At 42.8% G+C, this 57,990-nt stretch overlaps 2 protein-coding genes and 1 long non-coding RNA gene across 3 annotated transcripts; 1 reads left to right on the forward strand and 2 right to left on the reverse strand.

Moving 5' to 3' along the window:
* Positions 1–6,097: 6,097 nt before the first annotated feature.
* On the reverse strand, positions 6,098–24,575 carry LOC108538427 (uncharacterized). Its single transcript, XR_001888070.1, has 3 exons — positions 24,563–24,575; positions 22,808–22,809; positions 6,098–6,179 (listed from the first exon to the last, which is right to left on the reverse strand). It is a non-coding gene; the product is annotated as an uncharacterized LOC108538427 (long non-coding RNA).
* On the forward strand, positions 19,571–35,195 carry SRSF10 (serine and arginine rich splicing factor 10). The gene is given in 8 exon segments (XM_017886498.1): positions 19,571–19,840; positions 21,150–21,254; positions 24,877–24,980; positions 28,191–28,353; positions 28,573–28,603; positions 28,605–28,627; positions 28,760–28,861; positions 32,292–35,195. Coding segments are annotated over 8 exon segments (654 nt in total). The 5' UTR covers positions 19,571–19,775; the 3' UTR covers positions 32,353–35,195.
* A 1,308-nt stretch (positions 35,196–36,503) lies between these two features.
* PNRC2 (proline rich nuclear receptor coactivator 2) lies at positions 36,504–40,120 on the reverse strand. The gene is made up of 3 exons (XM_017886496.1): positions 39,927–40,120; positions 38,802–39,007; positions 36,504–38,505 (listed from the first exon to the last, which is right to left on the reverse strand). Exon 3 carries the CDS (start codon positions 38,485–38,487, stop codon positions 38,068–38,070), a length of 420 nt encoding a protein of 139 aa, XP_017741985.1. The 5' UTR covers positions 38,488–38,505; positions 38,802–39,007; positions 39,927–40,120; the 3' UTR covers positions 36,504–38,067.
* Between the last annotated feature and the right edge of the window lie 17,870 nt (positions 40,121–57,990).

Genomic DNA, 57,990 nt, shown 5'->3' on the forward strand with positions numbered 1-57,990 from the left:
TGTTGTTGTTGTTTTGAGGCGGAGTCTCGCTCTGTCGCCCGGACTGGAGTGCAGTGGCCAGATCTCAGCTCACTGCAAGCTCCGCCTCCCGGGTTCACGCCATTCTCCTGCCTCAGCCTCCCGAGTAGCTGGGACTACAGGTGCCTGCCACCACGCCCAGCTAATTTTTTGTATTTTTTGTAGAGATGGGGTTTCACCGTGTTAGCCAGGATGGTCTCGATCTCCTGACCTCGTGATCCACCCGTCTCGGCCTCCCAAAGTGCTGGGATTACAGGCTTGAGCCGCCGCGCCCAGACTTATCAGTTAAACAATAAAAAATGGGAAATAGGGCCAGGTGTGATGCCTCATGCCTGTAATCCCAACATTTTGGGAGGCTAAGGCAGGCAAATTGCTTGAGCCCAGGAGTTTGAGACCAATCTGGGCAACGTGGCAAAACCCCATCTCTATTAAAAAAAAAAAAAAAGAAAATGAGCCAAGCGTGGTGGTGTACTCCTATAGTCCCAGCAACACGGGAGGCTGAGGTAGGAGGATCACCTGAGCCTGAGGAGATTGAGGCTGCAGTGAGCCATGACTGTGCCACTGCACTCCAGCCTGGGTGACAGAGTGAGACCCTGTCTCAAAAAAAAAAAAAGGAAAACTAGGAAATAATGCAAATGTCTGACATTCAGTAATAGATCAAATTTTTTTCCTATTTGTATAGCCTACTTTTAAAATTGTGGTAAAATACACATAAGATAAAATTTACTATTTTAACCATTCTGAAGTGCACAGTTCTGTGACATTTAGTACATTCACAATGATGTGCAATCACCACCACTATCTAGTTCCAGACATTTTCATCACCCCAAAAGGAAACTTCCCACCTACTGATCAGTTTACTCTCCTTAGCCCCTGGGAACCACTAATCTGCTTATGGTCTCTGTGGATTTTCCCTATTCTGGATATTTCATGTAAATGAAATCATACATTATGTGGCCATTTGTGTCTGACTTTCACTTAACATAATGTTTTCAAGGTTCATCTATGGTGTAGCATGTCACAGTACTTCATTTCTTTTTATAGCTGAATAATATCCCTCGTATTAATATACCATATTTTATTTATCCATTCATCAGTCGATGGACATTTGGCTTGTTTCCAACTTTTGGCTATTGTGAATAGTGCTGTTATAAACATTTGTGTACAAGTTTTTGTTCAAACACCTGTTTTCAATTCTTTTGAGCACATACCCAGGAGTAGAATTGCTGCATCATGCAGTAATTCAATGTTTAACTTATTGAGGAACTGCCAAACAGTTTTCCATGGTGACTGCACCATTTTACATCCCGTCAGCAATGCACAAGGGTTCCATAGATTAACATGTTATTCCGCAGTTTTGCTGTGCCAGACTATCCCGTAACTAATCAAAGTCAGCAGAGGAAATCAATCAGTTTATAATACAAATACTGTAAATCAATATTAATCTTCTTTGATTAATATCAAGAAATGGTTTATTTTTTCAACCATTTAAAACTAAAACAGGTGGGTGCAGTGGTTCATTCCTGTCATCCCAACTCTCTGGGAGGCCAAGGCAGGAAGATTGCTTTAGGCCAGGAATTCAAGACCGGCCTGGGCAACATGGTGACACCCCACCTCTAAAAAACAAAAAAATTCTGAGACAGGTCTTGCCCTGTCACCCAGGCTGGAGTGCAGTGGCATGATCTCAGCTCATTGCAACCTCTACCTCCTGGGTTCAAGCTATTCTTCTTCCTCAGCCTCCCGAGTAGCTAGGACTACAGGCACCCACCACCACACCTGGCTAATTTTTGTATTTTTAGTAGAGATGGGGTTTCACCATGTTGTCCAGGCTGGCCTAAAACTCCTGGCCTCAAGCAATCCACTTGCCTTGGCCTCCCAAAGTGCTGGGATAACAGGTATGAACCAGGCATGGTGGTGGTTCAAGGCTAGAATTCCAGCTACTCAGGAGGCTGAGGGGGGAGGATCACTTAAGCCCTAGATTTCAAGCCTCCCATGAGCAGCCTGCTTCTGCATCATATGATCATAGCACTATACTCCAGCCTAGGCGAAAGAGCGAGACCTTGTGTCTTAAAAAAATAATATAATAAAATAAAATAAATCAATAAAAATGCAAAATCCATTCTTACTACGTGGACAATACAAAAACAGGCTGCAAGCCAGATTTGGCCTGAGGGTTATAGTTTTCTGACCCCTGACATAGACTCCCATTTACCAAGACTGATCTAGCTGCTGCTTACCTACCAGCTACAAAAATCAATGCTGTGGCCCGACACGGTGGTTCACGCCTGTAATCCCAGCACTTTGGGAGGCCGAGGCAGGCAGATCACCTGAAGTCAGAAGTTCAAGACCAGCCTGGTCAACATGGTGAAACTCTGTCTCTACTAAAAATTAGCCAGGCGTGGTTGTGGGCGCCCATAATCCCAGCTACTTGGGAGGCTGAGGCAGGACAATTGCTTGAACCTGGGAGACAGAGGTTGCTGTGAGCCAAGATCATGCCACTGCACTCTAGCCTGGGCAATAAGAGTGAAACTGTCTCAAACACAAAACAGAAAAACAGTGCTGAGCCTCTGATACTATTCCTCACAACTGGTCTCAACTGACCCTCCTCAACAGGGAAAGATAGTTATTGTTCTAGAATGGGAGCTGGGGCAGGGCGTGGTGGCACACACCTGTAATCCCAGCTACTCAGGAGGCTAAGGCAGGAGAATCACTTGAACCCAGGAGGAGGAGGTTGCAGTGAGCCAAGATCACACCACTGCACTCCAGCCTGGGTGACAGAGTGAGACTCTGTAAATAAATAAATAAATAGAATGGGGGTCGGGATGAATATACGTGGATCCCAGGTGATCTATGTGAGTGCCTTGTGATTTTCTTTGCCAATTGTAAAGTGAATGGACAAGTGCTGCAACCCAGCCTGAGAAGGGAATAGGGGGACACAACTTTTCTCTACCCTCTTAGGGTCTCCAACTGGGTCTGCAAATTAAATTGACATAATGCAAATTAACAGGAGGAAAGCATACAGATGTTTACATCTACCCAGGAGCCCCCATTAGAAAATAAAGACTCTGTGTAGGAAAAACTCTGTGGCTTTTGTGTTTTGTTTTTTGAGATGGAGCTTCGCTCTTGTTGTCCAGGCTGGAGCACGGTGGCATGCTCTCGGCTCACTGCAACCTCCACCTCCCTGGTTCAAGCGATTCTTCTGCCTCAGCTTCCCGAATAGCTGGGATTACAGGCACCCGCCACCATGCCCGGCTAATTTTTGTATTTTTAATATAGATGGGGTTTCACCATGTTGGCCAGGGTGGTCTCAAACTCCTGAACTCAGGTAATCCACCCACCTTGGCCTCCCAAAGTGGTGGGATTACAGGCGTGAGCCACTGTGCCCAGCCAGAACTCTGTTTCTCCCCTACTCTCATGCCACAACAACCACGTCAACACAAAAGATTTCTGTGACCAAATGAGTGGGTTTTTCCCCACACACACCAAGCAGCAGACACCAGCTGGATGTTCTCCAATTCAGTTCTAGCACTATATACCCTAAGACAGTGCCAGATCCCACAGGTTGAGGGCTCAGTCCCCAAGACTGCCCCTGCCCCACACCCACAACACATAAAAACCAGTCGTAAGTCCAGACCTCCGGAACTTCTGACCAACCGGCTTCAAGCTGAGGTTCCCGTGACCCCCTGTTTGAGTTCAATTAATTTGCTGAAGTGACTCACAGAACTCAGAGAAACACTTACATTTACTGGTTTATTATATAGGATATTGCCCGGGATACAGATGAAGGAACATGTAGGGCAAGGTATGTGGGAAGGGGCTCAGAGCTTCCATGGCCTCCCTAGCTGTGCCACCCTTCAGGAGGCTCCACTTTTTCAAGTATCCAGAAGTTCCTGAACCCTGTCTTCATGGGTTTTCACAGACGCTTCATGACATCAGCATTCCTTACCTCAGGGTATAGGATGGGACCCTCTTATGGGAGGGTCTTAAGACCCACAGTCAGTTGGGCCAGGCACAAGCACTTTGGGAAGGCGAGGCAGGTGGGTCATCTGAGGTCAGGAGTTCGAGACCAGCCTGGCCAACATGGCAAAATCTCGTCTACTACAAATACAAAAATTAGCCAGGCATGGTGGCAGGCACCTGTAATCCCAGCTACTGGGGAGGCCGAGGCAGGAGAATTGCTTGAACTCAGGAGGCAGAGGTTGCAGTGAGCTGAGATTACGCCATTGTGCAAGAGTGAGACTCAGTTTCAGAAAAAAAAAAAAAGGCCAGGTGTAGTGGCTCACGCCCGTAATCCCAGCACTTTGGGAGGCCGAGGTGGGCAGATCACCTGAGGTCAGGAGTTTGAGACCAGCCTGGCTAACATGGAGAAACCCATCTCAACTAAAAATACAAAATTAGTTGGGTGTGGTGGCCTATAATCCCAGCTACTTGGAAGGCTGAGGCAGGAGAATCGCTAGAACCCAGGAGGCGGAGGTTACAGTAAGCTGAGATCACGCCATTGCACTCCAGCCTAGGCAAAAAGACCGAGACTCCATCTCATTAAAAAAAAGAAGAAGAAGAAAGAGGGAGAGGGAGAGGGAGAGGGAGAGAGGGAGAGAGGGAGAGGGAGATTGAGAGAGAGAGAGAGAGAGAGAAAGAGAGAAAGAGAGAAAGAAAGAAAGAAAGGGAGAGAGAGAGAGAGAAAGGAAGGAAGGAAGGAAGGAAAGAAAGGCACCATAATCAGAAAGGGTCGGGGTTCATTCTTCACAGAACTAGAAAAAACAATTCTAAAATTCATATGGAACCAAAAAAGAGCCCGCATAGCCAAAACGGAACTAAGCAAAAAGAACAAATCTGGAGGCATCACTGTACTTGATTTCAAACTATACTACAAGGCCATACTCACCAAAACTGCATGGTAATGGTATAAAAATAGGCACATAGACCAATGGAACAGAATAGAGAACACAGAAATAAATCCAAATACTTACAGCCAACTGATCTTCAACAAAGCAAACAAAATCATAAATTGGGGAAAGGACACCCTTTTCAACAATGGTGCTGGGATGATTGGCTATCCACATGTAGGAGAATGAGACTGGATGCTCATATCTCACCTTATATAAAAATCAACTCAAGATGGATTAAGGACTTAAATCTAAGACTTGAAACTATAAAAATTCTAGAAGATAACATTGGAAAAGCCCTTCTAGACGCTGGCTTAGGCAAGAATTTCATGACCAAGAACCCAAAAGCAAATGCAATAAAAACAAAGATTAACAGCTGAGACTTAACTAAACTAAAGAGTTTGTGCATAGCAAAAGGAACAGTCAGCAGAGTAAACAGACAACACACAGAATGGGAGAAAATCTTCACTATTTATATATCTAACAAAGGACTAATATCCAGAATCTACAACAAACTCAAACAAATCAGCGAGAAAAAAACAATCCCATCAAAAAGTGGGCTAAGGGCCAGGCCAGGTGGCTCACATCTGTAATCCCAACACTTTGGGAGGCCAAGGCAGGTGGATCACCTGAGGTCAGGAGTTTGAGACCAGCATGGCCAACATGGCAAAACTCCATCTCTACTAAAAATACAAAAAATTAACCGAGCGTGGTGGCACACACCAGTAATCCCAGCTACTCGGGAAGCTAAGGCAGGGGAATCACTTGAACTTGGGAGGCAGAAGTTGCAGTGAGCCAAGATCACACCACTGCACTCCAGCCTGGGCAGCAGAGTGAGAATCTGTCTCAAAAAAAAAAAAAAAAAAGATCTGTATTTCTCTCAGATGCCTTTGGCTGCATTTAATGGACACAGAGGACCAAAGATTCAAAGACTCCCTGTAAAGAAGGATTAAAAATGCACTTGTCTGCAGTTCAGGGAAAACAATTAATGATTATGTGTTGTAAGTCATAAAATAAGAGACGGGGAAAATAGATGACTTATCTCTAGGCATATCAGGACACTGTTTCTGATGGGCAGGCTTAATTAAATCTTAATGCAATGTTCAGAGAGATGATCATCAATACCCCACAATTTTAGCTCAAGGAGAATGAAATGCGTGGGGTACCAACACCCAATCAATTCCAAACAATACTTACTTTAGGGTCGGAGCTCTTGAACTTCAACCTTTCCACCAATTCGATCATAGCCGCCTTCAGTCCACCTGAGTCTTTGCTCTAGAAGAAAGAAAAGTGAGGGGTCACTAGACAGCATTTTGTTGCTCTCTCAAACACAAACAGCATTTTGGAGGACAATGAAATAAAAAGCAACTTTTTCTTCGCAGCCAAGAGAGCTAAACAACTAAGGAGAGGTGCACTGTCCCTCTTTCCCTTCTCTATGGACAAACAGTGTCAGAACATAAATTGCCCAGTGACTGGCAGAACTATATGGAATGAAAATTAAATACAATTTGTATAGGCTGACTCACTGCTTCACCTCAGGCTCAACTGTGCCAGTGTTCACTGTGGCTCTACAAAAGACAGTCCCATACAAGATGGCTATTTTATAGACTAGTAATTTTAATTTTGAACCTTTATGCATCAGATACAGAAGTATGCAATATTAAATATACTTATAAAAATAAAACAAATAGTCTGAAATTTAATTACGAATGGAACTGCAGTGCGCTGATTAAGAACACAGGTTTTTTAATCGGGTGTGGTAGCTTGCACCTGTTATTTCAGCGACTCAGGAGGCTGAGGCAGGAGCACTGCTTGAGGCCAGGAGTTCAAGACCAAAAAAACCACAAAACTCATGGGTTTCTGAGTCAGACATATACAGTTCCAATTTTGGATTTGCCATTAACTAGTTGATTGATTTCAGGCAAATTACTGAATTTCTCAAAACCTTCTCCCCCTTCTATAAAATAGTGATAATAAACTGGGCTATTTTGGGGCCTAATTGAAAGTGTTTTAAAAGGTATTAGCACAGTATGTGGCTCACACACAATGAGTGCTCAAAAATTTCACATGCTATTACTATTATTACAGTATAATGATTTAGAGTCGCACAGTACAATAAAAGACTAATGTGAGCCCCAAATGCAAGCATATGTATATAATTTTATAATTGCCACAATTAAAAAGTAAAATTGATTTTGATATATTTTACTTAACTCAGTATATTCAAAATATCATTACAACATGTAATTTCAACATGAGATTTTTTTTTTCATGTTAGGTCTTTGAAATCTAGTACTTCACAATTATAGCCGAATCAACTTAAACCANCTATTATTCTAAATAAAGTAACTCAGGAATGGAAAACCAAACCTCGTATGTTCTCATTGATATGTGGGAGCTAAGCTGTGAGGATGCGAAGGCATTAAAAATGATACAATGGACTTTGGGGACTTGGGGGAAAGGATGGGAGAGAGGTGAGGAGTAAAAGACAACAAATAGGGTATAGTGTAAACTGTTCAGGTGATGGGTGCACCCAAATCTCACAAATCACCACTAAAGAACTTACTCATCTGCCAAATGCAGTGGCTCAAACCTGTAATCCCAGCACTTTGGGAGGCCAAGGTAGGCAGAACACTTGAGGCTGGGAGTTCAAGACCAGCCTGGCCAATGCAGTGAAGCCCCGCATCTACTAAAAATACAAAAACTAGCCGGGCGTGGTGGTGCATGCCTGTAATCCCAGCTACTCAGGAGGCTAAGGTGGGAGAATCGCTTGAACCCAGGAGGTGGAGGTTGCAATGAGCCAAGATCTCACCACTGCACTCCAGCCTGGGCCACAAAGCAAGACTCTGTCTCAAACAAAAACAAAAACAAAAACAAAAAACAAAAAAAGTATGTAACCAAACACCACCTGTACCCCAATAACCTATGGGAAAAAAAATTTTGTAAAGGGCTGGGGAACATGAGAGTCCTGCCATTGCGCAGGTAAAAGGAGGGCAGGAGGGCAGAGGAACTGCTCCTGTGGCCTAACACACCCAACATTGGAACAAAAGACTGTAACAAAGGCGATGAGAGTTATAAGCCAGGAACCATGGTTGAAAACCAATAAATAGGATAGGCATGTTGGCTCACACCTATAATCCCTGCTCTTTGGGAGGCCAAGGCAGAAGGATCACTTGGGCCCAGGAGTTCACGACCAACCTGGGCAACATAGTGAGACCTTGTCTCTACTAAAAACAAATAAATTGTCCGGGTATGGTGGCACATACGTGTAGTCCAAGCTACTTGGGAGGCTGAGGTGGGAGGATCACCTCAAACTGGGGAAGTCAAGGCTGCAGTGAGCCATCTTTGTGCCAATGCACTCCAGCCTGGACAACAGAGGAAGACACTATCTCAAAAAAAGTGAAAAAAAATGTATATATATATACACACACACACACACACATATATATAATATACTACAGACCCAAAGAAGTGGAAAAATCTAAGTGCTTGTATTCCATGTTGAACAGAAAGAGGCAACCACACAAAAGTAACTAAAATATGTGGGAAAAATAATGAGTATTTTGATAAGGTCTGTTTGTACAGATTTTTCTCAGCCTTGACTCCCTATCTTTGTTGACAAGAATGTTTCTTCCTCCTGGTTTAGGGAGGACATCTTTCACATGGGAGTTTTATCTCCTGCTTTCAGGAAGAAGAAAGAGACACCAGAGTGCCCTTCTTATATCTGCTGTTTTTCAAGTGCCTTCAGTTCAAAATAATCCTATGCCAAAGTGGCATATTTTCGAGTGGCATATTCTGCCACCCTCCAAGGGTATGGTAACCACGTAAACCATCAAGATATCCCTCTCTCCTTTGACAGGGTCGCATCTGGTCTGAAGACCCTGTTCAGGTCTGCCTTCTCCTGTTCTGTGCCTCCTTTATATTTCACAGACATTAACCTCAACAAATTTATTGCATTTCTTGCTCTATCTTGGCATCTGCTTCCTAGAGGACTCACCACAGGACCTAGTAAATCCACTTCTAGACATTTACCCATGAGAAATGAGAGCATACGTCTATAAAAAGACTGCTGCACAGATGTTCATAGAGGCTTCATTCTTTTCTTTCTTTCTTTCTTTTTTTTTTTTTTTTTTTTTGAGACGGGGTTTCACCATGGTCTCGATCTCTTGACCTTGTGATCTGCCCGCCTCAGCCTCCCAAAGTGCTGGGATTACAGGCGTGAGCCACCGTGCCCGGCTGCTTTCTTTTTTTAAAAAAAAAAAAAAACAGTCTCTCTCTGTCACCCAGACTCTGCAGTGACTCGATTTCAGTTCACTGCAACCTCTGTCTCCTGGGTTTGTGCGATTCACACGCCTCAGCCACCTGAGTAGCTGGGATTACAGGCATGCGCCACCACACTGGGCTAATTTTCGTATTTTTAGTAGAGACAGGGTTTCAATATGTTGTCCAGGCTGGTCTTGAACTCCTGGCCTCAAATAATCTATCCACCTTTGCCTCTCAAAGTGCTGGGATTACAGCGTGACCTGCCCCCCCACACACACACCTGGCCTAGAAGCTTCATTCCTAATGGCCCCAAACCGGAAACAACTCCAAATGTCCAGCAACAGGTGAGTGGATAAACAAATTACAGAATAACCACATGTATTTGTCAAGGTTCCTCAGGGAAACAGAACCAACAGTATGTGTATAGCTATCCAGAGACTAGAGAAGTGATAGAGGTAAAAAGATTTATGATGAGAAATTGGCTCATGGGATTATGGAGGCTGAGAAGTCCCAAGATCTGTAGTCAGCAAGCTGGCGACCCAGGAGAACTGATGGTGTCATTCCAATCTGAGGGCAATGTCTCAGCTCAAGGAGTCAGGGAGGTAAAGTTCCCTCTTACCCAGCCTTTTGGTTCTATTCAGGTCTTCAATGGATTGGATGAAGTCTACCCGTTAGGGAGAGCAATCTGCTTTACTAGGTCTACTGATTCAAATGTTAATCTCATCTAAAAATATCCTCATAGATACACCCAGAATGTTTAACCAAATGTCTGGGCACCTCATTGCCCAGTCAAACTGACACATACAATTAACCATCACACCATATGAGAGGATACTACCTGGTCACAAAAAGGAATGAAGTACAGATATATACAAAACAGGCTGGGTGTGGTGGCTCACACCTATAATCCCAGCACTGTGGGAGGCCGAGGCGAGCCAAGATGGCACCACTGCACTCCAGCCCGGATGACAGAATGAGACTCCATCTTAAACAACAACAACAACAAATGGATGAATCTTACATACTCGGCAAAAGAAACCAGACACACAGAAGTACACATACTGTATGATTGTAAAAGAAAGCAGATTAGTGGTTGCCTAGGGCATGAGTTAGAAGATAAATCAAGTGGGACAGAGGACAAGGGAACCTTTTGGGGTGATGGAAATGTCCCATAGTTTTACTGTGATGGCTCTCCCACAGGTGTACAAATCTGCCAAAACTCATTGGAAAGGTACACTTAGAGTAGGCACATGTTATCAAATCTAAACTACAGCTCAATAAATGGGCCAGGGACAGTGGCTCACACCTGTAATCCCAGCACTTTGGGAGGCTGAGGCAGGCGGATCACCTAAGGTCAGGAGTTCAAGACCAGCCTGGCCAACATAGGGAAACCCTGTCTCTGCTAAAAATACAAAAAAATTAGGCCGGGCGCGGTGGCTCAAGCCTGTAATCCCAGCACTTTGGGAGGCCGAGACGGGAGGATCACGAGGTCAGGAGATCGAGACCATCCTGGCTAACACAGTGAAACCCTGTCTCTACTAAAATACAAATATACTAGCCGGGTGAAGGTGGCGGCGCCTGTAGCCCAGCTACTCGGGAGGCTGAGCAGGAGAATTGGCGTGAACCCGGGAGGCGGAGCTTGCAGTGAGCTGAGGTCTGGACATGCACTCCCAGCCTGGGGACAGAGCGAGACTCCGTCCTCAAAAAAAAAACAAAACAAAACAAAAAAATTAGCCAGGCATAGTGGCACACACCTGTAATCCCAGCTACTCGGGAAGCTGAGGCAGGAGGATTGCTTGAAGCTGGGAAGTGGAGGTTGCAGTGAGCTGAAATCATGCCACTACACTCCAGTCTGGGCAACAGAGCGAGACTCCATCTCAGAAAAAAACAAAAAACCAAAAAACATTATAGCTCACTAATTGTAATTTAATAATATCTAATTTTTTTTTTTTTTGAGACGGAGTCTCACTCTGTTGCCCGGGCTGGAGTGCAGTGGCCGGATCTCAGCTCACTGCAAGCTCCGCTTCCCGGGTTTACGCCATTCTCCTGCCTCAGCCTCCTGAGTAGCTGGGACTACAGGCGCCCACCACCTCGCCCGGCTAGTTTTTTGTATTTTTTAGTAGAGACGGGGTTTCACCGTGTTAGCCAGGCTGGTCTCGATCTCCTGACCTCATGATCCGCCCATCTCGGCCTCCCAAAGTGCTGGGATTACAGGCTTGAGCCACCGTGCCCGGCCAATAATATCTAATTTTAACTAAACTCATCTTCACTAAATGGATAAAAGTGGCTTTACAGGCTTCTTTCAAACAACTGTAGTTTGAAGATAACATGTAGGCACAGCAGCCAGCTGGCAGTTTTCTAGAACAAACTCTCCCACTCACTTGCAGTGTGGGCTGGGGTGCATCCCTCCCTTCCTGCCTATAAAGTGAGGAGATTTATAAAGACCACTACCAGATCAGTAGTCTTTTATAGGCAGTTCCACCCTCCAGGTATGGTTTTGTTGTTGTTGTTTTGTTTTGTTTGGAGATTGGGTCTCACTCTTCAGTGCAGGTTGGAGTGCAGTGGCACAATCATAGCCCACTGCAGCCTCAACCTTCTGGGCTCAAGCAATCTTCCTTCTCAACTTCCTGAGTAGCTGGAACTGTAGTCATGCGCCACCATGCCCAGCTATTTTTTTTTTTTTTTTTTCTGTAGAGAGGGGGCCTCTGCTATGTTAATCAGTTGAACTCCTGGGCTCAAGCGATCCTCCTCCTTCAGCCTCCAAAATGCTGGGATTACAGGATAAGCTACTGTACCTTAACTTGTTTTTTTCTGTTTTTTTTTTTTTTTTTTTTTTTTTTTTTTTTGTCTTCTCCTCAAGGTGGGACAAGACAGATACAATTCTATATATTGGATTTCTGATAATAATTTGTTTGAAAAAGCAGCTTTGTGGCCTTTTAAAGATGACGGAAATCCATTAACAGGATGACCTCTACTTTAAAAAAAAAAAAAAAAAAAAAAAACAGAGTCTCCCTCTGTCACCCAGGCTGGAATATAGTGGTGCAATCATGGCTTACTGCAGCTTCAACCTCTTGGGCTCAAGTGATCCTCCCACCTCAGCCTCTCTAGTAGGTGAGACTACAGGTGCGTCCCACCACGCCTAACTAATTATGTTTTTAGAGGTAGGGTCTCAGTATGTTGCCCAGGTTGGTTTTGAACTCCTGACCTTAAGCAATCCTCCCACCTCGGCCTGGCTTCAACATTCTCACACAGTCATGCATGGCTTAATGGTGGGGATTTTTTTCCTGAAAAATGCATTGTCAGGCAATTTCATCCATGTCCAAACATCAAAGTATACTTACACAAACCTAGATGATATGGGATATTGCTCCTTGGCCACGAACTTGAACAGCATGTTACTGTACTGAATACTATAGTCAACTGTAACACAGTGACCCTGTTGGCCAGGCTGGTCTCAAACTCCTGACCTCAAATGATCCGCCTGCCTTGGTCTCTGAAAGTGCTGGGATTACAGGTGTGAGCCACTGCACCTGGCCCAGAGGCTGCTTTACAGTTAACTTTCTAATATGTAAATAGAAGGAGTACACTCTAAACTATACTTTTTAGTAGTTATGAAAAACTATTAATAACTAATATTATATGGGTATATATTGTAACCCACAAATATATACACATCCTATGTATCCCCAAAATTAAAACAAAAGTTATACAACATAAAAAGCATAGTATAGTAAATACATAAACCAGTAACATAATCATTTATTATCATTATCAAGTATTATGTACTGTATATAATTGCATATGCTATACCTTTTTTTTTTTTTTGAGACAGGATCTCACTCCCACCTTGGCCTCCCAAAGTGCTGGGATTACAAGTGTAGGCCACCACGCCTGGCCTGTTCTATACTTTAATACAACTGACAGCCCAGTAGGTTTATTTACACCAGCAACACCACATAACAATAATAACATTCACCTATGACATTAAGACAGCTACCACATCGCTGTAATTCTATAATCTTTATAATCAGTTCATTATAATCTCATGGGAGCCCCACTGTATATAGCTGGGGTCCCCAAACCCCAGACCTGGTATCAGTCTGTGGCCTGTTAGGAACTGGGCCACACCGACAGAGGTGATCAGCGGGTGAGCAAGCAAAGCTTCATCTGTATTTACAGCCACTCCCCATCACTCACATTACCGCCTGAGCTTCACCTCCTGTCAGATCGGTGGCAGCATTAGATTCTCATACGAACACGAACCCTATTGTGAACTGCGCATGCAAGGGATCTAGGTTGCATGCTCCTTATGAGAATCTAATGCCTGATGATCTGTCACTGTCTCCTATCACCCCCAGATGGGACCGTCTAGTTGCAAGAAAACAAGCTCAGAGCTCCCACTGATTCTACACTACGATGAGCTATATAATTATTTCCTCATATAGTACAACATAATAATAATATAAACAAAGTGCACAATAAATGTAATGTGCTTGAATCATCCTGAAACCATCCCCCATCCTTGGTCCATGGAAAAATTGTCTTCCGTGAAACTGGTCCCTGGTACCAAAAAGGTTGGAGACTGCTGGTATACAGGGCCTGTTGTTGACCAAAACCTTGTTATGAAGCCCATGATTGTATTTCTTCACTTCTTTCCCATGCCGTTTGTTACATGATACCAATTGTTACATGTTAGCCTAGATAACCAGGCTACAAAGAACAGTAAGCCTTGACAATTCCATAAAGTCTTAAGGCAAAGGTTCTTACCTTTTCTCAGCCCCTACACGCACTCCTTGGTAAATCAGAGCTCCCTGATCTACTTTTCTAGGGAGATGTCATGTAACATTTAAGAGTCAGGCTCTAGGTCGGGCATGGTGGCTCACACCTGTAATCCTAGCACTTTGGGAGGCCAAGGTGGGCAGATCACTTGAAGTCAGGAGTTCAAGACCAGCCTGGTCAACATGGTGAAACCTAATCTCTATTTAAAATACAAAAATTAGCTGGGCGTGGTGGCCGGTGCTTGTAATCCCAACTACTCAGGAGGCTGAGGCAGGAGAATCCAAGAGGCAGAGTTTGTAGGAAACTGAGATCACACCACTGCACTTGAGTCTGGGTGACAAGAGCAAAACTCCTTCTCAAAATAATAATAATAATCGAAGTTTTAATAGTAATTAGTTCTGAGTGATAGGATAACAGGTGATTTTGTTTCCTTTAAATTTTCATCTCCAAAGTTTTAACATGTACAACTAGGAAAATGTTATTTTAAGACATTAAGCCAGAAGTAGTGCCTCACACCTGTAATCCCAACACTTTGGGAGGCCCCGGTGGGAGGACCAGGAGTTCAAGATGGGCCTGGGTAATGTAGTGAGACTCCATCTCTACAAAATATTAGAAAAAAAAATTAGTGGAGCGTGGTGGCTTGCGCCTCAGTCTCAGCTAATTGGGAGGCTGAGGTGGGATGATCTCTTGAGCCTGGGAGGTCAAGGCTGCAATAAGTCATGACTGTGCCACTGCATTCCAGCCTGGGCAACAGAGTGAGACCCTATCACAAAAAAATAAAAATTAACAAAAAATGTAGTGAACAAATATGTCCATTAGCCATGAATTCTCCCACAGAGCAAAATTAGTCAGAGCAGGGGTTAAAAGGACAGCCTGCACATAGATATTAATAAACTGATAAATGTGTACATATGTATGTGCCCAAAAGTTTCCAACTTACAAGTAAGGAATGTTTAAACAAGAACACTGAGTTCTTGCAGTCTGAAGAACTTGGCTTGCTGCCTACTCACTAGAGTGAGGTAGATTATAGGAAACACCAGGCATGTCTTATTAAACAAATTAGATGAATATGCTTCTAAATGATTGTTTGCTCATGGAGGCAGAGACACAACACCAAGCACTGTCTGTGGCAGTTGTCTGAATTAAGCAATTGTACCAATAAAATTCATGTCCTATTGACTCAAGGCTTTGGTTCTGCCTATGGAGTCAGGCTCATAATGCCACTGAGTTAACACACAGAATTTGTCCCTGTGAGTCTCCTTCCAGCAAGCAGAATGGCTCAATGAGTGTGCCACTGCCCACAAATCAAAGAAGAACTATTTCAGTATCAAGGAAATTCGGTTATATTCTTTCCATTTGGGTCTTATTTGTGCAGTTCCGAGAACAGCACTAAGGAAAGCGGTTTTCTAACATAAATCTCAATAAAACATAATGTCTTCAAGAAGAGGTGCAGTGCCCAACAGATCATTTTCAGAAATTAACATGTGGAGGCCAAGTGCAGTGGCTCACACCTGTAATCCCAGCACTTTGGGAGGGTGAGGCAGGATGATTGCTTGAGCCCAGGAGTTCCAGACCAGCCTGAGCAATACAGTAAAATTCATCTCTACAAAAACCTTAAAGAATTAGCCAAGCATGGTGGCACGAACCTGTAGTCCCGGCTACTAGGGAGGCTGAGAGGTGGGAGGATCATTTGAGCCCGGGAGGTGGAGGTTGCAGTGAGCTGTGATCGCACCACTGCGCTCCAGCCTGGGAGACAGAGAAAGACTCTGTATCAAAAAAAAGAAAAAAAAGAAAAAGAAAAAGCAAGGAAAACAAGAAAAGAAGACAGAGGCTGGGCGCGGTGGCTCACACTTGTAATCCCAGCACTTTGGGAGTCTGAGACAGGTGGATCATGAGGTCAGGAGTTTGAGACCAGTCTGGGCAACATGGCGAAACCCCATCTCTACTAAAAATACAAAAACTTAGCTGGGCGAGGTAGCGGGCATTTGTAATCCCAGCTACTTGGGAGGCTGAGGCAGGAGAATCGCTTGAACCCGGGAGGCAGAGGTTGCAGTGAGCCGAGATCCCACCACCGTACTCTAGCCTAGGCGACAGAGCAAGACTCCGTCTCAAAAAAAAAAAAAAAAAAAAAAAAAAAAAAGGAAAATAAAGAAAGAGAGAGAGAGAATTTAACATTTGGGTCTTCAAAAAAATTACCAGCCCTGGTATTATACTCAGAATTAAATACAGTGCTCTTAGCACAGTGGGCAGCACTTCTGGGATGCGATGTTGTGCTTCCAAACTTCCTTAGTGTATCTTCCCTTGTCCCTGTCCCCCAACCCCCAGCAGATTTGTAGTTTGGTAAATTACCCAGCTCAAGCCTTATCTCTGGCAGAAAGGAGTTCACTCTCTCTACTTTTCCCAACATCATCTTTTTCTGGGTTCTGGGATCCTACAGCAGAAAACATCAAAGGGCACTCTGTGGGCCAGGCACAGTGACTCACGCCTGTAATCCCAGCACTTTGGGAGGCCGAGGTGGGTGAATTATTTGAGGTCAGGAGTTCGAGACCAGTTTAGCCAACATAGTGAAACCCCACCTCTACTACAAATACAAAAATTAGCTGGGCATGGTGGCACATGCCTGTAATCCCAGCTACTCGGGAGGCTGAGGCAAGAGAATCACTTGAACCCAGGAGGCAGAGGTTGCAGTGAGCTGAGCCTGCGCCACTGCATTCAAGCCTGGACGACAGAGTGAGACTCCATCTCAAAAAAAAAAAAAAAAAAAGGGACACTTGAGGGAAAGCAATTCTGGTGAGTAAATATTTGTCCCTCAGTTGCCTGTGCTATTTCTGAAGGCATTATGAATAATAATAATTGCTAGCATTCAGGGTCAGCTTCTTGAGTGTGCTATTTGTGCACTGGAATGCAGGGTCCACACTCAGAAGGACCCTGCACTTGGCTTAGTACTCTGTGATTGTCATTTTGAATTTCTTAATGAATACTGAATGAAGGGCCTTGCATTTTCATGTTGTACTGGGCCCCTGTGATCCTGTTAACATTTTAGGGCACTTTCTATGCATCAGACTCCATTCTAAACCTTTACCCTGTTAAACATGAGTGGCTGGAGTAGCACCAGACTGTGTAAATTTCCTCTATTACTGAAGGTAATTTGCAGGAATCTGTTTTCTTGCCACTGAAATTACTTAACTGAGAGGGGCAGGGGAGACACTTGCTCAGCAAGGCCTTCCTAGACAACCCTGTTTTAAAAATTAAAAACAAGGCCGGGGACACAGTGGCTCACACCTGTAATCTCAGCACTTTGGAAGGCCGAGGCAGGCGGATCACTTGAGGTCAGGAGTTTGAGACCAGCCTGGCCAACATGGTGAAAATCCGTCTCTACTGAAAATAGCAAAATTAGCTGGGCATGGTGGTGGGCGCCTGTAGTCCCCACTACTCGGGAGTCTGACGTAGTTGAATTGCTTGAACTTAGGAGGCGGAGGCTGCAATAAGCCAAGATCCAGCCACTACATTCCCGCCTGGGCAACAGAGCAAGACTACGTCTCAAAAAATAAAATAAAATAAAAATAAATAAAAATCAAAAGCAAGAAAAAAACTTATCACATTACTGTTTCTTTCATATGACAAACCTGCATTTACTTTGCTTATTTTCTCTCTTTTTTTTTTTTTTTTTGGAGACGGAGTCTCGCTCTGTCGCCCAGGCTGGAGTGCACACGGTGGCAGGATCTCAGCTCACTGCAAGCTGCCGCCTCCGTGTTTACGCCACTTCTCCTTGCCTCAGCCTCCCCAAGTAGCTGATTGGACTACAGGCCACACCGCCAACTGCGCCCGGCTAGTTTTTTGCTATTTTTTAGTAGAGACGGGGGTTTCGCCGTGTTAGCTCGCTGGGTCTCGATCTCCTGACCGCTGATCCAACCGCGTCTCGGCTCTCACAAAGTGCTGGGATTACAGGCTTGAGCCACCGCGCCCGGCCTACTTTGCTTATTTTCTCATTGCCCCCTCTAGAAATATAAGTTCTATGATTTTCATTACTGAATTTCAAGCTTCTCGCACAATGTCTGACACATAACGAAATCAAACTTTTTTTTGTTTTGTTTTGTTTTTCACATCAGCCTCCCAAAATGCTGGGATTACAGGTGTAAGCCACCTTTCCCGGCCCAACATTTAATAAATTAAGCATGCAAAACTTCTTGGGAAACAAAAATTTAGACTAGCTCTGCTACAGATTGCTGCATACTATCATCACCTGTATCAGATCACTTGTCTTAGATGCTGATTGATACAAAAATAATGCTTTTATGACTTTTTAGTAAATAAAAGCTCATTTAACAGTACTTGAATCCCTGCTACCTACTTGGCACTGTGCCACACGCTGGAGGCATTCCAACCGGAGGTCTCTCATCTCCAGAAGTTGACTCTTATCAAGCAGGAAATGGCTCTCAAAAGGGCCTCCAAAGTCAAAACTATACTAAAGATTATTTGCTATTTTCATGCTCATTCTCTTACAAACGTGGAGTTTTGCAGAGGGTACATGATCTGATGTGTGATAAAGGGTAGTGGAGTGAGTCAAAGTTTTCTCTTTTTTTTTTTTTCTTTTTTGAGACAGAGTCTCGCCCTGTCGCCCAGGCTGGAATGCAATGGTGCAACCTCGGCTCACTGCAACCTCTGCCTCCCGGGTTCAAGCGATTCTCCTGCCCCAGCCTCCCAAGTAGCTGCGATGACAGGCACGCGCCACTACGCCCAGCTAATTTTTGTATTTTTAGTAGAGAGAGGGTTTCACTGTGTTGGTCAGGCTGGTCTGGAACTCTTGACTTCGTGATCCGTCCGCCTAGGCCTCCCAAAGTACTGGGATTACAGGCATGAGCCACCGAGCCCAGCCGAAGTTTCCTCTATTTTAAGTTCTCATTAACTATTTATTAATAGGTATAACCCACACTTTAAAAAAAAAAAAAACTCTTTGGAATCTTCCATAATCCACAATAATATAAAGGCGTTCTGAGACCAAAAAGTTTGAGAACCACTGCAATACAGCTCCGATGCATACCCGGGAAGCCGTCAGCAACAAACAATACATTACAAATGACCACAGTCATGAACCTACAGTGTGAGGTTTGGTCCCACCCAGGCTGGGAGCCAAATACGTGACTAAGTGGAGATGGCCAGGGTGTGGGTGAGGGGCAAAGGCGGGCTGTAAGCACTGGAGAGGCAGGCCCAGCTCTGCGCAAGGGCACACACCTCCTTCCTTTACACATTCAATACAAGAAGCTTTAAATCCTTATTTTGCTGATCAGGGCATAACCTGGACCAAACGGGAAATTTAAGGCAAAATAAAAGCAGGGCATTAACTTGGACCAAATGAGAAATTTAAGGCAGCCTCTCTGAATTAAATAGTTTAAAAACCTGTCCATTTAGTACTAACTGCAAAGTTTGGCCTAAAGACTAAAACATCTGCTTCCTGATTTGGGGGTGGGGATGAAGGGGAGTGCAAGGTAGAAAAGGGCGGGAAAATGAAGACCTAAAGAAAGAAAGAACAGGCTGGGGGGGAGGGTAAGAGGCACCGCAAGAGGCCAATGAATGAGACCGAAGTTTAGGCGCGTGCGCCAGCCCTCCTCATGCGCAGTCGCAAGCCTGGTGATCTCGCGGGAAAGAACCGTTGCGGGCCCGACTTTGCGCGGAAGTAGGAGGGGGGAGTGGAGGCGGGAGTGAAGTCTCGCGAGAAGAGTTGGTTGCCGTAGCAGAGCCCTCTAGCTGTGTGTGTCTGAGGCTCGGCCGCCGGAGCCGAGGACGGTTTGCTGAGCCCGTTAGTGCGCCCGGCCGAGACAAGCCGCCGCCATGTCCCGCTATCTGCGTCCCCCCAACACGTCTCTGTTCGTCAGGAACGTGGCCGACGACACCAGGTAGGTACAAGGCAGGTACCCCGGGCCTAGGCGGGGAGGCCGCAGGCGCCCGGAGAGGACCCTGGTGGTGGTGGCGGCACTGGGCCGGGGGAGGGGACTGGGTGAAGATGGCGGGTCCCGCGCCCGCTTTGGCGCCGAACTAGGCCGCGCAGCCGGCCTCAGCCGCCGCGTGGGAGCGAGGGCGGCGCCTCTGCCCTCGCCGGGCCGCGTGGCGGCGTTTTTCGGTCCCCTCCCCCTCCGCAGTTCGTAGCCCCTTTCTCCCGGCTTCGTCCCCGAGCGCGCAGCCCCCTGCCGCGGCCTTTCTGCGACCCGACGGCAGCCCCCCGCATTGATTTGAAGTTCATTCTTCGAGGTTCACGCCCCCTTGACCCAGAGATTTTTTTTTTGAGTGAGGTGAAATAACGGGATCGAGGGAGAGGAATCTTGCTACTATTTATCTTTTTTGTTGTTGCCGTTATTAATATTTGGGAGTTTTAATCTGTTAGAGGTGTTTGGAGAAAGGGAGCGTTGAGATTTGGGGAGTTAGATTTTTCCAGTTAAATGTTGCGAGTCGTTTTTCTTATTTCCTGGAAATTCTGGTCATCCTTTGAAAAGGGAGGTTTGGGAAGCCTCAATCATGAGGACGTTGACAGCTAAATTAGGTTAATTCAGACCTACCTTAAATAGGCTTTGTTCTCACCATTCCCTTGTTTCGAGTTGCCTTCAGATTATTTTGGAAGAGTACTTACTACAAGATGAGGCTTCTTATTTCACAAATAATCTACACACAAAAAATAAGTGGTTTGGGTTTTTGGTGTTTTGTGGGGTTTTTTTTTTTTTTGCTAGCTTTGTGATTTGCTTTTGTCTTAAATTTAAGCAGGAAAGAAAGCAATAGTAATTATGTTAGCGTCTAGAGAAATTTTCCCTTTATGTCATTTTGACACTTAAGGATTTCGATATTTGTGACTTTTTCAGACCATATTTACCTATTGTTAAGTGTCTAAACCTGTCGCTAAAATTGGGGAGTAAAAATAAGTGCTTGGTATTTTTCAGAGTACTAGAGTCGATTTGATGCTGTAATATAAAGTAAAAAAAAAAAAAAAAACAATGCTTATATACAACCTAATGCTGCGGTACCTTTTATGAAAACGAAGGCTGTAGATAAAATAAAATTGTGGTCATTCCCTTGTACCATATGTCTACTGTTGTCTTGCTAATGTAAACTGCATTTTTATCTTCCAAATTCTTGGATCCTAGCTTTCCTTCATCAGAAAGATATATTGCCTATACATCTTAAGGACTTGGACATAAAAATTTTATGATGTTTTAGGTCTGAAGACTTGCGGCGTGAATTTGGTCGTTATGGTCCTATAGTTGATGTGTATGTTCCACTTGATTTCTACACTCGCCGTCCAAGAGGATTTGCTTATGTTCAATATCCTTTCTTCAGATGGCTGATTAGTGAGGGGTGTTGAAGTTTGAAATTCAAGTTTATGTAAGTGGTAACATCTAAAAGTAGTTTCTTTGTGTCCTCTAATAAATGTCTGTCTTCAAATTTTTGAAAATTAATTCTGACTCACACATTGCTGTCGTTATTAAAGTTAATCCAAAAATGGTAAAATATTGAAATTCCCATTCATGCTTCTGAAACTCAAGTCGATGATTATATATGTGATTTAAATTTGAATGCACTCTGGTTGCTACTACCTTTAATGTAAGTCCGTTAAAAGTTAATATGTTCTTGTGCTTAGCAATTAAAATTTGGTATTCTTGTTTGTTAATTTGAATCACTTGATCAAAAACAAATTGTATAACAATGAGGTAAACTTCTTTAATATTGTCCCCTAATTTGCTGTCCTCTGTTGTTACCTCAGAGAATGTAAAGCTGTACAGTTATGGCGACCCCAAAGAGAAAGCATGAAAGAACCTTTAGAGTAGAGTTCAACACTTAAGGCAAGTAGACAAGCCAAAGACCTCTTAAGGATCAGGCTTGAAGAGAAGGGAGAGTTTGGGAAAAGAAAAAATAAAGAAAAGCTGGAAGAAGGACAAGCCTAATGGGAGACAAAGCCTCGCTTTATCTACAAAAGGGGAAAAGGTTGTTTTCAAAGTTAAAGATAAAGCCATCTGTCATATTTGGCCAAGCATCTCATGACAAGTCCTTCTGACAAGCACTTAAAGAGTTAAAGGTCAAGATGAAGTTGAATGATGGCCAAGATTAAAGGAGTCATACCTGATGTATCCTACAGAATAACTATTTTTCTTTTTTTTTTTCTTTTTTTTTTTAATGTTTTGTAAGCAGTTAATTTTCAAAATTATTCTGGTTTGGTCTAGTGACAAAACCTGTAACTTAATTTATGTGGGCCTTTGATGTTGTGATTGTGGTCTTGTATAAATGCACTCTCTTATCAAGTTAAAGTGTAACAGGATGTATATTCTTAAGATTAAATTCAGCATATTTTGGTTTTGGACCAGGTGGTCAGATGCCACAGAGTAGCAGGCAGTGTGCTCTTTGAAGTAGCATGGGGTTAAGCCACAGAGCCCTGCTTAAAGGAGAGACAGGTGCATGCACTGGGTACTACTTAGAAACAGCTCGGGTGGTCTTGTAGGATCAGAGCCACTAGAAATTCTGTTTATATATAGATTTTAAAGTGGTTGCTGGGGATACACACAAACCCTTAACTTCTTTATCTTAACCCTGTGAAGACTGCTGGCTCTGCGCTGCTTTAGCACACATGATCAGTTGGCCCTGAATGAGTTGCAGAAGGCCTTCTCCCTGGTATAGGTACCCAACTGGGACCTATGGGAGACTGGTCCCTGACCCAGAGTCAGGTGACCTTCCTCCTTTCATTGAGATCATCTCCCTGCACCAAGGGTTTGGGTTGTGGGCCTCAGACTAGGAAAAATTCTTCCTGCTTAAATTCAGTGGGCCTCAAACTTTTAAGTTAGTGGAGTCCTAGTGAGACTTACAGGGAAAAAGCCAAAAGCTACTCCTGCCGGGCCAGTGATCAAGGACAGTTGTGAGCATTGGTTGCAAAGCTCCATTACAGAGAAGATAATAGCTGTATCTGGCTTAGTAAATAAAGGTAGCGGTGCATTCTGTCTTACAACATAGACCTGATTTTACCTAGTGTTGGGTGGCCCAGGAATCAAGGTCAGTAGTAGTTTGATTCAAGAGTGTGTGGTATTTGAGGCAGAAAAGGCTAGCAATTCAAAGCAATCTAAAGGAGAATGATAATTTTAAAATACATATTCAGTAAGTCTATGGTCTTAAAATAGTTGAAAAGAAATAAGTAACAGGCTTATCAATTTCATTTTTGAAAAGACCATAAAGTACAAATTTCTCCATGGTTGACATCAGAGTGATACTTGACTGCCTCTGCTGCTGCTGTCTCTTCTGGCTGACTCCATTTGCAATAGCCTTTTCTTCCTATCCCTGGCTTACCAAGTAAAGTAGAAACTTGCCATCAGCCCAGGATTCTGTTTTTGAAAAGTAGCCCCAGAGAGGATGCTCTGCTCTCATTAATAATTTTTACAGCTCTCAATATAAATCCTTTTTATACTTATTATATTCTGTCTCTTGGGGTATCATAGTAGTATACCCATTAAGTGAACTTATTCCTTCCAATTAGTTTAGAGCCCAGCTGCATTAATCTTGAGGGATGTTCAGTTACAGTATTCAAGGTTCTGAACTCCCCATCAACCTTTGCCTTTTCATGTTGAAAGCCCAGTTATTTAAAACTTGTCCTTCCATTTAATCCGTTCATAACAGCCTCGGGAAGAGAGAGCTGGAAACCTGCAGTCCTTAATTCCTTTCAGAACAAAAAGTGGGAAGTCTAGTAAGGCAGACCTTTTAGTCTCTATAGTAAAAGAATACCAGTATCGGTCTCGAAAAAGGAGTGTATCACTTCAGGGATTTTTTAAATCACCTCTCTAAATCTGCAGTTTTGTGTTTTCTCTCAAATTCAGGAAATAGAAATGTACAAACTAGAATAATGATTTTTAGGATAGAATGAAAACCTGTACCTAACCTAGCTCTTTCCAAACCATTTATATCAAACACTGCCTTGAATGTATACTTGGTCTCTGTTATAATGATGGTTTTAGGAAAGGAGCTAGGTTTGGACAGAATAGCTATGTAAAACCAGGAGTTCTTGTAGTAGTATTGCTGTCATGACCAGGGAGGACAAGCAGCTTAGCTTCTCAGATCAAAAACAAGTACCAGTAGTTCCTGCTTAAGGCTGGTAAATAATATCTCGAAATTTTCAAGTTGGAAACCAGTCTCAAACCCATTTCTTTGCAAGAAGTTGTATATTTAGGGTCATGGTTAGGGCTTTCTAGTCTAGGAGTCCTTACAGTGATCTGTTTCTTGATAGCATGCTTTTACAGTCTGCATGGATGTAATAATGCTTTTGATATAGTGATTGTCTTGAGTACTGCTTGACTCTGTCTTGATGCCCACAAATGGCTAGCGTGCTTATCTTCCCATGCAGTGGAAGGAAGACAGTTAAATGAAATAGTAGTATTAGATAGATATGAAAAAGAAAACAGCAAAATAAATTTGAAGTTAATGCTTTCATCTCTTGTAAGGTAAGGCATATACTGCTTGCTTACACAAGAACTATTGGCATTTTCTTTTTTTCATTTGAAACAAATATGAAAACATTAGTTTGGTTTTATTTTAAGAAATTTTATTTTAGCATACAACGTAGAACTGACATTTGTTTTCTTTTTTGTCTTGTAAACTTAATTCTTAAAACTTAGGAAAATTTTTGGATAGGACAACTTGGTGATTCAGCTATAACATCTTATTTCAATAATAACTTTACTGCAATATGTATTCATACGTTTTCAAATGTGTGCCTTAGGAAAACACAAGTGCTTTTATAGTGTGAAGTGTTAATGGCTGAATCCAACTGAATCACCAACTAGTAAGTGGGAGTCTGGTTGATTTTTCTGGAATAATATTGGGAGATTGTGAATTGTTCCAGACATACCAACTGAACTCTCATTCATTATCAAAGTTTGCAAAACTTCCCAAGCCCCTTAACATTTAGCACATTTGAGGATGTTCGTGATGCTGAAGACGCTTTACATAATTTGGACAGAAAGTGGATTTGTGGACGGCAGATTGAAATACAGTTTGCCCAGGGGGATCGAAAGAGTAAGTACCCTTATGCCTGATACGTATGAAGCATTTTTTTTTAGTGTTTTGATTTTTTTTTTTTTTTTTAAGAATTTAAGCAATTTGTGTATCTGTTTCAAAACCCAAAAGGATCTCTTTTTTTTTTTTTTTTTTTTTTTGAGACGGAGTCTCGCTCTGTCGCCCAGGCTGGAGTGCAGTGGCGCGATCTCTGCTCACTGCAAGCTCCGCTGCCTCCCGGGTTCACGCCATACTTCTGCCTCAGCCTCCCGAGAAGCTGGGACTACAGGCGCCCGCCACCACGCCTGGCTAATTTTTTTTGTTTTTAGTAGAGATGGGGTTTCACTGTGTTTGCCAGGATGGTCTCAATCTCCTAACCTCGTGATCCGCCCGTCCCGGCCTCCCAAAGTGCTGGGATTACAGACATGAGCCACCATGCCCGGCCTTTTTTTTTTTTTTTTTTTTTTTTTTCTTTCTTTTTTTCTGAGACAGAGTCTCACTCTGTTTCCCAAGCTGGAATGCGTGCAGTGGCGTGATCTCGGTTTACTGCAACCGCCACCTCCCGAGTTCAAACAATTCTCATACCTCAACCTCCCGAGTAGCTGGGATTACAGGTGCATGCCACCACATCTGGCTAATTTTTGTATTTTTAGTAGAGACAGTTTTACCATGTTGGCCAGGCTGGTCTTGAACTCCCCACCTTAGGTGATCCACCCGCCTCAGCCTCCCAAAGTGCTGGGATTGGGATTACAGGCGTGATCCCAAACGGATGGTTTTTAAGAAAATGGAGTATCTTGAATATTTCATCATATTTTCCAGATGTATTACAAAGTTTTGGGGTAAGTGTAGGTAGGAAGTGGAAATGAGAATGCCTAAAATACATGTGGACTCTTCTGAAAGTTGGTTATGCAGGCTTACCAGATGTTCGCTTCATACTTACAAGACAGGAGTACAGGTTTTAGAGTCAAATAGACCTGTGTTTGAATTCTGGCTTAGCCATTATGTTACCTTGGGCAAGATACTAATTAAGAGATTAAAATAACCGTGGGGTGCGGTGACTCACACCTGTAATCCCAGCACTTTGGGAGGCCATGGCGGGTGGATCACAAGGTCATTGTGAAACCCCATCTCTACTAAAAATACAAAAAATTAGCCAGGCATGGTGGCGCACGCCTGTAGTCCCAGCTACTCAGGAGGCTGAGGCAGGAGAATTGCTTGAACCCGGCAGGCAGAGGTTGCAGTGAGCCAAGATTGCGTCACTGCACTCCAGACTGGGCAACAGAGCAAGAGACTGTCTCAAAAAAAAGAAAAAGAAAAAGCTGCTGAGGAGAAGAGGAGCTCTTGAGTAGACATAAAATATTGGTAACTCTAGTTCTTCAGTTGGGTAATAGATTCCTGGTTATGCATTGTGTTATTTATATGTACTTCAGTACATTAAGTATTTGCTTCAATGAATTGAATGAGATAAGAACTGAAGTGTCTATAAGGCATTTAGGAATGCCTTATTCTACTTAGGGTCTTAGAACTGGAATTATATATTACTGCATTTTGACACCGCACATTGTTCATAGGCCACCTATAAATATTTTGTTAAGTGTGTTCTTAATGAATAGAATCTGTGGCAGGATCATTCCAAATCAGCACATGGTTCATTTTTTTCAACCATTTAAAAATGTAAAATGCTTGGGTGTGGTTGCTCACGCCTATATCCCACCACTTTGGGAGGCCTGGGCGGGAGGATTGCCAGAGCCCAGGAGTTTGAGACCAGCCTGGGCAACAAAGTGAGACCCCATCTCCACAAAAAAATAAAATAAAAAATTAGCCAGGCGTGTTAGTGCACACCTGTGGTCCCCGCTAGGCAGGAGGATCACTTGGGCCCAGGAGGTTGAGGTTGCAGAGAGCTGTGTTTGCACAACTACACTCTAGACTGGGTGGCAGCAAGACCCAATCTCATAACAAAAAGCCACTCACTTCCATTTGGAGTTTGTAAAAATCCTTTTATGGTATAGATTCCCAGTGTCAGAATAGTTGCCAGGTCTTGGCTGATAAGCTAGATGGTGAGAAGACTTTGAAAATAGTTGGGAATATTAGTATTATTTTTAACATAAAACAGTCTTGTAATAAACTTTCTTGAAAATAAACACATGCTTTTCCGAAGATGAAAATTTGCAGTTACCTCAACCCAGCCTAGGCTAAATCACGTTCTGCATCTCCATCTCACACCAAAACTACAGATACCTCTAAAAACAGACTCCAGGACTGGGCGCAGTGGCTCAAGCCTGTAATCCCAGCACTTTGGGAGGTCAGGGTGGGCGGGGGCGGATCACCAGGAGTTCGAGTCCAGCCTGACCAACATGGATAAACACTGTCTCTACTAAAAATACAAAATTAGCCTGGCGTGGTGGTGCATGCCTGTAATCCCAGCTACTCAGGAGGAGAAGGTTGTGGTGAGCCGAGATTGCACCATTGCACTCTGGCCTGGGTAACAAGAACAAAACTCCGTCTCAAAAAAAAAAGACTCCAGGCCCGGTGCAGTGGCTCACATCTATAACCCCAGCACTTTGGGAGGCCAAGGCATGTGGATTATTTGGGGTCAGAAATTCGAGACCAGCCTGGCCAAGATGGTGAAACCCTGTCTCTACTAAAACATAAAAATTAGCCGGGTGTGGTAATGCGTGCCTGTAATCTCAGCTACTCAGGAGGCTGAGGCAGGAGAATGGTTTCAACTGGTGTGGGGTGGAGGTTGTAGTGAGCTGAGATTGCGCCACTGTACTCCAGCCTGGGTGACACAGCAAGACCCTGGTCTCAAGAATAAAAAAAAAAAAAGCCAAAACACATACGCAATTTTTTTTTTTTTTGAGACAGGGTCTCTGACCCCCAGGCTGGCGTGTAGTGGTGTAATCACAATTCATTGCAGCTGCAAACTCTTACCCCCTTAGCTTCCCGGGTAGCTGGAATACATGCACAAGCCACTAGGCCCAGCTAATTATTTTTTGTAAAAATGGGATATTGCCATGTTGTTCCAGGCTGGTCTCAAACTCCTGGGCTCAAATGATCCTTTATCATCCCACCTCAACCTCCCAAAGTAGTGGGATTACAGGCATGAGCCACCACCCGGTCATACATACTCTGGGATACAAGAGGAGATGCAGGGATTTTTTTTCCTATTTATTGAGGGCTTTAATACTGTTTTTAATATTTCTAAGTATTTCTGTTCTTTGTATTTCCTAGCACCAAATCAGATGAAAGCCAAGGAAGGGAGGAATGTGTACAGTTCTTCACGCTATGATGATTATGACAGATACAGACGTTCTAGAAGCCGAAGTTATGAAAGGAGGAGATCAAGAAGTCGGTCTTTTGATTACAACTATAGAAGATCATATAGTCCTAGAAAGTAAGTGTGCCGTGTAGCAGTGATCTGTTTAAAAAATGTATTTGTTAGCATTTAAGTTTTTTTTACTTTTATGTATACTGTTAATTATATACATTGACTGTTTCATTGAGACAAAAAAATATGGTATCATTTTATTTTAAAACTTTATGGTTTGCTTTTAATTAGAAACTTTGCCTCTTATGAATAGATATTGTCTGCTTTTTCTGATATGCTTTTTAGCAGTAGACCGACTGGAAGACCACGGCGTAGCGAGAAGCCATTCCGACAATGATAGGTAAATAACTTTGCTTTGAAAAGACTCATTTTTTTAAATTTCAGAGTGAACTTTTGCTCTAAAAATAACAAATTTGATTAATATAGAATCTAATTTTTTTACTCTAATTATATCTCTCCTCTGTTTTGAAAGATTCAAACACCGAAATCGATCTTTTTCAAGATCTAAATCCAATTCAAGATCACGGTCCAAGTCCCAGCCCAAGAAAGAAATGAAGGCTAAATCACGTTCTAGGTCTGCATCTCACACCAAAACTAGAGGCACCTCTAAAACAGATTCCAAAACACATTATAAGTCTGGCTCAAGATATGAAAAGGAATCAAGGAAAAAAGAACCACCTAGATCCAAATCTCAGTCAAGATCACAGTCTAGGTCTAGGTCAAAATCTAGATCAAGGTCTTGGACTAGTCCTAAGTCCAGTGGCCACTGATAGTATAAACCATGGTCATTTTTAGGCATGTATCATTCATTTACTCATAGTTTGGTTTACTTAAATTATCAGGAATACAATGTTGCAATGATGCTTAAAAAACACTTGTTAGTTTTCCCTGTACCGGGCAATGGTTATAATTAAAATGATATGCTGTTGAGAAGCCACTCTTAAGAGTCCAGTTTGTTTAATGTTATGGGCAGCTACCAATTTGTGGTGTCTCTGTATATTTTTGTAAAGATTCTCATTTTTTATGCTTGAAGTATTTGGTGAAAAGATGTTGGTTGACCATAATTTGCAACATTGTCTCATTAAAAATAAACTTTCATATTCATATTTGGTAGAACTGTTAACCTAGAAATGTAGCTTGCTAATAAGATAGAATGATACAAAAGTGAAGTAGTAGCCACAGTACAACACTGACTGCTCACACATTTAGGTTCAGGTTGGACCTTTGTGTCTTGTCAAGATGTCTAGGCCTGGCCGGGCGCGGTAGCTCACACCTGTAATCCCAGCACTTTGGGAGGCCGAGGCGGGTGGATCACGAGGGCAGGAGTTTGAGACCAGCCTGATCAATATGGTGAAACCCCGTCTCTACTGAAAATACAAAAATTAGCCGGGCATGGTGGCGCATGCCTGTAATCCCAGCTACTCGGGAGGCAGAGGCAAGAGAATCGCTTGAACCCAGGAGGTGGAAGTTGCAGTGAGCCAAAATCACGCCACTGCACTCCAGCCTGGGCAGCAGAGAGAGATTCCGTCTCAAAAACAAAACAAAACAAAACAGTAAAGCAAAACCAGATGTCTAGGCCAATGACAATTATTTTTGATGCAGTGTGGATTAGTTATTTTGTTAACCCCACTGTCTTGGGGAATGATGCCAGCTGGGAAATTGAGTTTTTGACTGAAACATGGAACCTTCACTGCTTTTTTTCTGGTTCCTATGAAGATTTGGAACATAGAAAACATAAAAACTCACCTTAAAATTTGAGCAGGTTGATGATGGCAAAAATAATTTTAAGGAGAAAGGAATATTCTTATGTAGTTATTCTAAAGTTTAAGGAGCGTTGTTGACCATAATATTGCTTAGTTTTTTTACTCCTGTTAGAAACAAGTAAATTGTTTCAAAGTAGGTTTTGTGTGTGTGTGCATAGTGTAAAAACTGAAATTTTGATGCTTACAGCACTTGGCTCGTGCATTTGTATCAAAATTTGCCTACCTCTTTGTGAGGGAGGCCTGCTTTTCACACCTCAGTTTAATTCGAGGCAAGTTGAAAGACAACACTCACTCTAGGTGATTCTGTGGTGCCATGAAATTTAAGATAATTTGGGAAAAAGGATTAGTCAGTTTTAAGCAAGAGTCACATCTTCTGAGCTTTCGATTATCAGTGTAGTACCTGACTAAAAATGAAGTAATACCCTTAACCATTTATAATTTCTAGTATTTCTCTGAAAGATCGTTTTGGGGACAAAAGTGACTTGACATGTCCAATTTCATTGCCGAATAAAAGCTAGCATCTTTAAAATCTCAGATTGCTTGCTTACAGATATAAGTGAGAATTATGGAGAAGCGATTCCTTTAGAGGATTACTTTTTTCAATTTTGGTTTTAGTAATCTAGGGTTTGCCTGTAAAGAATACAACAAACAACAAAAGTCTATTTAAAACTGTAGCAGTAGTTTGCAGTTCTAGCAAAGAGGAAAGTTGTGGGGTTAAACTTTGTATTTTCTTTCTTATAGAGGCTTCTAAAAGGTATTTTATATGTTCTTTTAACAAATATTGTGTACAACCTTTAAAACATCGATGTTTGGATCAAAACAAGACCCAGCTTATTTTCTGCTTGCTGTAAATTAAGCAAACATGCTATAATAAAACAAAATGAAGGAAATATGATTAACTGGAATTATTACAGTATTGAATATGATTCTAAAATAACAATGGAAACAGTCCTTTATAGATTTAGGAATATTTTTAATCAGTGTTGCACTAGGCACAACTTTTACTTTGGAAATGATAGAACTTGTCAGAAAGGTACATCTTTTTACACAGTAGTTAAAAATTCATTGTGTAATATCAAAGTTGTTTCATGATTGCTCATTGAGCCTCTTGGGTTAACTAACTTAAGAGGTTATTTGGTAGTGTGTTAAGATGAAATTTGGATCAGCTAATTCTAAGTTTATACTTTCTTTATTGGATGGACCAGTAATTCTGCTCTCCCTCTTCGTAAACAAGATGCATTGAGACTTAACGTTTATGACATGATTTTAAATCAGTTTGAATTGAATGTTGATGAGCAGCTAATATTAAGTGATAACCTCTTTAGGGAAGTAGGTTAGGTATTTTGTGGTTCGAATTCTATCTACTTGATGACAATTATAGCTAATTTATTAAGTATTCATGATGTGCCAGACACTTGAAAAGGCTATGTGTTAACTCATTTACTCTTCACAAAACCCTGTGAGAAAGATACTTTTATTTTCCCCATATCAAAGATAAGGAAACTGAGGCACAAAGAAAAGACTATAAGGCAGAGCCAGGATTTAAGCCAAGGCCTGGTCCTTAGTTTTGGGGGGTGGGGGGTGTTGTTTGTTTTACAGACTATAATTTGAGAGAAGTAGATGAGGGGATAGCTCATTGAAATTGTTCATTTTCTGTATAGAACTTGAAGGCCTAATTTCATTTTATTTTGTGTCAACTTATTTTAGACTTGGACTATTGAGAACCTTATATGTTCCTAAAGTGACACACCTAACAGCTTCAAAAGGACTATATTACAGTTGAACGCATGGTAGTTTGGATCCTACTGATACTTGATGAGGATCTTTACGTAGTGTTTTATGTTAGTTTTGGGTGATGTAGTTGAGTCCCCCACCTACTGAGTGTACGTACTGTGTATGTGGTACTGGGCTCAATAATAAATAGAATGGTTATATCAATACTCAAATGAGGGCTGACACACTTCACCTCTCCTTTTACTTAAGATCTCTCTGCATTTTTTTTTTTAAGCCAAGTAAGCAAGAAGAAAAATGAGAGATAATGCTTCAGTGAGAGAGGAAAGGTGCTACATAGAGTATGAGCTGTTAAGTTACATCCCAGGGGAAAGACCTGGGAACTGTTGTATTATTCTCTTGAAAATTTGGCCCAGTAAGCTGCTACATCCAGTTCAACTAACAAAATCCTGTATACCACAGAGAAGAATAAAGAAAACCAAACTGACAAACATCCTTCTTTTATTTAAGACCAAACTGCAGCTGGAATACCCAGTACAGTTCTGCTTACTACACTTCAAGAAAGATCTGAAAGCGGAAAAAGAACCAAAGAAGGGCAGTTCAAGCGACCAAAGGGTGGGTGGAAGGTGCTGCAGTATGAATACTGTACGAATGTTTTGACTCTGGTCTGAAAAGATAAAAGAATGTTATCAAAAACTACATGGAATAATTGAAGTCCCTTCAAGTTTGAAAGTAAGCATTTTAGGACAAATAAAAGGAAATTCAACTTTGTACTTGTGGAAACTAATCCCTAAATATGAATAGGTTTATATTGATTCATGGGTAACAGGTCCATAATAAATTATTGGAAACTAGGATGTCTGAATATCAAGGAAGACAGCCATAGTCTCTTACAGTGCCTCTGTTGCTCTGTCTCAAACTGAATTGGGTGGGAAAAGGTATGGTCCAATATAAAAGTTCCATTTTTGCCATTATTGGCAAATCTTGCCTTTGTTTATTTTGGTGCCAGTGTTTTCTGCTTAATCATTTGCTTTGTTGGCATCTGTGTTTATTTACTTGTATACACCACATGCAGTTTACATCTTTCTTTAAGTACTCTCCTTCCCAGGTAAATTCCAATTATATTTGACATTCAGCTAAGAGGGCCCATCTCTTCTCGCCTCTTTCCTAGTCAGTATGTTCCGCAAATATTTATTGAGCCCTTACTATGGGCAAATCATTGTCCTGGATAATTGAGGAGAAAAATAGATTATTCCCTTATTCAGTAAATGTCTACTGAGCACAATCTGGTGAATCATTACAGTATGGCCTCATTGCTTTGTTTGAGGTATATTATTCATAACAATATTTTACACCATTCGTATCAATGTAATTATAGAACACAACATACTATCAAAGATAAGTAATTGTGTGGTTATCTGCCATTTAAAAGTATCCAGTATTTGATCACATTATTACAAATAATGAAAAAATGATTTGTTTTAATCTGTAATAAACTGGTTTATTGTGCAGTGACTGTAATATACTAGAGTTATATTAAATTGTTTACTCTGCCTCACCAAACACATACTAGGATATAACCCCCAAAATAAGTATTTGCATTAGGTATAAAGGAGACTGGGTGCTATAATTAGATTATTTTGAGGCAGACAGCTGTTATCCCAACTGATTTAGTATGTTCTGTAATTGAGAAAATGTTCACCAAATTATACTTTTTAGTGATTTACATGTACATTTTATAGGGGACATGTTCTGTGTATAGCGAATAAATAACTTTTATAGTATCACAAAATGTTTTGGATTCCTTAGTTTCTTATTAGGATATGATGTTTCTTTACCTATACATTGATTCCATCACATTTTATTTTTGTCATCTTTTTTGCCACATACTTAAAACTTTCCATATGAAATTATTAACTAAAAATCTGGAAGTGGAGTCTTAAGCTTTTAATTTATAGCAATTTTGAAAATACAGCAGAGGTATATTTTCAAGGGAGGTATGAAATGGAGGTATTTTTGTTCATATTTTATTTTAGAAATTTTTTTTGAACTTTTCCAAGATCACACAGCAAGCGTCAGATCCTAGGGTACAGCCCATAATTTTTCACTTGTTTCATCTTTTGTTACCATGTTTGTTGTTGTTTAATCAAATGGGGAATTGTTTTTATAGCTTTATTTTCCTGGAGATAGTAAAATTGATACAATGGGATCTAGAATTTACTTAGAGCCAAAATGACTAGATTTAATCACAAAAAGTATTTTGTATACCGTTACACACTCATTAACATAGTGGGTTCTTAGGACAGAGGTTCTGTGTGTTTTTAAAAGAATATGTAGAGGTCATAGACTTTTTTGCCCTCTACCTCCCTTCTCCATTTCCTTTTGAAGTTAAAGACATTTAAGGGGGGGAATTAAGTTGCATATTGAGTTGGGATTTTGTTTTTAAAAAATTTAGGTAAATACATATATAACTGCAATAACGATAGTTGAAGTATTTAATTATGGTAAATCAGAAAAGGCCCTCTTTAATTTTTACATCTGTTGAATGAATTGCTTTAGGATCTCTTCTGTGGTTCTCTTTGTACTGAATGCTGTCAATATTATTGAGCACTTATTGTGCTGAACCATGTGCTTTTCAAATATTCCTATTTAATCCTAAAAACACTCCTGGGAAATGGGTATTATTCCCATCTTACAGATGAGAAAATTGTGCTTTGTAGAATACCCATCATGTGATAGCTTCCTGCATATGCTATTCATTCCTCACAACCTTACAAGGCAAATGGATAATGTTCCTGGATGAGAGATTAAATGTTATCCAAGATCTCATGGTTGTGTGGCTCGGAGACTCTAAGCATGGCTTTCCAAATCTCATTCTCTTGTAGAGATTTTCCATTGTATTGCATTTTGACCATGTTCCTGTTTACAAAACCTGAGATTATATTCTGAAGTAGCTGTGACTTGAGCGATAGCTCAGGAATAATCTGATGGCATTCTACTAGGAAGGAGGACTAGCAAAGCCTATAGTTAGCCTATTCTAGGCATGAACTATTCTCATTTTAGATTGGATGACTTGATAGGAAGAAGTGAGCAACCTGTTTGTCTTCAGTTATTGTTATCTACAAGACATTCTGCTAGTCACTGTGGAAAAGGTTCCTTCTCTTGGGTTTTTTCCTCTGCCCCGTCCTCTAACAGTATTGGTTATCTTTATTATGTTTCTGTGTATTTGTAACAGCTGTTTCACCCTTGTATTGCACAATGGGAATTTTTCTTGGAATAAAAAGTGAGGCATGTAAATTCATTGAGAACTAACCATAGTTTGTAAAGAAGTAAAAGGCCTTTGTATCTAGTTTTTTGCAGATCACATTTCTTTGAATGCTGGAAAGTGAAATAAAACTGGTCTAGGAGCCAAAATAAATCTTGGGTTTTTTTAAGACTTTGCTCTACCTTAGATTTGTAACCACCTGGGTACACTTTTCGTAATTTGTATAAGAGGTTTTAGAGATGCACTCTGTCCCTCTTGCTTTACAAATTGCCTACGAGAATGCAACCAAAATACTAGAAACTAAAACTTACACAAAACCTTTCAGATTTTTTCCTGTGTTGTAGTTGTTCTAGGGAAGAGGATAGTTTATCAGTATTTAAAGCTTAAGGATAGGTTTTGGACCTGATTCCATCATAGTATAACTGCCATCAAAAAGAAGACAAATTGAAATTACAGCATTTACTTAAGGTTCACAATATGGCTGACTTCAGCAGCCTTACATGGTAAGTTCTCTGTACCAGCTATGTTTGGTTCTCACGATTGCATCAGTTTGGGAAATTCGTATCACCATTCTGTACGCTAACCAAAACTCTATCAGTACCTTTCCTAAAGTATGAAGTGTTCATACGGTTACTGACCTTTTATTCAGGTTACCCTTAAGCTGCTAAAATTTTTATAGGTAATCTTCCACTCCCACTTCCATTTGCCCATTTTGCTTGAGTCAAACCAATATCTAGGGTATTACTAGATTAATCCACTAAAAATCTAGTGTATTCAATATATAGCTTAAAAACTTGACAGACACCTAGGCTGAGATTTGTTCAGTACATGAAGTTCAATTCTTTAATCCTTGGCATTGTCCACAGAAATTACCCTGGAAACAAAATGCTGGTTCTGCCTTAACTCCAAATCATTTCCTAGTTTGCATGAAAAAATACAGCTTTGCCATGGGACTAGTTGTAGAATTTTAAGGATTACTCAAACTAGTTTTAAGATGCTCTATCATTTGGAATCTGTATCAGAAAGGTGTGGTCGTGATGCTTTTCTTCTGAGGGTCCCCTTACGTGTACTTTCATTTGTCAACATACTTTGAAACACAAGGGTTCTTGTCAACTTGATAAATTCTTTCATTTTTTTTCTATGAACCTAGATCATGGAATTAACTTTGAAAAGCTTTGTGACGTTTTCCTTGTGTGGCTTTTTTTTTCCTTTTAATTGTTAGCACTACTGGGAGAGAGAAATCTCAAGTAGTTGTTTAATTGCATAGCTGTCAAATCCTATTATCTTCTGTATCAGTCAGCAAACTAGTTGCTCCTTTTCAAGCCGTCCTGTCACATTTTAGTTGTGACTGTTTTTATAATCAGAAATTTAAGAGAAGTCCAAGAGTTTTGAGTATTGAGTATATTATGAGCTTCAAGTCAGTGACATTTTTAAAAAATATTAAGCAATCAAAACCATTTTAAAATAAAACCAAGCCAATGGGGAAAACAATTTTATTTAATTTTATGCTTCAAATTCATATCATGTACATTAAGTACCATATAAACTTGTCTTTAGGCTATCAATATTTAACTTGGGCAGTACTTCATCTTGATTTATTTGGAGAAATACAGCTTAGGCATCTGCTAACCTGCTTAGGCATCAAAAGAGGTGCCAAATTACAAAATAGGGCATTAACAATCAAAAATTTTAAACTGACCCACATACCTTCTACTGGTTTCGCTTATGTTTAAGCATTTACTCTTAAGGTTGGCAAAACATGTTATCAATGTATTATGCAAGAGTACATCTTTTGCATAAGTGGTCCGTTGGGTTGCACCTACCCTTGACCAAACAAAAACCAAACATCACTGGCACCATACTCAAAACTACCTGTATCCTAGGTTATAAGATTGTAAAACCCAAAAATCTGTAAGGTTGGAGGGACTCCAGTTAATCTTTGGGCTTAGAGGAGGAAAAAAAAATAGTCCCATACTGCATTTCACATCTCTTAAAAATAGTTTTAGCAGCTTAAACCTTTTAGTTATAAAACTTACTATACTTGGATTTACTTTGAAATGTAGTTTACAATCAATCAAGTATAACATACATACACTGGCACTTTAGCACAAGGGCAAACTTTAAAAACAAATTATTTTGGACCTTTAAAATTAGGCCATACTATAAAAAACAGTCCACGGTCTTACATTCAGCAAATTCATACTAAAATATTCCATTTTTGTAAGATAAAGGCCAATAAAACTTTACATATGCTACAAGTTTATTACAGATATGTACATGGCTCTTTCTCTCCTAGGTACTTAAAATTTTCACATTATCCAACTCCCCAAAGCAAGCTTTGCAGGAATGAGGCCAGATCACTATTAGAATAGCTTGCGCAGTGCTGTAATACAAAAATGTATTTTGAAAGCTATTGAGTGACCATTAAATACTGTTTCTATAAAAAATGGTTTTGGTGTATTTGTTGACACTTAATCCATTATATTTAATAAACAGGGCCATTGGAATGTACTATGTCTCATTCTAATGAGTTCCAAATGCCCTTTCCACCCACTGTACAATTCACTAAAATGCAATTATTACAAAAAATTCACATTTTCTTTCAGCAGTGCATCAGGTTGTTAGCATATTACTGGTTTGGGTGTTTCTAATATACTAAACTTTCAGATGTTTACCTAATTCTGAATCCTTGTGTTAGCTTGAAGCTTATAATCTGATTCACCAACAATCTACTCTGTGAATGATAAATTACTATCTTCCCCTAACAATAGAAAAAGCTGATTCCTTTACCACTCCCCAAATCTAAACTTGGTTTCCACTTAAAAGTTACTCAGTTGAGAACACTTAAATACCATTAGTTTAAGTTGCACTGATACTACCATTGTATCACAGTGCACACAACACGAGATGGTCTATTTTTTTTACATTAATTAGCAGTTCTACACAAATAGATTAATTCCTTAGCGAATTTGTTTCAGACCAATTGACAACTATCCATGAACATAATTTTAACATTTGTCTTTATACCTGTACTTTAAGTAAGGTTTTAAGTTGAAATGTCATTATTTCCTTATCTGAAGGATTAAAGGAAACAGGGACCCAGTGGCTTGGTGGTTTGGGAAGAACACTTGGTGATGGTGGCTCACTAAATTTGGCACCAGCATAGTTCTGATTAGCTTGAGATTTAAAAAGTAAGCTGGGACCTGATAAGCTAGAATTCCAACTCTGATTATTTGGAAAATTTTTGTTCTTCCCCCCACTTTGCATGGCCTGCCAAGCAGCTGCTGATGAGTTATAACCATGTCCTCTTTCTTTTTTCTTATGAACAATCTTCATCTGGGAATTCTGATCCTTGGTCTTCTGTCTGTTAAGCTGTTGTTGGTTCTTACTAACATTTCTAGATTGAGGGGCTGGAATGTTATACCTCTCTCCACCACCCATCTTCAGCTTCTTTGTCACCTACAAGTGAATGGAAACAAATGTTGAGTAAAATTCCATTAAGTTCAAATCTGTAAGAAGCTTCTATGGCTCCAACTTATAATTCCAGATATTTTGAACAAGACTCAATAATAGGCTATTCAGCTGCTTTAAATTCAAAAAGCAAGCTGTTTAGACTCCAATATATGCACAACCTTTATTGTTATACCTCTCAAAAAAAATGAGCTTACCCACAAATCTGCGTAATCTATTTTAAAATAAAAACAATTGGTTTAGGATGGCTCCATCATAAAATGTTTGCCCATTATGATGATTACCTTTCAGTCTGCTTTTCAGATTGCAGGATCTCCACTACCTGTCCTCTTCCTTGCTGCCAAGCCCAAGATAACAAGTGTTGCTTTCTGACAGATCCTTTCCTTTGTCTCAATACAGAAGTTTTCATGGGCCGATCTGCTGAGTTCAGCCTAGGAGCTGAGGCCAACATCTGAGTCTCCTCAGCACACAAGTTTGAGAGAAGTCCTAGCTAGAAAAGTAAAGATTACTTCATTATTTCAAAAACACGTTGAGAAAGTGATCATTTAGATTTACTACAAAAATCGTTGACTGTAAAGAAGGCTACTTCCTGAACTAAAAGGTAGAAAATTTATCTTAAGATGGCTTTCTTTGACCTCATAACCAGGATCATTTAAAAACTCTTCACCCTTGAGATCCAGTCACTCCTGGAGAATTTTTGGAAATGTCTCGAAGTCCCGCAGTAAGTTTTGTTTTATCTTTTCCTGGGAAAGACCTTCAGATTCTCTCACGTATAAAATTAAATAACGAAGTGTTAAATGTTAAGAGTCATATCAAAAAATTGGCTTCAGGCGGATTTTCAAAAGAGACCGTGTTTTAAACTCCCACCAGAATTTTCAATCTTTCCACACACGTCACATCCATTTTCAGTCTCTTGGAACATGTAGACATCACGCAGTGTTTCCTTTGGTTATGAACACCCTCGCCTCCTCCCCGTCTTAAAATAAGTTCTCACAAACCCTAACAGTCTAAGCCCGTCTGAAATCTATAAAAATGTCTCCCTAGAGGGAATGGCTCAACGTTCAAGGTTTGGTTTTAATTTGATGTTCCAAGAAAAGTTACCAAATAGTTAAGCCCCCTCCTTTCAAAGGGGTAAGAGAGCCTTCCAAACAGATAAACCACCCTAAATAAATTGCCATTTCCGGACTGTGAGTCATTCACAACTCTTAACTTGGAAAACTCGCCTCCTCAGACGCCACACGGGTTTGACTTCCCAGTGGCCCCATCTCTCCGGAGCCGCAGGGGTCGGGGCGCTGCGACCGCCCGCGCCCGCCCGGGTGCCCGGATCTCGCCTCCGCTCTCCTCCTTCCCCCAACAATGGGGAGCGCAGCCACCAACATGGCCGCGCCCGCAGCGCAGCCGCTACTTACCGACTTCAAGCTCGGAACTACGGCGGCAGTGGCTCCCTCTCGACGTCGAAGCCTCCCTCCCTTTCCAGGGAGAGACGAGGCACGGACCGACAAAGCCCAGGAACACCGATGAGCAAGCTGCCGGCCACCCCAGCTTCTACGACCCAACCTCCTCCTTCTGCCTCTACCGACAAAATGGAGTCAGCGGCGACCGCAGAAGCACGGCCGGGCGGCTCTGCGGCCAATCAAAACACGACAGCGCAGGCCTGGCCAATGAGAAGCGGGCCACCGCCTGTTGCTGGGGTAGGCCGGGGGCGAAGGCGGGGAGGTGGGGCTGCCGAGGGTTTGAAATCCGCCCGGGGAGGAGGAGCATGCCGGGAGTAACTGCCCTGTCCGCGGGTGTCTACGGCCTTGCCACGGCGGCCTCCCCGCGCCCCTGGCCCGCCAAGGCCCCGGCCGCTAGCTCTCGGCTCTTCTCCCGCTCGGCTCTCGTGCGCGCGGGCTCGCTGCCCTTGGGACTGCCCTGAGGGAAAAGACTGACCGGCGGGGGACGTTTGGTTCTCGAATTAGGGCCACTGAGTCGCGTAGCCTGTATTGACAGATGGAGGATACTCCAGAAAGCCGCTTGCCAGGGCCCAGCCCCCGCCCGCCTCGGGCCTCGACTTCTGGGTCGCCTCTCTCCCACATCCACAACTCCGCGTCCGAAGTCGGCGCGTCCCTGCGGTTCCCTCCGGTGCCCCCCACCCTCCAGCCCCGCAGTTACTCAAAAGTTGCCTCCCTGTGAAAGCGGTTCAGACACACGCGGGCAAGTCAGTCACTTCCTGCTTGGTGGCCCCATTGGTCCTTAAGTTCAGTTAGAGCCCGTAACGCGCCGTGTTAAGTTTCCTGTGCCTGCAGCTCTCCCCACCCACACACCCTCGAGGGCCACAACTGGTTAGGTTTTGTTTCTCTGAGCACAGCGCTTTCGCGCGTGGTCAGTGCACAGTAAGTTTGCTGAGAGAATGAGGGCTGCTCCCTTCCCCTTTCTTTTTTTCCCCTTTCTTTTTCACCCACTTGTAGGTGAAAAAAAGGAAAGAGAATATTGTTCAGTTGATTATGCCAGCCAGATGCAGGTAAGGGTTTCCCCATTTTCATGGCAATTTCTTTGGAGTACATGTGTAAGCAACCCAATGTGAATCTTTTAAAAGAGAACACTAATTTCAATGAGCGTGAATAATTCTGGGATAAACGGTACAAAATCAAGTCTCATTACATTCCCAGTTTGTTCGTGTACACACATGGATACATACATACGTAAGTTTACATTAAATAATTTGTATTTACCAACTTTTTATAAATCTCATGTAATTTGTCGTTTATTTTTGAAACGGAGTCTTGCTCTGTCGCCCAGGCTGGAGTGCAGTGGCACAATCTCGGCTCACTGCAACCTGCGCCTCCTGGGCTCAAGCGATTCTCCTGCCTCAGCCTCCTGAGTAGCTGGGATTACAGGCGCCCGCCAACACACCCTGCTAATTTTTGTATTTTTAGTAGAGACAGGAGTTCACCATGTTGGCCAGGCTGGTCGCGAACTCCTTACCTCACGTGATCCGCCCGCCTCAGCCACTCAAAGTGCTGGGATTATAGGCGTGAGCCACCACACCCGGCCTGTATTTCGTTTTTTAATCTTCAATTTTTTGCCACCGTCATCCCCCACTTCCCAATCCAACCCAAATTCCTATATTCTAGCCATTGGATCTTAAGAAAAGTTACTGTATCTTAAGAGATGCAGTTTGTTAATCTAATTTGATAAAAGGTATTTTTGAGCATAGGGACTTTCTGATGCTAATCATAGTCAAATAAGAAGTATGTGGTAAACCAACAGGTGTCTCAGTGAAAGGGTAATCTGTTTTTCCAAACATTCAAGAAGTTTGCTTAGACGTCTAGCCAGATAATAGTCAGCTGTATTTAATGAATTTTTAATGGTGTCACTTTAAAAAACAAACAAAAAATTCCGTGGCTCCAGATTGTAATACGGAATAAAATTTAAACTCTAAACGTTTAGAAAATCATTCAAAGCCATTGCAACCTACAATTAGTCTTTTCATGGCAGGGCATGGTTCACACCTGTAATCTCAGCAATTTGGGAGGCCGAGGCAGGAGGATCACTTGAGCTTGGGAATTTGAGACCAGCCTGGGCAACATGGCGAAACCCCAGCTCTACAAATATACAATTAGCTGGGCATGGTGGCACACGCCTGTAGTCCCAGCTACCTGAGAGACTAAGGTGGGAGAATCACCTGAGCCCAGGAAGTACAGGCTGCAGTGAGCTGCGATCATACCACTACACTCCTGGGTGAGGGTAAGACACTGTCTCAAACAAATAAAAAATAAAAAAAATAAAAAACAATTCATCTCTTCAGCCACTCTGAATTTTATCTGCATAAATGTACACATAACATTGGAAATGTATAAACACACACAGTATATCCTTACTCTGCCCCCTACCCTGTGCTAAATTTTTTTTTCTTATTTCATTTAATCCTCACAATAATGTTGTGGGGTAGGAGTTGTTTTCATCCCCACTGTACAGATGAAAAATCTGAGGCTCAGACAGTTTCGCGTTGAAAGCCAGGCACTGGGATTCAAGAGCCCAGGCTGCAGTTTTCCTGTAGCATCTGTGCTCCCCAGCACCTAAAAGGTGTTTTGCCCAGAGCAGACACTGACTGACTGTTGACTGGGCTGCCGGGGCTGTTGAGGCAGCAAAAAGTCTCCATCCTACCATCTGGCAGAACCAGTTTCTTTGCCAGAAGGTCAGAGTCGAGATGCCCTCGGGGAAAGCATTGTTAAAGCTTTTACCGCATCCCAGACTCCCAGCACAGTCTCAGGCTAGCTCCAGCCTCATCATTCATTAGTATTTACCAAGTGCCCTCAACAGCTCAGAACTAGAGAGGAGAAGTTAAAATAATACCCTTTTTGGGATATCCGACACAGCTTCTGCCAGACCCATGTGGTCTTTAAACTCAGCTCCACCAGCACAATCCTATTAGCAGTTCTCAGTTCAAATAGGAAAATGTTGATGCCAACAAACAGCTCTCAGGATATAGCTCACCTAGACTGGAAGCCAAATGCATAATAAATACATGGATGTTTAATAGAAAGTATTTAGCAAAGATTTATCTGGTGCCTACTTTGTGCCAGGCACTATGCCAGGCCCTGGGGATACAACAGTGAAGGAGGCTCCATCCTGGCCCTAAAGGAACCCAAAAGCTGTTTCCTTTACAGTTTATCAGAGAGGGAAACTGGTGTCTGGGAGATTTATTCCCTCCCTTCTTCCCCTGAGAGTCAAGGACAGGCAATGCCAAAATCAGCCTGCTAACCTCACTCAGGAGGTGCAGGTAACAAACATTGTGACTGGACCCTGCAAATAAAGTAGAAAATGAGGGAGACTCTCACAACTTACTGAAATTTTTTCACTGGAGAATCTGTTTTGAGCTACGTATCAGTGGCAACCAAAATAAACGAAATCATTAGGAAAACATTATCTACCTAATCTGTAAGTACAGGTGGAGCAAAAAGCAAGTGTTTCTGGGCCAGGCACAGTGGCTCACACCTGTAATCCCAACACTTTGGGAGGCCAAGGCGGGCGGATCACCTGAGGTCAGGAGTTGGAGATCAGCCTGGCTAACATGGTGAAACCCCGTTTCTACTAAAAATACAAAAAATTAGCTGGGCATGTTGGCGCGTGCCTATAATCCCAGCTACTCGGGAGGCTGAGGCAGGAGAATTGCTCGACCCTGGGAGGCAGAGGTTGCAGTGAGCCCAGATCGCGCCATTGCGCTCCAGCTTGGGCAACAAGAGCAGAACTCTGTCTCAAAAAGAAAAAAAGAAAAAAAAGTGTTTCTGAAAGCCCAGCTTTGGGGGAGAGACAAGTTGTAGGCTGAGGCATACAACTGCACCAGTGCCAGAGTGGTTAGAGAAATCACCCAGGTTTGCCATGGCTTTGGAATAAGTCATAGTAGAATCGACTGGCCTTCAGGCTGATTCTCAGTTTCTTCATCTGTAGAATAGCAATCCTCCCTGTCTTGTAGAGCTCATGGTAGGAGCCAATGAAATAATGAGTGTAAAAGCACTTTTATGATGTAGATTTAGAATATTCCTGTAATGCCAGCACTTTGGGAGGCAGAGGCGGGAGGATCACTTGAGCCTAGGAGTTCAGGATCAGCCTGAGCAACATGGTAAAACCCCATCTGTACAAAAAATACAGAAATTAGCTGGGAGTGGGAGGTGGTGTGCCCCTGTGGTCCCAGCTACTTGGGAGGCTAAAGTGGGAGCATTCTTTGAGCCCAGGATATTGAGACTGCAGTGAGCCATGATCACACCACTATACTCCAGCCTGGGCAACAGAGCAAGACCTTGTCTCAAAAATAAATACACAGAACATGCTAAAAATGTTATGTACTTTAATATTATCCCCCAACTCCACCCCTGCCCTAGCGAGTCCATTTCAAAACAAAAGCTGGGGGCCGGGCGCGGTGGCTCAAGCCTGTAATCCCAGCACTTTGGGAGGCCGAGACGGGCGGATCACGAGGTCAGGAGATCGAGACCATCCTGGCTAACATGGTGAAACCCCGTCTCTACTAAAAAAATAAAAAAAAAAACTAGCCGGGCGAGGTTGCGGTCTCCTGTAGTCCCAGCTACTCGGGAGGCTGAGGCAGGAGAATGGCGTAAACCCGGGAGGCGGAGCTTGCAGTGAGCTGAGATCCGGCCACTGCACTCCAGCCCGGGCGACAGAGCAAGACTCTGTCTCAAAAAAAAACAAAAGCTGGTTTAGTTCTCTTTCTCCTTCATGCTCATATATGAAATCAGATGGTCAACTTGGAATGTTTGCAGGTCTGTCAGCTCAGGGCTTAATTCGGTTTGAAGAAGCAAGCAAATTCTTAGAACCTGCCAGAAGAATGAAGTGGAACACCTGCCCACTGCTTCGATGTGCCTCAGAGTTCTCATCTGGTTGCCAAACTGATTGCAAAACACACACCCCTCCCCATACCATGAATTCACTTCCTGGGGAAGCATCTGCTGCCTCCCTGCTTGCTCAGAGGTTCCTGAGAAGTGTCAAATCTGTTCTTAACCATTGCAACTATTTCGGTCTAATTACTAAACAGGGCACAGGAAGTCAATGCTGAACTCCCACTCCTCCTGTCAACGCTGATCCAGGGGTCCAGCCTTCAAGACCCTTAAAGGATTCTGATGCCCAGACCCCATCCCAGAATCAGAATCTTTGAGCACGGGGGTGCGGCTATTCCAATCTAGCTGATTCCAATGTCTCACTCTAGTTGAGAATCGCTGCTTTCAGTTTTGCTAAGGGCAATCCCCTGGTGTGGAGACATATTTATGAAGGAGACCCCCTTGTCCTATGTAATTCTCAAAGTTGGTGATAACACCAAATAACCCCAAGAAGTCAGAAACCAGCTCCTGAGCACCCAGAGTTGTTTAGATTAGCTTTCAAAAGTGATTGTCACACAGGTGGACTCCCAGGCTCCGCCATGGGGTTCCTTGCTAGTTTGTTGATCCCAGTCGTCTAATTCTTGGCCCATTCAAGGGTCTTGGCCTCAGTCCCCAGGCCAGAAGCTGGCTGAACGGAGAGACGGGCAGCGATCTTGAAAGGAACTGATGAAACAGGCTGAGACTGCTACCTGCTTTGATAGGAAGAGGAAATCGGAAACCCCCCGTGCTCACTCCCCCCAAAATAATGGTATATCAGAGCCATCTACGTACATGTAAGACTGTAACAATGCCTGTCCCCCAGCTATTCACACTCGTGGCATGAGGAAGAGACACGCCATCCCCAGCTCAGAAATAATGGGAGGCTCTAAAGAGAATCAAAGGAAACATGAAACCACTGAAGCTCCCACACAGTGTTTGCTTGACAACATTCCCTGGATTCACTTGCTACTGTGTCTTTTTTTTTTTTTTTTTTTTTTTTTTGAGATGGAGTCTTGCTCTGTCACCCAAGTTGGAGTGCAGTGGCGCGATCTCGGCTCACTGCAACCTCTGCCTCCTGGGTTCAAGCAATTCTCCTGCCTCAGCCTCCCGAGTAGCTGGGATTACAGATGCCTGCCATTACCCTGCTAATCTTTTTTTCTTTTGAGAAGGAGTCTCGTGCTGTTGCCGAGGCTGGAGTGCAGTGGCGCAGTCTCGGCTCATCCACCTCTCAGACTTAAGCGATTCACCTGCCTCAGACTCCCAAGTAGCTGGGATTACAGGCACATGCCACCACGCCTGGCTAACTTTTTAGATTTTTGGTAGAGACAGGGTTTCACCATGTTGGCCAGACTGGTCTTGAACTCCTGACCTCAAGTGATCCACCTGCCTCAGGCTCCCAAAGTGCTGGGATTACAGGTGTGAGCCACCGTGCCTGGCCTAATTTTTATATTTTTAATAGAGGTGGAGTTTCACCATGTTGACCAGACTGGTTTTGAACTCCTGACTTCAAGTGATCTGCCTGATTTGGCCTCCCAAAGTGCTGGGATTACAGGCGTGAGCCACCGCACCCAGGCCTCTCGGCATTTTCACAGGTGAAAATCCGAGGTTCAGCACCACCACACCCGGCCTTTACTTTGTATTGTAATAGCCCCTACCATTTTTAACATCTTCTACACATCTTCTTAACATATTCTAAATCTACATCATCCAAGTGCTTTCACTTTATTTCATTCAGTCCTACCATGAGCTTTACAAGGTAGGCACAGTTGCTGTTCTAAACTGAGGCTGAGAGAGACTCGTTCACCTCTGCAACAAATATCTTGTATTTTAAACATTTTCTTTGGAGTTTTGTCTCATTACATAACACATTAATTATAGAAAAGGTAGATAAAAAATAAGTAAATCACTCAACATCTCACTTCCCAGAAGTAAGCATTGTGAATGCTTGGAAGGTATGTCCTTCCAGTCTTTTTTCTATACCAGGAGAAAGTGTGAGTCGTGGCGGGAGCATAGACACCAAAACCTGCTCAGCGACACACCTTAGCTCTGGCTCTCTAGCATATGACTGACTTTGGCAGGTTGTTTAACTTCTCTGCCTCTGGGTTCAAGCGATTCTCCTGCCTCAGTGGTATATATTCTATTGTTACCTTTTTTCACTTTTTTTTTCTTTCTCTTTTTCTTTTTCTTTTGAGACAGAGTCTATCTCTGTTGCCCAGGCTGGAGTACAGTGGCATGATCTCAGCTCACTGCAACCTCTACTTCACAGTTTCAAGTGTTTGTCCTGCCTCAGCCTCCTGAGTATCTGGGATTACAGGCGTGTGCCACCACACCCAGCTAATTTTTGTATTTTTAGTAGAGATGGGATTTCTCCATATTGGTCAGGCTGGTCTTGAATGCCTGGGCCTCATGTGATCCACCCACCTCGGCCTCCCAAAGTGTTGAGATTACAGTTGTGAGCCACCATGCCTGCCCCTTTTTCCACTTTCTAAACTCAGGATATTGTAAGCATGTTTCTATGTATATATACATTTATTGCTAACCATATTTTATATTATGACCATCTTTGATTAATTTTACTATTCTCCACTGTTATTTCCAATTTTTTGCTATTATGTGCTGAGTTGGATATCCCTATAAATAAATCTTCATTTCTGTAAATAAATTTCCTTTAAATAAATTATTAGGGGTGAAAGTACTAGGTCACAAGGTAAATATATAGGTAAGACTTTTGATACATATTACCAAATACCTTCTAGAAACTATGTATCCATGTATGCCCCCACCATCAGGCTAAAAATCAGCCCCAGGCTTCTGGCTTTGAGGATACTGTTCTCCGTCCTTGTTGTTTATAGCTGCTTTCCTGACATTGGATCTGTAAGAGGAGTTGGTGAATTTACATTGGTGAATTTATTTGTTTTTTGAGACAGAGTTTTGCTCTTGTTGCCCAGGCTGGAATGCAGTGGCACAATCTCGGCTCACTGCAACCTCTGCCTCTGGGTTCAAGCGATTCTCCTGCCTCAGCCTCCCAAGTAGCTGGGATTACAGGCATGTGCCACCACGCCCAGCATATTTTTTGTATTTAGTAGAGACAGGATTTCACCATGTTGGTTGGGCTGATCTTGATCTTCTGTCCTCAGGTGATCTACCCGCCTCGACCTCCCAAAGTGTTGGGATTACAAGCGTGAGCCACCTCACCCGGCAGTGAATTTCTTTTGACGGGAAATAGTCAAAGTAATTTTAAAAGGTTTTTTTAAAGATCACGTGTTATGTATGGCCTTTGTACAAAGCATGCCTGTGGGACAGCTTTTTCTGGGGAACATGGAGCTAATAAGATCCATTTATTCGTCACAGCCTCCATAGCTGTCAGTTTGGCAGTTAATGAGCTACAAACATCTGGAATTTTCACTGACTCAGGCAAGCCGGTGTTTGTTCTGTGGCCGATGGCTTGGGTTTGGAAAGAGACTATGAGTCAAGCTTCCATGGCCTGAAAGCCTAGATTTTGCCACAGCAGAAAAAAAACAAAAACAAAAACAGATTGACATAGTCTTAACACTTGATTAAACTGTTAGGTGACACCATGGCATGACTTCCAATCTTGGGAAGAGCAGGCAACAAAGGAGTCGCCATTCGCCCACAGTTTCCAAGGCAAGAGGAGGTGAAGTAACTTGCTCAAGTTCAGTCTGACCTCTTGATTCCAGTTCACCATGATTTAATATTTACACCATCTCCTTGCCTTTGACTGGTATATCTTTATTTTGTTTTGTTATAACTGTTACTGATGCAATTCAAAGATATGATCTTTTGCATATTACAAATGTGTTGCATATTAAATAATAACAGTAAGTATCGAGCAATTTACTATGAGTAATGTACACTGTCCTAAGCAATTAAAAAAAATTTTTGTTTTTGAAACAGGATCTCTGTCACTCAGGTTGGAATGCAGTGGTGAGATCATGGCTCACTGCAGCATCAATCTCCTGTGCTCAAGCAATCCTCCTGTCTCAGCCTCCTGAGTAGCTGGGACAACAGGTGTAGGCCACCGTACCTGGCTTAGTTTTGTATTTTTTGTAGAGACAGGGTTTCATCATGTTGTCCAGGCTGGTCTTGAACTCCTAGGCTCTAGTGATCCACCTGCCTCCGCCCCCCAAAGTGCTGGGATTACAGGCATGAGCCATTGCACTAGCCTGTCCTAAACAATTGATATGCATTATCTTATTTAATTCTCATCACAACCTACTGAGGTCACTAGTAGTATTGCCTCATTAAATGGATGAGAAAACTGAGGTTCAAAGAGGTAGGCTAAGTGATTTGCCCAAAGTCACACACCTCGAACTTGAACCTGGGTCACCCTGATGCCAAAACCTGCTCTTAGCCACTCTGCTACACCAACCTAGTCTTCAGGGTCCATATTGCTAGGAAGCGCTCAGAATACAGTATGCTCTAAATGGGAGGTAGCCATCCATGGATGAATGGATAAGCAAAATGTATAATATACTTACAATGGAATATTATCCAGTCTTAAAAAGTTAGGAAATCTTGACACATGATACAACATAAACGAATCTTAAGGACATTATACTAAGTGAAATAAGCCAATTACAAATGACAAATACTGTATGATTCCACTTATATGAGGTTTCTTGAGTAGTCAAATTTAAAGAGACAGAAAGTAGAATGGTGGTTGCAGGGGCTGAGAGGAGGGGAAATGAAGAGTTATTATTTAATGGGTGTAGAGCTTCAGTTTTGCAGGATAAAAAGAGTTCTGGAGATGGACGGTGATGATGGTTGCACAAGAATACGAATGTACTTAATATCATTAAACTGTACACTTATAAATGGTTAAGTTGGTAAATTTTATGTTATGTGTATTTACAAATGAGGAAGAAGAAGAAGTAGGCCGAGCGTGGTGTCTCACACTTGTAATCCCAGAACACTGGGAGCCTGAGGCAAGAGGATCGCTTAAGTCCAAGAGTTCAAGACCAGCCTGGGCAACAGAGTCAAACCCTGTCTTTACAAAAAATAAAAAATTAGCCAGGCGGCCAGGCGTGGTGGCTCCTGCCTGCAATCCCAACACTTTGGGAGACCGAGGCAGGCAGATCACCTAAAGTTGGGAGATCGAGACCAACCTGACCAACATGGAGAAACCCTATCTCTACTAAAAATACAAAATTAGCCAGGCATGGTGGCTTGTGCCTATAAATTCCCAGCTACTCAGGAGGCTGAGGCAGGAGAATCACTTGAACCCAGGAGGCAGAGGTTGCCATGAGCCGAGACCACACCACTGCACTCCAACCTGGGCCACGAGAGCAAAACTCCGTCTGAAAAAAAAAAATAAAATTTAGCCAGGCATGGTGGTGCACACCTATAGTCCTAGCTACTCAGAAGGCTGAGACGGGAAATTCACTTGAGCCTGGGAGGTTGAGGCTGCCATGAGCTCTGATCGCGCCACTGCACTTTAGTCTGAATGACTGAGCAAGACCCTGTTTCAAAAAAAAAAAAAAAAAAAGTAGTAAAATAAAGGTATTTCTTTATACCATGGATTTTGTTTCAACATAGTCATTTGTCTAAATATTTAAATAAGAAAGCTAACACTTAAAATAATAAAAGATGTTCTATCTATCTTGACAAATTTACATTCACAACAACAAAATTAACCCCAACCTTTTATGTCATTTGCATGCAGTTTCCTTTTGTTTCGAGGTCATGGGGCAAAAGACGTGCAGAAGCATTTCCCTGAGGCCTGAACAGTGTTAGTCCTAAGAATGGCTGTCAAGGGTTACAGGTTGTGTTGTGCCAGCACTGAGCGGCAGACATGCCCATATGTTCATATCATGTACAGTAACACATGTAGCCACACAGTCGTTTGACCCCTATGAACCCATGGCTGGAAGATTTCAGTTTATTTAGACTTGCAACTTTCTTTTTTGTTTTTTTGCAGACAGAGATCACTCTGTCACCCAGGTTGGAGTGCAGTTACATGATCTTGGCTCACTGCAACCTCTGCCTTCAGGGTTCAAGCGATTCTCCTGTTCAAGCCTCTGGAGTAGCTGGAATTACAGGCGTGAGCTACCACGCCCAGCTAATTTTTTTTTTTTTTTTTTAGTAGAGACGGGTTTTCACCATGTTGACCAGGCTGGTCTTGAACTCCTGACCTCAGGTGATCCACCCACCTCAGCCTCCCAAAGTGCTGGGATTTATAGGCATGAGCCACTGCACCCAGCTAGACTAGCAACTTTCATTCTTGTGTTCATTTATTTCAAGATAGAATGATAATTGTGTCATTAACAATTATTGGCCGGGCGCGGTGGCTCAAGCCTGTAATGCCTGTAATCTCCAGCATCTTTGGGAGGTGATTGACCTGAGATCTGGCGGATATTCACGAGGTCAGGAGATCGAGACATCCTGCTAACACGGTGAAACTCCCGGATCTCTACTAAAAAATATTACAAATAACCAGTCCGTGCCCGATTTATTTTTGGGTGGCGTGCCTGTTAGTATCCCCCCAGCTAACTCGGGAGGCTGAGAGGCAGGATAATTGGTCGTTAAACCCGGGAGGTGGAGCTTGCAGTTGAGGTTGAGATCTGGCAGCTGGGCACTCGCAGTCCGGGCAACAGAGCGATGACTCCGACTTCAAAAAAAAAATAAAAACCAAACAAAAAAAAACAATTATTTGTTTGTAATTTGATTCTAGTATTTCCTTTTTTTTTTTTTTCTTTTTTTTTTGGAGATGGAGTTTCACTCTTGTAGCCCAGGCTGGAGTGCAATGGCTCAATCTCGGCTCACCACAACCTCTGCCTCCCAGATTCAAGCGATTCTCCTGCCTTAGCCTCTCAAGTAGCTGGGATTACAGGCATGCGCCACCACATCCGGCTAGTTTTGTATTTTAGTAGAGATGGGGTTTCTCCATGTTGGTCAGGCTGGTCTCGAACTCCCAACCTCAGGTGATCCGCCCACCTCAGCCTCCCAAAGTGCTGGGATTGCAGGCATGAGCCACTGTGCCCAGCCTAATATTTCACTTTTATCTTATCTTATTTAATAAATTAATTTTATGTATGCTTGTGACATGGGGTTCTCTAACCCCAGAGCAAGGGCCTCTCTTGCCTAATCTCAGGGGTAATATATTTGCTTGTATGTCCTTAAAATCTAATATAATGAAATATAGATCAACTATGGTGTCTAATAGTTCTGTGACAGCTATCTCCGCTAGAAGGATCCTGGAGCAGGCATTAACCACATACAAGGACCACAACTGCCACCAAATGGTGTAGCTCAGGGTTTTCCTTTTGGTAGCCCTTATCTGGTAAGACCCCGGCAAAGCTGACACTTCAAGCCCTCCCTTCTTCCTTCCTTTTCAAGGATCTGGACACGTAGAGTTACAGGCTCTACACACAGGGACTTTCCTTCCTGGAAATCCCATTATGTCTGCCTGTTTGCCAAACTATTCCCTTGATTGACAGGATGCAGCGTATTCAAACTTCTCTATGTGTCTGTTGAATAAATGCATGTATAAAAAAGACATGGCCTCACATAATTAATCAGGCATCTGTAAGGGAGAGATGATCTTTCCCTTACCCATTGCAGGATTCACGGCTGAGAGCCCATAAGAAAGAACAGATAGGCCAGGCGCGGTGGCTCACATTACAGTGCCTGTAATCCCAGCACTTTGGGAGACCAAGGTGGGTGGATCACAAGGTCAAGAGTTCAAGATCAGCCTGACCAAGATGGTGAAACCCCATCTCTACTGAAAATACAAAAATTAGCCGGGCACAGTGGCAGGTGCCTGTAATCCCACCTACTCAGGAGGCTGAGAGAGGAGAATGGCTTGAACCTGGGTGGCAGAGGTTGCAGTGAGCCGAGATCGCACCACTGCACTCCAGCTTGGGCAACAGAGTGAGACTCTGTCTCAAAAAACAAAGAAAAAGAAAAGAAAAGAGAGAATATGGAACAGCAGAGAAGCATAACAAATCTATTTAATACAAATTTTATGTGACACAGGTGACTAAGAAATGAAGACTCTGCTGGACACAGTGGCTCACGCCTGTAATCCTAACACTTTGAGAAGCCAAGGTGGGTGGATCACCTGAGGTCAGGAGTTCGAGACCAGCCTGGGCAACAAGGTGAAACTCTATCTTTACTAAAAATACAAAAATTAGCCAGGTGTAAAAATTAGCTGGGTGTGGTGGCCCACACCTGTAATCCCAGCTACTCAGGAGGCTGAGGCAGGAGAATTGCTTGAACTTGGGAGATGGGGGTTGCAGTGAGCTGAGATCACGCCATTGTACACCAGCCTGGGCAACAGAGTGAGACTCTGTCTCAAAAAAAAGAAAAGAAAAGAAGAGAAAAGAAAAGAAAGAAGGAAGGAAAGAAGGAAGGAAGGAAGGAAGGAAGGAAGGAAGGAAGGAAAGAAAAAGAAAAAAGAAAGAAAGGAAGAAGAAGTAAAGCAAATAAAGAAAACATTGTTGGGGTTGAACTAAGAAGAAAATGAGAGACTGGGTATGGTGGCTCACACGTGTAATCCCAGCACTTTGGGAGACTGAGGTGTGTGGATCACAAGATCAGGAGTTTGAGACCAGCTTGGCCAACATGGTGAAACCCCGTCTCTACTAAAAATACAAAAATTAGCTGGGTGTGGTAGCATGTGCCTATAATCCCAGCTACTTGGGAGACTGAGGTAGGAGAATCCCTTGAACCTGGGAGGTGGAGGTTGAAGTGAGCCAAGATCGTGCCACTGCACTCCAGCCTACGGGACAGAGCAAGACTCCATCTCACAAAAAAAAAAAAAAGAAAGAAAGAAAGGAGAGAGTCGGCCAGGCGTGGTGGCTCACGCCTATAATCCCAGCACTTTGGGAGGCCGAGGCAGGTGGATTACCTGAGGTCATGAGTTTGAGACCATCCTGGCCAACATGGTGAAACTCTGTCTCTACTAAAAATACAAAAATTAGCTGGGCATGGTGGTGCATGCCTATAATTCCAGCTAATCGGGAGGCTGAGACACTAGAATTGCTTACACCTGGGAGGCAGAGGTTGCAGTGAGCTGAGATGGCACCACTGAACTCCAGCCTGTGTGACACAGCAAAATTCCATCAGAAGGAAGGAAGGAAGGAAGGAAGGAAGGAAGGAAGGAAGGAAGGAAGGAAGGAAGGAAGGAGGGAGGGAGGGACGGAGGGAGGGAGGGAAAGAAAGAAAGAAGGAAAGAAAGAAAGGAAGGAAGGAAAGAAGAGAGAGAGAGAGAAAGAAAGAAAGAAAGAAAGAAAGAAAGAAAGAAAGAAAGAAAGAAAGAAAGAAAGAAAGGAAGGAAGGAAGGAAGGAAGGAAGGAAGGAAGGAAGGAAGGAAGGAAGGAAGACAGACATGGAAATCATCCTAGCAGAGTGGAAATCTTTAGGTGATTATTAAGAAATGGAATGAATGAAATGGAAATTGATAGGGTTAAAGCAAAGGTCTTAATACAATACTATCAAAGGTTGGGTAGACCAAAGGAAGCCTTGTCTGGTCCCCCAACATTAAAAGGCCCAAAACAAGTTTTCTGTCTTTCTCCCAGTGTGGAGAAATTTTAAAGCTAGAAGGCAGAGATTACAATGAAATCTGATCAGAAATTTCCAGGGGCAATCATTGGATAAACTAATCAAAATAAGGACTGACAAAAGGGACAGAGTCCTTTGGCTCAACCCTTAGCTGGGGATCCAAAGTCTTTTGCACAAGAGAGGGTAAAATGGTCTGTTGTGGGAAGTCAGGGACCCTGAATGGAGGGACAGGCTGGAGCCACGGCACAGGAGCATAAATTGTGAAGATTTCACCTTAATATGGACATTTGTCAGTTCCCAAATAATACTTTTATAATTTCTTATGCCTGTCTTTAATCTCTTAATCCTGTTATCTTCATAAGCTGAGGATGTACGTCATCTCAGGACCACTGTGATAATTGTGTTAACTGTACAAATTGATTGTAAAACATGTATGTTTGAACAATATGAAATCAGTGCACCTGGGAAAAGAACAGAATAACAGGGATTTTTACGGAACAAGGGAAGACAACCATAAGGTCTGTCTGTGGGGTCGGGCAAAAAGCCATATTTTCTTCTTGCAGAGAGCCTACAAATGGATATGCAAGTAGGAAAGATATTGCTAAACTCTTTTCCTAGCAAGGAATATTAATATTAATACCCTGGGAAAGGAATGCATTCCTGGGGGGAGGTCTATAAACAGCTGCTCTGGGAATGTCTGTCTTGTGCAGTTGAGATAAGGACTGAGATACGCCCCGGTCTCCTGTAGAACCCTCAGGCTTACTAGGGTGGGGAAAAACTCCGCCCTGGTAAATTTGTGGTCAGACCAGTTCTCTGTTCTTGAACCCTGTTTTCTGTTGTTTACGATGTTTATCAAGACAATACATGCACCGCTGAATATAGACCCTTGATCAGTGGTTCTGCTTTTGCCCTTCGTCCTGTTCCCTCAGAAGCATGTGATCTTTGTTAGACCCTTATTAATGGTTCTGCTTTTGGCCCTTTGAAGCATGTGATCTTTGTACCTATTCCCTGTTCTTACACCCCATCCACTTTTGAAACCCTTAATACAACCTTGCTGGTCTGAGACTCAGGCAGGCATCACTGTCCTACCGATATGTGATGTCACCCCCGGCGGCCCAGCTGTAAAATTCCCCTCTTTGTACTATCTCTCTTTATTTCTCAGCTAGCTGACACTATAGAAAATAGAACCTATGTTGAAATATTGGGGGTGGGTTCCCCCAGTATGGTCTGGGGTACAGAAGAGAATTTTCTGAAACGAGAACATAAAAATGTAAGAGTTGGTAGTGTAACCACCCAGTGGATTCTTCCTGCCTGCTGCATAAACAAAGACCACAGCATTGCAGTAATGAAAGAGTTTAATAGACATGAGGCCAGTCACACAATGTGACAGACAGAATTAGGACTCAAATAAATCTCATCCAAAGTTGGTAGGTTAGGGGTTTTCCAAAGGCACTTTTGAGGAAGGGGTGCTAGGGGTGGCTAGGCTTGCTGCTGATTGGTTGGGACAGAGATGAAATCATAGCGGGTGGAAGCTGTCCTGAGTGCTGAACTCCTTCTGAGTGGGGCCACAGGAGCAGTGTTGGTGGATACAGGCAGAGCCATCAGGTATGGATGGAGCCATCGGTTTCAGACTTCCAAAAACTGAAAAGGTACTCAAAAGGCCAGTCTACAATAGTGGTGTTATCTGCAGGAGTGGCTGTCAATTAAACAATGTCTTCACCTTAGCAGAATTCAGATTCCTCTCCTCCCACAGCCTGATGACCTTTCATTGGCTTCGCAAAGACGGTTGAGTTTTGGGGAAGGCCTGTTATCATTTAAAGTATAAACTAAATGTCTCTCAAAGTTAGCTCAGCCCCAAAGCTCAGGAATAATTAAGGGAAAGGCAAGATGGGTGTGGATTAGATCAGATCTCTTTTACCGCCATGAGTTTTTTACTGTTATAATTTTTGCAAAGGTAGTTTCAATGGGATTATGAAAATTGGTATATTTTGCAAATCAAAAATAAAATTGTAAGTCACCCAACCATCTGAATGGATCCTCCTCTTGACCAAGAGCATTCCAAAGTTAACCTGAAAAGCTAATTCAGGCCATGATGGGAAGGGGGAGTTGGACATGCCTTGTTATTCCTTTTGGAATTCAGACACAGCTGACCAGCATTAACATTAAAACAGATCTTAAGACTGATAGAACAGGTCAGGTGCAGTGGCTCATGCCTGTAATCCCAGCATTTTGGGAGGCCAAAGTAGGTGGATCACCTGAGGTCAGGAGTTCGAAACCAGACTGGCCAACATAGCAAAACACTGTCTGTACTGAAAATACAAAAATTAGCTGGGTGCAGTGATGGGTGCCTGCAATCCCAGCTACTCAGGAGGCTGAGGCAGGAGAATCACTTGAACCTAAGAGGTAGAGGTTGCAGTGAGTCAAGATCGCACCACCGCACTCCAGCCTGGGTGACCGAGTGAGACTCCATCTCAAAAATAAATAAATAAATAAATACATTTTAAAAGGCTTCCTTGTCCATGCCCATTATATCTTTCCCATTGAGATCACCAACAATTGTTTATGAAGGCTAGAGTCTTTTGTTATAATGTTGGGTGCGTTAGGCCTCAGGGGCAGGCCTCTGACCTTTCCCTGCCTCCTTTCATCTGCCCCAAGGCAGGACTTGGAGTCTTAAGACTCTCCGATGAGAGGGTCCCACTCTACACCCTGTGGGACAGAATGCTAATACCATGAAGCTTCCATAAAAACCCAAGAGGACTAGGTTAGGAGAGCTTCCAGATAGCTGAACATGTGGAAGTCAGCAGGAAGGGGAAGAAAAACTGGTCCAGGTGCTGGGAGGGTGGCGCACCCCAACTCCACAGGGCCAGAAGTTCCTGTGCTTGGGCCCCTTCTAGACCTCACCCTACATATACCCTCATCTGGCTGGTTATCTGTGTCCTTTAACATAGCTTTCTTAGTAAACCAGTGAATGTAAGTGTTTCTCTGAGTTCTGTGAGCCACTCTAGCAAATTAATCGAATCCAAAGAGGAGTCTGGGGGAACCCCAGCTTGAAGCCAGTCGGTCAGAAATTCTGGAGGCCCAGACTTGTGACTGGGGGAGTGGAGAAGGAGGGAGCAGTCTTGGGGACTGAATCCTCAACGTGTGGGATCTGGCACTGTCTCCAGGTAGATAGCGTCAGAACTGAATTGGAGGTAACCTGGCTGGTGTCTGCTGGTTGGTGGTGGGGAGAGGCCCCCACACGTTTGGTTATGTAGCAGGACAAGTCGCAGACAAAACCCCTCAGACACCGAGTTAAAGAAGGAATGGCTGCCGGGCGCGGTGGCTCAAGCCTGTAATCCCAGCACTTTGGGAGGCTGAGACGGGCAGATCACGAGGTCAGGAGATCGAGACCATCCTGGCTAACACGGTGAAACCCCGTCTCTACTAAAAAGTACAAAAAAACTAGCCGGGCGAGGTGGCGGGCGCCTGTAGTCCCAGCTACTCCGGAGGCTGAGACAGGAGAATGGCGGGAACCCGGGAGGTGGAGCTTGCAGAGAGCTGAGATCCGGCCACTGCACTCCAGCCTGGGCGACAGAGGGAGACTGTCTCAAAAAAAAATAAA

The sequence above is a fragment of the Rhinopithecus bieti genome, unplaced genomic scaffold (genome assembly GCF_001698545.2).
Source record: "Rhinopithecus bieti isolate Rb0 unplaced genomic scaffold, ASM169854v2 scaffold_14826, whole genome shotgun sequence".
Lineage (NCBI taxonomy): Eukaryota > Metazoa > Chordata > Mammalia > Primates > Cercopithecidae > Rhinopithecus > Rhinopithecus bieti.

What these genes read in the sequence shown, in the direction of transcription:
- PNRC2 (XM_017886496.1), bottom strand. Translation starts at nt 38,487, where the DNA reads ATGGGTGGTGGAGAGAGGTATAACATTCCAGCCCCTCAATCTAGAAAT.